This window comes from Hibiscus syriacus, unplaced genomic scaffold (genome assembly GCF_006381635.1).
Source record: "Hibiscus syriacus cultivar Baekdansim isolate YM2019G1 unplaced genomic scaffold, ASM638163v2 tig00111098_pilon, whole genome shotgun sequence".
Lineage (NCBI taxonomy): Eukaryota > Viridiplantae > Streptophyta > Magnoliopsida > Malvales > Malvaceae > Hibiscus > Hibiscus syriacus.
This window is the reverse complement of record NW_024062983.1, coordinates 158,106-230,194: the sequence shown is the minus strand read 5'-3', so window position 1 is coordinate 230,194 and position 72,089 is coordinate 158,106. Positions and strand designations below refer to the sequence as shown.

The 72,089-nt window shown below is 34.2% G+C and overlaps 4 protein-coding genes across 4 annotated transcripts in view; 1 reads left to right on the top strand and 3 right to left on the bottom strand.

Moving 5' to 3' along the window:
• LOC120153061 (SCARECROW-LIKE protein 7-like) overlaps nucleotides 1–13,242 on the bottom strand; it is a 14,047-nt gene extending 805 nt beyond the window's left edge. Inside the window, exons 1-3 of the mRNA XM_039165077.1 lie at nucleotides 13,195–13,242; nucleotides 11,135–13,089; nucleotides 9,547–9,553 (exon numbers count right to left, since the gene is read on the bottom strand). Of these exons, the coding sequence (XP_039021008.1) occupies nucleotides 11,229–13,055 (1,827 nt within the window). The 5' untranslated portion in view covers nucleotides 13,056–13,089; nucleotides 13,195–13,242 and the 3' untranslated portion in view covers nucleotides 9,547–9,553; nucleotides 11,135–11,228. The remainder of the gene's footprint in view (nucleotides 1–9,546; nucleotides 9,554–11,134; nucleotides 13,090–13,194) is intronic.
• An 18,253-nt stretch (nucleotides 13,243–31,495) lies between these two features.
• Nucleotides 31,496–37,917, bottom strand: LOC120153144 (succinate dehydrogenase [ubiquinone] flavoprotein subunit 1, mitochondrial-like). Its single transcript, XM_039165144.1, is given in 17 exon segments — nucleotides 31,496–31,806; nucleotides 32,509–32,546; nucleotides 32,632–32,752; nucleotides 32,843–32,912; nucleotides 33,118–33,288; nucleotides 33,371–33,545; nucleotides 33,855–34,042; nucleotides 34,376–34,519; nucleotides 34,679–34,742; nucleotides 34,839–34,931; nucleotides 35,023–35,067; nucleotides 35,070–35,110; nucleotides 35,348–35,488; nucleotides 35,569–35,715; nucleotides 36,168–36,255; nucleotides 37,012–37,173; nucleotides 37,683–37,917. Coding segments are annotated over 17 exon segments (1,896 nt in total). The 5' UTR covers nucleotides 37,788–37,917; the 3' UTR covers nucleotides 31,496–31,703.
• Nucleotides 37,918–58,499: 20,582 nt separating this feature from the next.
• On the top strand, nucleotides 58,500–60,038 carry LOC120153031 (tubulin alpha-2 chain-like). The gene is made up of 3 exons (XM_039165059.1): nucleotides 58,500–58,514; nucleotides 58,637–58,746; nucleotides 59,741–60,038. Exons 1-3 carry the CDS (start codon nucleotides 58,500–58,502, stop codon nucleotides 60,036–60,038), a joined length of 423 nt encoding a protein of 140 aa, XP_039020990.1.
• A 457-nt stretch (nucleotides 60,039–60,495) lies between these two features.
• On the bottom strand, nucleotides 60,496–65,764 carry LOC120153075 (ATP-dependent DNA helicase DDM1-like). The gene is made up of 16 exons (XM_039165086.1): nucleotides 65,677–65,764; nucleotides 65,391–65,477; nucleotides 64,834–65,100; nucleotides 64,668–64,745; nucleotides 63,920–64,272; nucleotides 63,646–63,835; nucleotides 63,352–63,527; nucleotides 62,745–62,814; nucleotides 62,466–62,655; nucleotides 62,190–62,285; nucleotides 62,007–62,101; nucleotides 61,799–61,918; nucleotides 61,438–61,557; nucleotides 61,248–61,346; nucleotides 61,048–61,152; nucleotides 60,496–60,918 (listed from the first exon to the last, which is right to left on the bottom strand). The coding sequence occupies exons 2-15, from the start codon at nucleotides 65,457–65,459 to the stop codon at nucleotides 61,123–61,125; spliced, it is 1,953 nt and encodes a 650-aa protein (XP_039021017.1). The 5' UTR covers nucleotides 65,460–65,477; nucleotides 65,677–65,764; the 3' UTR covers nucleotides 60,496–60,918; nucleotides 61,048–61,122.
• Between the last annotated feature and the right edge of the window lie 6,325 nt (nucleotides 65,765–72,089).

The following is a 72,089-nucleotide window of genomic DNA, read 5'->3' as shown; positions in this document are numbered from 1 at the left end:
GGTTACGATCTCAAGCTCAAATTCCACAGCAGCTGTACCATCCGGTACTTCTAGACAGAACCAGAGAGAACCAAGAAGAGAAAGGGAAAGGGAACAGTTTGACCCCATTCCCATGACGTATAAAGAATTATACCAATAGCTCCTCGACACTCATGCAGTGTCGCCTTATCCTATGAATCCAATAAATCCCCCTTACCCGAAATGGTATGACGAGAGCGCCCACTGTGAATACCATGACGGTGTGCAGGGCATTCGATTGAAAGTTGTCTCGCATTCAAGAGACTTGTGCAACGAATGCGTAACAAGAATTGGATCACTTTTAACTCCGGAGCACCAAACGTCGCCCAGAATCCCTTGCCCAATCATCAGGAAACATGAATCAATGTCGTTACTACCGAAGGGGGAAGGAAGGTTAAATCGAGTGTTTCAGAGATCAAATCTCCTTTGGCTTGGGTATGGAGCCAAATGGTGAAGGCAGGGCTTCTTGCACCATATCCAGATACGACAGAAAATGAAGATGGCAACCATTGTTATTACCACAACGAAGAAGGACATAAAGTACAAGATTGCCCAGAGTTCAGATCGTTAGTCCAACTCATGATAAACCAGAAAGAGCTGGAGTTTTACGAAGAAATTCTAGATTCTTTGGAAGCAGATGTTTGTGCCACCGGAGAATCATCAGATAGAAAATTTTGTAGGGGTAGTCCTTTGATAATTACCCCTAAGGCAAGCATGACAGTAACAACACCAGCCAAAGTGGTAATCTCCGCACCTCGGCCTTTTCAATATAAGGACAATCGGCAAGTGCCATGGAAATACGAGTGTCAGGTGAGTACTTCCGGAGGAGGTAATAGTAAAGTGGGGCAGAGACCACTGGAGCCGTTCAAAGAAGATGTGCTAGTCGTCAATGAACCTATAAAGGAGGAAGAAGCTAAAGAGTTCCTCAAGATCTTGAAGCACAGCGAGTACAACATTGTAGAACAGCTCCACAACTTACCTACACGTACTTCAATGCTAGCACTATTTTTAAGTTCGGAAGCACACCGAGAAGCGTTGTTGAATGTCCTTAATCAAACGTTTGTGCCACAAGACATACCGGTCAGCAAGATGGATCGACTGGTGAACAATATTCAAGCTGATAATCTCATCTCGTTTTCAGATGATGAGATTCCATCAGGAGGAAGAGGCCGAACAAAGGCGTTACACATTACTACCTACTGTAAGGGGCACGCTTTACCAAGTGTCTTAATCGATAATGGTTCAGCCCTGAACGTGATGCCTTCGATTACATTGAAGAGGCTACCAATAGATACCTCTCGTATGAGAGCTTGTCAGAATGTGGTCCGAGCATTTGATGGGACCAAAAGAGAGGTAATCGGAAAGATTGAGGTACCATTGACCATCGGACCAGCCACCTATGATGTTGAGTTCCTTGTGATGGATATCATGCCGTCCTATAGTTGTCTTTTGGGAAGGCCGTGGATTCATCAAGCAGGTGCAGTACCCTCCACGTTGCACCAGAAAGTTAAATTTGTCATTGACGGGGCCTTAGTAATCATCAACGCTGAGGAAGATATCGTGGCAAGCGTGACCACGGAGGCTCCATACATCGAAGTAGACGAGGAAGCAGTAGAATGTTCATTCCGCTCCTTGGAGTTTGTGAATGCCACATTCGTGGCGGAAGGAAAGAGAATCCCAAGACCTCGACTCTCCAAATACACAAGGATGGAGATCAAGCAAACCCTGGGCCAAGGCGCCAGAACCGGGAAAGGTTTTGGGAAATATTTGCAAGGGATGATCAATCCTGTCCTTCCAATCTCAAAATTAGACCAATTTGGGCTCAGTTTTCAGCCCAGTTATCATGAAAAGAGAAAGGAGATCCAAAAGAACCGGGAGAGAAGGTTGGCCAGATTGACTGGAAACGAACTCCAATGGAAGCCTATGACATTCCCGCCGCTCTTCAAAACATTCAAGTCAGGTGGTTATGTGTTTGAGACCACCATATCCGAGTTAGAAACGGCTCTGGAAGATCTGAACGTTAATGCCGTGACCACAGAAGATGTTGACAACGGAGATGGATCCAGGATATGCCCTCTGCCACATGGGTTTGTACCTAGCAGTTGGTCGGTGGAGGAACTACCTGTGGTTTACAAGAATCTTTCAGAGTAATATTCGAACTATTCCTATTTGCCTATACCCGGGGCAATAGGTGATCTTTTGTAAGGGTAAATAAACATTTGGTTTAAGTTTAATAAAAGATGCATTTTTCTTTTCCAAGGCAAACAAACCTTTCTTTTATTTTTGAATTCATTCTCTATCTCCTTCATTCCAGTACTTCATTTCCAGTTACTCTCAAAGTTAATTCTTGACCATTCCGTGTGGGATATTATCCTCTCACACATGCATATCTTCTTCCTTTCAGGTTCCCAGATAACGATAATGTGGGCACTGATGATCCTGATCCAGAAGTGGATTTCGAATCAACCATTTGTCTTGGGGAATTTGAGGAATGCAATAATGAAGAGGAGTACAACTTGCCTACCGAATTGTTGAGAATGATAGAAAGAGAAGAAAAGCAAATACTGCCACATGAGGAGGCGATCAAAATCATAAATTTGGGCACTGAGGAAGATCGAAAGGAGGTTAAAATCGGCACAACTCTTTCAACTGAAGCAAGAAAAAACCTGATAGTCTTACTTCAGGAGTACGGAGATGTGTTTGCTTGGTCGTATCAAGACATGCCGGGATTAGACACAGATATGGTAGTTCACAAACTGCCTATCAAACCAGAATTCAAACCTGTGCAGCAAAAACTGAGAAGAATGCGACCAGAAATGCTCCTTAAGATCAAGGAAGAAGTCAAGAAGCAATTTGATGCCGGTTTTCTCCAAGTAGCCAAATACCCGGAGTGGGTGGCCAACATAGTGCCTGTGCCGAAGAAGGACGGGAAAGTACGCATGTGTGTCGATTACCGGGACCTTAACAAGGCAAGTCCCAAGGATAACTTTCCTCTGCCACACATAGACACTCTGGTGGACAATACGGCCGGGAACGCCTACTTTTCATTCATGGATGGATTTTCGGGGTACAATCAGATCAAGATGCATCCCGAAGACATGGAGAAGACCACTTTTATCACAATGTGGGGAACTTTCTGTTACAAAGTGATGCCTTTCAGATTAAAGAATGCTGGGGCAACATATCAGAGAGCTATGGTGACCCTGTTCCACGACATGATGCACAAAGAAATCGAGGTTTATGTCGACGACATGATTGTCAAGGCACAGACCGAGAATGAACATGTCAAGAATCTGAGGAAGCTCTTCCAGAGATTGAGAAAGTTCCAACTGAGACTAAACCCTAGCAAGTGTACCTTCGGGGTAACATCTAGGAAACTATTAGGCTTTATAGTCAGCAGGAGAGGCATACAGGTCGATCCTGATAAGGTTAAGGCTATCCAGAATCTACCTCCACCACGAACCCAAAAAGAAGTCCGAGGTTTTCTGGGCAGACTAAACTACATAGCTCGGTTCATCTCTCAGTTAACAGACAAATGTGACCCCATCTACTACTTAAGCAAGAAGTTCACCGATTGCGAGGTCTGATATCCTCCTATTGAGAAGGTTTGTTGTGCCCTGGTATGGGCTACAAAAAGACTTCGACAATACATGTTGTATCACACCACTTGGCTGATTTCCAAGTTAGACCCACTAAAATACATGATGGGTGTACCTGCTCTATCCGGAAGGTTAGCCCGATGGCAGATGCTTTTGTCTGAATTTGACATCGAATATGTGAGCCAAAAAGCGGTAAAAGGCAGCTCCATATCCGATTTTTTGGTAAGCAGAACTGATGAGAGCTATGAGCCGCTGGACTTTGATTTCCCAGACGAAGACTTAATGGCCATATCTTTAGAGGAAGCAAGCATTTCAACGGACAGTTCCTGGAGAATGCACTTTGATGGGGCATCAAATGCACTAGGACATGGCATCGGGGCAATCCTAGTCTCCCCAGAAGGGAGTCACTACCCATTTACCAGCAGACTGAACTTTGATTGTACCAATAACATGGCAGAATATGAAGCATGTGTCTTGGGAATTCGGGCTGCACTGGGGCAAAATATAAAGACTTTGCAGGTGTATGGAGACTCAGCCTTAGTAATCTATCAGCTCCGAGGAGAGTGGGAAACCAAGGATATAAAGCTGTTAGAGTACCGAAAACTAGTGTTGGATCTGCTCGAAGAGTTCGACGAAGTCACCTTCCACTACGTGCCTAGATAAGAAAATCAGATGGCTGACGCTTTAGCTACATTGGCAGCCGCATTCAGGGCTGGTGGGGAGTCTGAAATGATGCCAATCAACATGCAGTCGTATGAGTACCCAGCTCATTGTTACCAAATTGAAGAAGTGAAAGACACAAAGCTTTGGTATTACGACATTCTGCAGTATATCAAGCATCGGAGTTATCCAGAAAAAGCCACCGAAACCGATAAGAGAACCCTTAGAAGGTTGGCAGCGGGATACGTCCTTGACGGAGAGGTTTTATACAAGAAAATCCATAATCAAGTTCTATTAAGGTGCGTCGATGCTGAAGAGGCAAAAATGATAGTGGAAGAAGTACATGATGGAGTTTGTGGAGCACATGCAAATGGGCATATGATGTCAAGACAAATAATGAGATGCGGATATTTTTGGTCCACACTGGAAAGTGATTGCATCAACTATGCCAGAAGATGTCATAAATGTCAGATTTATGGAGACAAGATAAATGTTCCACCTCATCCGCTTCAGGTAATGACGTCACCATGGCCTTTCTCTGTGTGGGGCATGGACGTTATTGGGCAAATCCATCCGAAGGCTTCGAATGGTCACCGTTTCATTCTCGTAGCAATTGACTATTTCACGAAATGGGTAGAGGCTGCGTCATACGCCAGTGTCACTCAATCCACTATTTGCAAGTTTCTGAAGAAAGAAATTATATGTCGGTATGGTCTACCTGAAAGGATTATCACCGATAACGCAACAAACTTGAACAACAAGATGATGAGTGCTGCTTGCGAACAGTTCAACATAAAACATCACAATTCCACTGCTTACAGACCAAAGATGAACGGAGCAGTAGAAGCAGCAAACAAAAATATTAAGAAGATAGTGGAGAAAACAACTGAAACTTACAAAGACTGGCATGAGAAGTTGGCTTTTGCTTTGTTCGCTTATCGAACCTCGGTACGAACTTCGACTGGGGCAACTCCATTTTCATTAGCCTATGGAATGGAAGCGGTGCTACCCATTGAAGTCGAGATTCCGTCCCTCAGGGTCTTGTCAGAAGTTAAACTGGATGATGCAGAGTGGGCACAATCCAGATATGATCAGCTTAATCTGATAGATGAAAAAAGACTGAAAGCCATTCATCACGGTCAAATCTATCAGAAACGAATGATCCGAGCACATGACAAAAAGGTGCGCCCAAGAATATTCCGCGAGGGAGATCTGGTGCTAAAAAGAATTTGGCCAGTCCAGAAAGATGTCCGAGGAAAATGGACGCCAAATTGGGAAGGACCTTACGTCGTGAAAAAGGCTTTCTCCGGAGGAGCCCTCGTCCTAGCTGAAATGGACAGACCTGAACTGCCACATCCCATCAACTCGAACGCAGTCAAGAAATACTTTACTTAGGATGAAAACCCGAGAGGGCGTCCTAAGTTGAAAAAAAAAAGGAAAGAAAAGAACGTTTAGGGTGAAAACCCGAAAGGGCGCCCTAAATTGAGAAAAGAAAAAGAGGAAAAAAGAACAAAAGAAGAGAAAATAAGGTGGGTTCAAGATGAAAACCCGCAAAGGGCGTCTTGCAACCAAGGATGAGTCCAAGTTGAAAACCCGGCAAAGGCGATTTGGATATTAATAGTGGAAACATCCCGGCACAGGAATCTTCTACAAACTCAATAAATCGGAGAAATGTCGCACTCTCCCGAACGTTGTCGCATTTTCAAAAACCCTTTGGCAAAGGCTGCATTCAAGGTCACCAAACGACTTTTCAGCTCAGAAGTGCCCACATTATCGAGATCTAAGACGTTCATTTACACATCATCGTGTATTCGTTTTCTAGAATGTTTGCCATATATTATTTGTTCTTCTCCTCCTTTATGAATAAAGATCATCTTTCCTTTCGAGCATCTTGAATTAGATTTAAACCTAATGGTTTATTTATTTTTTATGAAAGATAATCGCATATTACTGTACAAAGATTCATTGAAAAGTACAGGTACCCAAAAGCCGATCAAGGCTCATGCGCATGTTTGAGATAGTTGAGAAGCATCTTCAAAAAAAAATCATCAAACATTTGAAGAATTCAAGATCAGAGATTGGAACTTCAAGCTTTCAAAATCAAGAGTCAACAACGACAGGCCACCGGAGATCGAGATTACTCTCCAGAGCTCAGAATAACATATGTTGCATACGCATTTTAGGCATACCTAAGAGCATGACATCCATAACATCACATATATGCATATCTTTGCAGGTTTTACCCATAGCCAATTTCAACTTCACAACGAAGGATATTGGACTCCAGACAACGCAAGTTCAATTTCACGACGAAGGGACCGCTGGTTGTCACCAAACATTTCTCCAATTCAGAGCCAATTTCAAAACGAAAGATATTGGACTCCAGATAACGCAAGTTCAACTTCACGACGAAGGGACCGCTGGTTGTCATCAAACATTTCTCCAATTTAGAGCAAATTTCAACTTCACAACGAAGGATATTGGACTCCAGACAACGCAAGTTCAACTTCACGACGAAGGGACCGCTGGTTGTCATCAAACATTTCTCCAATTTAGAGCCAATTTCAACTTCACAACGAAGGATATTGGACTCCAGACAACGCAAGTTCAACTTCACGACGAAGGGACCGCTGGTTGTCAACAAAATTTCCCAGTTTAAAGACAGCACAAGTTCAACTTCACAACGAATGGGCCGCTGGCTGTCAACAAACAATTTCCCAATCCAATTTCAACTTCACAGAAAATGATATTGGACTCGAGACAGCTCAAGTTCAACTTCACAACGAAGGGGCCGCTGACTGTCAACAAACAATTTCCCGAGCCAATTTCAACTTCACAGCGAAGGATATTGGACTCGAGACAACACAAGTTCAACTTCACGACGAAGGGACCGTTGGTTGTCAACAAAAATTTCCCAGTTTAAGATAGCACAAGTTCAACTTCACAACGAAGGGGCCGCTGGCTGTCAACAAACAACTTCCCAATTTCAGAGCCAATTTCAACTTCACAGCGAAGGATATTGGACTCGAGACAACGCAAGTTCAACTTCACAACGAAGGGGCCGCTGGTTGTCAACAAACACTTTCCAAGTTTCAGAGTCAATTTCAACTTCACAGCGAAGGATATTGGCCTCGAAGCAACACAACTTGCATTGGATTTCAACCTCACGAAGGGGGATATCCAATTCTCAGGCTCAACTTCACGACGAAGGAGCCATATGCAATTCCAACTTCACAAACAGAATGACCCAACTTCACGACGAAGGAGTCATCTGTAACACCCCAACACCAAAGTCTTCAGGTCAAGTTTCACCTTCTCGACGAAGTATCTTGAGCCAGAAGACGATTCAGAGGCCACTTGCCAACAACTCTGAGTTTGATTTCAACTTCACGACGAAGGATTTCGTACTCAGAATTTTCCTAGTTTTGACTCAACCTCACGACGAGGGAGTCATTTCGTATTGACAAACCAGCTCTACGACAGAGGATGTTCGACCTTGTTAAAATTTGTGTCTTTTAATCTTTGCTCCATTTTCGTTACACGATAATGAGCAAAGAGGGGCAGCTGAAGACACCAAATTTTGACCAATTAATATTGTTATATAGTATATACAATAATGTTTACATCAGATTGGTAGCCCAGCAGTGACTAGTAACACGTGGCCCAACAATGGCCCGAAGTGAAGCACTTGAACCGGTCTGCTTGTATTTCCATCTGAACCGGGTCCAAATTGAACCGTTGAACTAGGGTTTGGAAACCCTAGTTCCTTCTCTCTTTATCTCCTGACTGAGCGCCGCAGCCCCAACCTTCCAAAGGTCCCACGACCAAATTCCTTGATCAACAGCCCCCACGAGTCTTCGCCACACACGCCTCTATCCCATGCTTCTTGGCAACAGACCACCATCGTGGATGTTTAGGACACCAAAATAGCAAATAACAAGTGTTTTAGTCCAAACAAACCTCTGAAAATTCGGAACTAGAGATAGCATTATTATGTGTATAAATACCCATGTAATCAATGATATCAGGGGGGAGGACACGACTTGTACACAAACACCACAAATCTACAGCAAATATAGAGAAACAAGCCGAATCTTTGTACAACGTTTGAAAAGAAATAAAGGTAGCGTTTTTTACCTTATTTTGTTCGTTCTTGGTTACTTGCATGCGTAGTTACTTGCATTTTGTGCTTGAAAACCCCAAAGAAAAACGTTTTGGCCGATGACAGAGGGGTGGATCTTTTGAACTTTCGATCTTCGATCTACACCCGGAGGCTTGTTTTCCTCAAAAACTATTCGGAAATTCAAAGTGGGGAAGGGAAAAGCTCTTAAAAAAATGAAATGTTTTTTGGATTTGCCGCCGATGAACGGCGGCCGTCGCCGTTGAACGGCGACGGCGAGGCGGAGCAAGGGTGGCCGGATTCTGGGCTGCTCATCATGTTCATCAGTTTGATGAACAAATCAGAGAAAATAAGAAAATGGGGGGGGTTCGGCTGATGAGGAGAGAACAAATGAAGTTTTCTTAAAAATTTTAAGTTATATACTCGGCCCACGAAGACCCGCGTGACCCGACCCGCAACAGCCTATACCCGCGTGTTTTTTGAAATGGGGTAAACTGCGCCTTTTGACCCTACCATTTCCATAACTTCTATTTTAGTCCCCAAATCCGATTCTTAAATTCGATTTCCTTTTGATTTCGACCCTGAATTAAGATTTTCTTTTAATTTAGTCCTTTTCGGGATTTTAATTCTAATTTTTTATTTATATATTTTATAGTATTATTAGTTTTTTTATTTTATTTTTACATATATGTGTTATTAGTATTTTATTATTTATTTTATTTATTTATTATATATATCTATATGCATGTATATATTGTATTTTTTTTACAAGTTAATATTTATATAAATATATATATATATATTTTTTATCTTCTTTCCCTCGATTTATTTTACTTTTATTTTTATGTTTATTTCTTGTTATTTAATTTTTTTTGTCGTATTTTATTTATTTACATTTGTTTCTTTATTTATGTTATTCTCTTTCGTCTTTATTTTTTCATTTCAGTTTTATTATCTCAATGTTGGTCATGTCGTTTGCTTTTTGTCCTTATTTTATATGTTGTTAGTTTTTTTCTTTATTTTATTTTCAATTTATTTTCGTCACCTTTATTTTTCTAACGTTTTTCCTTGATTCCGTAAGAGTACGATTTCAAAAAACAGTTAAAGGTAAGTTTTGGATCGTTATTTTAACTTTTAATTTAAATTTACAATTTTCTTAGTTAAGACAACTGGAAATTATGTAGTACCGAAAGGGCAGTTCAAGGGTGCTAACCCTTCCTTGACTGTAACCGACTCCCGAATCCGACACATCTTTGGTAAGACACAGATCAGGTAAATTATAAGGTATCCGGTCAACCCATTTATTTTTAAATAAATGATCGGTGGTGACTCCAATCCGTTTAATCCAAGTCGAAGCCCAATTCCGGGGCCCAACCGAAAGACGATTGCGACATATATATATATATATATATATATATACGTTTACTGTATTTTGCAACTTTACAGCTGTGATGGGATAACCGGCATTTGGTAAATGTAGTTGAAGAGGAACCATACCCGAGGCCTTATAGGGTAATGGAGGGGTTCATATTTCAACTATCTTGTGGCTAAAAGTGACCCCATATCATTTGAATGAGAAACAGGCTGTTTCCATTGCCATTTGTTCATCTCAATTATGTCAATGGATGAAATATCATGTTAAAGCTACTCTCCTCTGGATTGTCCAATATCGGGTAGGAAACTAGACCTATAAGTCTATAACCTTTAGACCCCCAATCACATGATATGGTCTCATGTTTAACTCACTTCAGCACGATAAGAAGTGATTTAAGAGTTTGGGATGAAAATGACAGCCATTAACCAACAGGTTACGGATCAGGCAGCCACCACCCCCACATGCAAATTCAAAGTCATTTTCCGTCCAAAAAAGACAACAAATGCAATCTTGTAAGATTGGTTGAAAGCTTTGTTTCGGAGAAGAGAGTGGAATATAATCCATGCAAGGCCATTTTACGCTGATTAACAACAGTTTCTATACAAGTATTTAGAACCATCTCTTTGAAATCGTGGTACTACGTCGGTCTTGCTCAAATGCCAAATACAGAAAAGTCAGAGTTCGAACACATTGATTTAGCCTGAATCAAACACCCAACTCGGCGTCTAAAAGACGGTGACGTTTTTAACCCGTTTTGTTCATCGTTTTCAATCAGTTTACTTGCAAGTGTCGACGTCTCCCACTTCTACTCCACCATTACATGTTTATTATTAGACTCCGTAATACCTTAACACGATTATGAGCAAAACAATGAGTACTCTAAATCTTTGATTGAATTTAGTGTTACCATAATTTTATTTAAATTTATTATATGATGTCTTTTTAAACAAACTTCATTATTTGACATCCACGGGTAAAATCCTACCAAAATGGCATTTTATAATGGGTAAAAATTAATAAGACCGATTGAAATAAAAATGCTTTAGATACTGAGCACAATGATACAAAATACTGAAATAGCCTAATTCAATTTCACCATAGCAAACTGGTAAATTTTACATTTCTACTAGTAATCTAACATTATAAGAATCGAACGTCCATAACATCCAAGGGAAATGTATAATCCCCACGAAATTTGTATTACAATTCTTGTAATGCTGGGACTGTTAAAAAGGAGAATATACCAGAGACCGTTAAGAGAGAGAGAAACAAGGCCAAAAATACCAATGGAAATCAAAATGATATTAATAAAACCATGGAAGAAGCTCCTCGTATTTTGGCATTTTGCACTTTTACTTTTCAACCATGGACTGAGCTGTTCCATCCCACGCTAGAGAAAAATTACCAGGTGGAAAAATTCACAACATTGATGGCCAAGGATCCTCTGAAATCATCATCAACGCCAGGACGAAACTGTGAGTAGAGGCACCTCTTTCCAAGCTAATGACAGAAACCCAGGATGGGATTCAATTAATGAATAGGAGGAGTTGTAATTATAATTCCACAGCAGGATCTTCGCTTGACTTCTCGCGTAGTGGCTAAGGGTCACTGCTTCAAAACCTGCACTTTCCACTAAACCCTTCCATTGTTCTTTATCTTCCATCCGCTCCCGTTGGTTTCCGGCTTCGTCCGCTCCAATAATCCCCGCTATTTTCCGACCCAGTAACAGTCTTTCAACTTGTATTCTCTCGGGTGATTCGCGAGGCAAGTTCGGTTCCAATGATTCGAACACGGCCGAGTAATATCGCAGAGCATTCTTGAACCGGTTCAGGAACCCAACTCGATTTAAACTCGCTTCGTACTCGCCCAATGTAACGATTTTGGGGTTTAAAGATTTAACCAGACGGAGAGTTTCCTCTACAGCGACCGTTGTAGCATCTAACAAATTATACAATTGAAGCATGAAATTTACAGTCAGTACCTCATCCTCGTCAACCCGAAAACTAAACTTGTTGAGTTCCTTAATCGGAGTTAGAATCGGTTCGAATTCGAAATTCAAATCTAGAAGCTTCGCAAAGTCACGTAGACGGATACCGGTAGCATAAAGGGAAGGAGCCGGAGATGATCCCAAAATAGGAGAAGGTATACCGGAAATACGTATCCGGGTAGGCTTTCCAGCCGACCTGGTGGCTAAGGCTTGCAAAAGAGCAGCCCATTGAACTCCTTGGACAATCCCAAAGTCCACTATGTGAATCTTGCTTGCCAGCTCCGTTGCTTCGAGAATTGCTTGATTTGCCGTTAAGTGAGAAAATTTCGAGTAAGGGCACGCGTCGTTCAATACTTTGTAAGAGAGAGTGAAGTCTTCAGACGTCGTTTCCAGCAGATTCAGTCTTTTATCTGCTCGAACACAGACTCTTCTATAGAGAGCTTCGGTAAAGTAAAAAGCCACTCTTTGAGTTGGATCTCCGCATTCTGACACTGATTCCCTGAGTCCCTCCAGTGATTTAATCGCTCGTTCAGGTTCGGAGTCAGCGAGTTTAGCACAGTCGAGTAAAGCTTTTAAAAGCGGGGGAACTGACTCGATCTCGGGTGAATCAACTGAGACCCCTGCGGCGTCGTTTCTGAGTGGGGACTGGCTCGGGGGGCTGCTTGCTTTGGCTTCTTCAACGGTAACTTGAGGAGCTGGAGGTGGAGGAGATGGGGACCACGTAGGTAGCTGAGGCTGATGTTGAAGAAGAGAGCTAAGATTTTTCTCTGCCTCGGCTGAGAAAATCACTCGATTCAGATCAGATGGCGTAGGACACGCAACGCTGAGACGATTGGGGGAAGCACTAAATGGATCGGCACCGTAAAGACCGAAATCAGCATCGTTTGGCCAGGCTTCACAACCAGACTGCAGATTCGAACTATCCGTTGAATCCCCACCGTTCATTAAGCAATCCATCCACTCGTCGGTGTCAAACTCACCACCCGAGCCACCACCAAAATCCGGGAGCCGAAATCCACTTGGATTATGATGGCCAGTGTTAGGGAACTGAAACACTTCTCCGGTCTCTCCCTGAAACAGGTCAGAAAAACCCGGACTCGGAAACCCGTTCCCGAGACCGGGCGAGCTAGAAACTCCGTGGTGACTCCAAGGGTTTAAACCAACGGGACTCAGACCAAGAAGCTGTTGTTGCTGATGATGGTCTTGCTCTTGTTGCTGTTCTTTCTGTTTTTGCTGCTTTATAACTTGTTGAGCGATTGCCATTAAGTTTCCACTATCCGCACGCATATATGCCATTCTCCGGCCAAACTTAGACGGAAAATCTTGCGAACTGCACCAACATTACACCCACAACAAACAAAAGATCAGTAAAAGAGTGAGTTTTTTCCCCACTTTTAAAGCATAAAAGAAGAGGGAGAAGAAAGAGAGTATGTACAAAGTTGTAGGCCCGAGAGTAACTGAATCAGAAGCTCTACAGACTTGGATTTTGCTTGAGCTAAGGAGAGAAAGAAGGAAAGCAATCTGTGTAAGTGTAGCTTTAAAGAACGATACCTAAACCAGCAGCAACAGTACGAGAGGTGAATAAAATCACTCCCAAGTGAATAAGTGGGTCCTTATGCCATGAGCAGCTACGGAGTATGAATAAGGACGAGTGAGCCCCACTTTAATTTTGCAGAAAAACAAATCAATTAAGAGAAAGAATATAAAACTTAATTTTATATTTTCTTAGAAAAGTAGCGTTTTTCACCACTGTACCAAAAAATTTTCAACGCGTTCTATAATTCTATCGTATGAAATCGGTTATACTGTCAGCAGCTGATCAACTATTGCAGGCTTGCAGTTGTGCACCAGCGATGACTCTCTCTCTCTACTAATTTTTCCCGGTCGACGTGTAAATGACGTGGCCCCAATCCAACCGCGGGACCCACTTAAGTTAATTTAACAATCAGAAAATGAAAAATGGGCCTACACAGCCCTCCCGTCATTTCATTTAAACAATCTCTCTCTCCCGCTCTGTCCGGGTCCGCCATCGAAATTTGGGGGTTCCAAACGGGACCCACCATACCCCCTACCGTCCTTTTTGTCACGATTATCTTATACGGCGCATCGGTGAGAAGTTCTCAAACGCAAATCAACGGGATAAATATCAGGCCCCTGAATCCTGGTTGGCTGCCATTTCGGAGCACCGCAGTCCGCAAACGCAAATCATCCGGATAAATTTACATTGAACGTCTAGACCTGTAAATAGAGCTGGGTATACGGGCTACCCACTCATGACTGTACAGACTTAAACAGAATGATTTAAAAAGTTCGTAATCATAAATGATCTTGAATTTTAAGACTCGTGGTACATCCATTTAATCCGCGGGCTAAACGGGTTTACCTGTTTATTGTTTATGTTAAAAAAAAAAGAGAAGTCGAGGAGATAGAGAGAAACGACCGAGAATGGAAACAAAAAAATGAGGTTATGGTTCTTAAAATTTTATAACGACGTATATATAATATAAGTTACACAAAACAACGTATTTTAGGGATTTAGGACAATCATGACAAGTTTTAATGTGCTAATCGTGTAATGGCTCCATCCACTTTTAAATTAATGCAATATAATCCTCAAATATAGTTTATTATTTTAATTTTGCACTCCAATTTTATGTATGTTTTTTTATCACTGCGTCAAGTTTTATATATTATTTGCATATTATGTTACTTTACCTTTTTAATTTAATTATTATATTTATACATGGTTTAATACTTTGATTTGTTTTTTTTAAACGTATATGTATATAGTTTTTCTTATGATTAATTATTGGAGTATAATAAACGTTTTATGGCTTATATATATATATATATATATATATATATATATATTGATGGTATTAATTATAAATGATAAATACATATATAAAAAGATTGAAACATTCTTGCTTATGTTATCATATTACGTTACTATATGTATAATTAATACGTTCGAACTTCAAAATTGGATATCATCAAATTAAAACGTGAATTGGGCTTCGGATTTAAGTGCACATAAAACGTGAATTAGACTATGGCTAAAATGCATATAAAACGTGAATTAGGCTAAACGTGAATTGTCTTCCGTAAAACATAAAATAAATTGAAAAAAATAATTAAATTAAGTGGGCTACCCGTGGGTATACCCATTAAACCCACGGGTTTAACGGTCTGGGCTAATAAGCCCGCAATTTAAACGAGTTTTATTTTTTTAGGCCCAAAGCCCGCACGGGCCGCAGATTATACGGGTAGCCCGCAGGCCTTAGCCCATATACCCAGCTCTACCTGTAAACGAGTCGAATGTTCAGCAAATTGTTCGTGAACTATTTGGTGAAAAGTTTGTTTATGTTTGTATATTTATTAAATGAATGAACATGAACAAGATTTTGTGTTCGATTAATTAAATGAACGAACATGAACAGAGGGCTCGTTCATTCATTTACGTTTGTGAACGTTCCGTAATATATTCGTTCATTTATACTCGTTTATGTTCATTCATTTATGTTCATTTGTTTATTCTCGTTTATGTGCATTCATTTATGTTTAGCCCAAACTCTAGACCCATTTAAAATATTAAAACTCAATAAATTTTAATCCGATTCCCATAAATATTTTAAAATTTAATTAATTTTAAATACAAATAAAAAAATCAAAACAATTAAATATAATATAATCCTAAAATTGTTAGGAAAAAATCTATTTTCATTTATGTTTATTTATGTACATTTATTCTGTTTGTTTACGTTCGTTCGTTTATGTTCGTTAACATTCATTTATTGTGTTTGTTTATTATGTTCTTTTACATCCGTTCGTTTATGTTCGTTCATTTGTGTTCGTTTATCATTTAAATAAACGAACATGAACGAACACGAACAATCTACATTCCTTAACGAACGAACATGAACAAGAAACTTTTTGTTCGTTCATTTGTGTTCGTTTATCATTTAAATGAATGAACATGAACGAACACTAACAAGCTACATTTCTTAATGAACGTACATGAACAAGAATTTTTTTGTTCATTTATGTTCGTGTTCATTCATTTGTTCGGTTAAAATTAAATGAACGAATATGAACATACTCTCGTTCGTGTTTATTCGATTTTTTTACAGGCATATGAACGTGGTATATCAAAATATATCATTAATGTAATATATATAGATCTATATTATTATTTAAATTGTTTTTATTAAAATAATTCAAGAATCATTTCATGGTTTTTTTTAATTAAAAATTTTAAATGATTACTAAATTATATCAAAACAGAATCCGTAGTCAATTCTAATTCTAATATAGATAGGAGCAGTTGACAACTAAATCTAATTTTTTTCCCATTATTTTTGTATTTGCAATAGTGCACAAAAAAAGTTTGGCTCCAAGTTGTTCAAGAATAATGACTTTATTGCGTTTTTTTATCCTTTAACTTAAGATTAATCAATTCTATTTCTTGACGAGATATGAAAGGGAAAAATTATATAATGAATATTAAATTTTATTTTATTTTATAAAATATAAACAATTTTTTTAACTATAATTTGAAAGTGACATATTAATATAAGAAGATAATCTCATTTTTTTCTTAATTATAAATAAATTTTTATTTTTGATAGTTTTTAATATTCTTAGTAACAATTCTAAAAAATATTTTTTTAAAAACATAGAGAAATGTATAATTTATTTTTTAAAATTATATTTTTTTAAATTACGAATTTATGGATTTTTAATTCATAAAAATATTTTATAAATATTTTTTTATTTAATTATGATAAAAAAATTTAAAAATTATAATTTATTATTTCCGAGATCCAACAACTTTAATTATCACAAAGTTTAGTTAATAATATTGTATCATAGACTAAAGAGGCTATAGGTGATTATCTAACTCTAATATACAGGGACTGCGCAAAACTTAATATTTTTATGGGTTTTTTAAAAGGTTTGCTCAATAACAGCACAGGAAAAACAAGACAACTATGTTGAATTATAATTAATTATTGAATTATTCAAATCAAAAATTAAAACTAAATTATAGGATTAAGGATTTAAAAAGGATCTTTAACTTTTTAGAAATCATTAAACTTTTATTTTTCATCTTATTAAAATTTTAAACTCGAAAAATTAATAAATATAATCTTATAAACTATATATTATGTGTTATATATACATATATTATTTGAAAAATAAATTTACAACGGTTTAGATAATTGTGCTTTCTCTCAATTTTCTTTTTCCCGAAAATCAAATGTTAAAATAAATAAGATGATTTAAGAAAATTTTATCTTAAACATCGTACATCGAAATACACTACTGAAATAACACATTGAATATTAATAAAATTAAAATATTATAAAGATATAAATGATCACTAAACTATAATAAAATTATCTTTTTAGTCATTCAACTTTTTAAATTTTATAAAATACATATTAAATTTTATTAAAAAATAAGTATGTTTGATAAAAAAAAATTTTGAATTTAGCATGGATAAGTTTATTTTATGGGATAGGGCAAATGCTACAAAGAATTGGACACTACTTGTACTTTTGAACAAATGTAGCATAGTAAAATCCAGCCTCTTGCAAGTTAGCTTCAATCAATTGGTTTGGCTTTTTTTTAAGGAATATTAAGTCGATGACGACGGACTCACTGCTCATCTTTCTATAATTAATTAAATCATGAAACTAATCATAAAATAAATTTCTAGCATTTAATAATAATAATTCGTTCTCTAGTAAATAATATATTATTCTATTAAATAATAATAACACCATCATTCCTAAATGGTTAAAAATATGTTAACTGTGAAGTCTTAACAATTGATTTTGTTCTTTCATTTGAATGAATTTCTAAAAAAAGATATTTTTAGCAAAAATAAATTAATCTAAACATCAATTTAAACAACATTAATATAATCTAAAGCTAAACTAATTAACTAATTTAAACAACAACAACAAAAATCATCTATAGTAATTTATGAATAAAATAATACATCGAAAAAAAAATAAAAAAGTACCTTTTCTTCTATCACTTGATTTTTGGTTCATGCGTATCCTATATATTTCAAAAGTCATCCCCTTTACAGAACTATTATAGCATTATTGGGGACCAATGATGGTATCATTATTGCACGGGCATTTTTTTTACAGTATTATCAACGTTGACATGAATGCATGCAGCTTCATGTGAGGTGGAAGTCGGGTAACAAGGAGCAGATGGGAGATTCATTACGATTGTTGTGTCTCCCACTTGGATGGTCAAAGACACATGATGGTTCCGGCGACTCACCATTGAGGCACCTAGCACAATACGTCTCCCCCGTGCAGTGTAGAAAACATTCCATCCAAGGAAATAACCTCGTCCATTCAATATTCGGCATTTTTCTCGAAAAATCATCTTTTTAATTTAATATTTTCGATCAGGCACCGATCAGATTATATTTCTCGATCTAACACCCTTTACAGTAAGACGCGCCCTCTGTAGCGCGTTATACGCTGATTTGGCGCCACGTGGGGTAAGACGCGCCCCTGCAGCGCGTTATACGCTGATTTGGCGCCACGTGAGGTTTGTTTCAGTTGTTTTTTTGCAGATATAATATTGTTGCACTTTTAAACTCTAAGAATGACGCGACTTTCAGCTATTGTTTATTATGATGGAGAAATTCGAGAAGATGAAACCGGCGTTGTTTTCATATCAAATGAGCGTGTTAAAATATCATTCAAGAAAAACATAACTCTTGAGGAGCTGATAACGAAGATTTCGAGGAAGGTTCAGGTGGGATCACCGCCCTTACATCATCAGTAGAATATGACACCCATTCAAACTAAAACAAATATATATAATTTTTATCAAAATAATAATCTAAAATCGATTTTTAAACATTAAAATTCATATCTGTGTGTCAGCCTTCTGATCGATTAACACCATAATTTTTTCTAAATCATCAGGTAGCTCCTTATGATTTTTCCTATCAGTAGACCACCTATTCAAGAAAAATAATTTCTTATTCATTGTATAAAATTATTAATATACAAAATCAGTTTTATAATTACCTCAGGAGTAGTGGAAATACGAATGGGTTCTTGACAACGGGACATAAAAAGGGCAATCAATATCATGCCCAAGACTGCAGTAGCATGAGACATCTGTCGATAGCATTATGCCTGTAGTCAATGGCTCGACACATCTCCCTGTATAGGCAAGCCAAAACTATCAAGCCCCAACTAAGTGATCCAGCCAGATGAAAGTCGCCAAGATGTTGCAACCACATACAGTGAACTTGGTTGCGCGATTTGTCCGGCATCAGCAACCCTTCTATCAGCTGCAGTATGCATGCACGTGCATACTGTTTAACTTCATCGTCAGACGCGTCCTCGCTCAACTCCCGAAAATTGGCATCTAACCAATTTAACGGTATCCGTCCACCGTTAAATTTTCCGGGACACGTCCTAGACTAACCCGACACAAAGTAGTCCAAGAACCGGAAGCTATCCCTGATATCACACCTCCATCCACCGGAAGGTGCATAGAAACATTATCAAGCATTATCGTGCACTCTCCGCACGGAAGATGGAATGTGTGGGCCTCCGCCCTCCACCGCTCTACTAATGTAGAAATAAGGTCTGGTTCTATCTTACAGTGACCCTGATATCTACCTAGGTGACCGAATCCAGCCTCTACTAAATACGACATTACACGAGTAAGTGTAACTAACTTAAGGTTCCTAATAAAATGATATAATATACGATCTCTCTCCTAAAATATAAATAATTACACAAATTAATTTTTAAATTAATAATCATGCATTAAATAAATTTAATTAATTAATTAAATTAAAACATTAAAATGTTACCGTATCAACAAAGTGTCGAGATATATGATTTCCATCCAATCAAAGTAGATCGCCTTCCATTTTATATCTGTAAAAAAATTAATTAAATAAAATATTAAACAATTAAAATAATTAAATAAATTACTAAAAAATACTAAATATAATAACATATATCTTAATAAGAGAATATAAGAGTATTTGAGAGAAGTTGAGAGGATTTGGTGTGATGAAAGTGATTGAGAATGGGAGTATTTATAGGGAGGGATGGGTGTGAACGGGCGGGGGTATGTTGGTAATTAAGGGTATAGCGCGGGGCAAGTAAGGCGCGGCCCCTGCCCCGCGTTATACCCTTAATTACCAACCTATCCCGCGCCATACATACGTGTATCCATGTAAGCATAAGGCGCGTCGCAAGGGGCGCGCCTTACTCCACGTTACGCCAAATCAGCGTATAGCGTGCTGCAGGGGGCGCACCTTACTGTAAAGGGTATTAGATCGAAAAATATTATCAAACCGGTGCCTGATCGAGAATATTAAATTAAAAAGATGATTTTTCAAAAAAAACGCCGTAATATTCGAGGCATTTTTTTTTCAAACACAATATTACCAAAATATAAGCATTGATCATTAATTATCATTAAGGGATGATGTGACATTGTAAATTAATAAAATATTATCTTCCTTGGTCGTTCAAATGTGACAAAAAAACTTCTCTTGATATTTTTTAAACGTTTTTAGGTAAGAATTAAAAAAACAACATATTTAAAAAAAATTGAATTTCACCATTTATTTTTGAAATTATAAATACATTTTTAAATTATATTTAAACAATAAACTGTTATTAACTAATGAACAATATTAAATTTTGATGGAGCCAGCAATTACAAGTCATTAATGATCAGCGTGGCATATGAAAACCAGGAGACGTGGACAGCTGCAGCCCATTTTATGAGGTGCTAGTTTTGGCATAGCGTCAGACCCTTCGGCTTCCCTTTCTTCTTTAGGAGGATTAAAAGATAAAGGGGGTAATATAGGGATGGCAATATAATCCGAACTCGACGGGGAAACCCGAAATCTGATCAAGTTTGAGTCGGGTCGGGTTGAATGATATCGGGTCGGGTTTGGGTTTGAGGATATTTTTCGGAGATTTGTTCGGGTCGGGTTTTGGTTGGGCAAGGTATCCCCGCCCCGATTATATATATATATATATATATATATAATATTTTATATTTTTTATATTAATTATATATAAATTATTTTCGGGTTCGGATTTGAGTATAAAATTTCGGGTCGGGTTCGGGACAAAAAAAATCTCCAACGGGATTCCCTGATAAAAAACCTGTCGAGGATCGGGTCGGGGACAGGGATTCATTTTGAGTTCAAGGACGGGACGAGCAAAATCCACCCCAAATCCGACCTGTTGCCATTTCTAGGTTAAGAAAATGCGTAAACGGGAAGGTGGGGTCAACAGGAGTGTTGGTGAATAGGGTCCGTTCTTTTTGGGGGCGGTTTAATGGCCCACCAGAGAGGGACACCTAAGACCAGGGACCATAACAAAGGTGGGGAGTGCAATGGAGTAACCCTAGACTAACCGATAGGTAAATTATGTATTTAGTCATCTAATTATCACTTTAATTTTATTTTAATTACTTAATTATTATCTTTTTAAATTATACTTGACATTACATTTTAGTTCCGTCTTAGTCACTTGTCGTAAAAAAATAGAACTATTGATATGATATATTTTTAAATTTTTGTCATAATGATGTGTCATTATCTTATGATGATATATCAACATCGTCAATAATTTTTTACTGGTGAAGGTGGATGACCAAAATGAACCAATATGTAACATTAGCTATGATTTTGTAAAATAATATATATAGTTGAGTGACAAAAATGGAACCAATGTGATAATTGGTGACTAAATACATAGTTTACCCGTGTGTGTATATATATATATATATATACATATATATATATAACGGCGGTAGGCGATGTCTCGTCTTCTGGACTGAAAGCCACTGTATCATGGCTGCGGTGTTGGGGAAAAATTATTACACGTCTTATTCAACCATCAAACAATAAAATATTATTTAGTTTCTCTTTCTTTCACTGAAATATGTTTATATTAGATTTTGAAGGTTAAATAAATTACAATATTGATTTCTAATATTTTATTCGTTTTGAAAAAAAATACTTAAATAATTAATAAAAAAAGTTCATAATTTATGTAAAAAAAATTATCTGAACGTTTTTATATTATTTTCTTCCGTTATTTTCTAGATGGTTACGTCTTTAGTCAATGGTCATGCAGTTGAATGATTGAGAAGAAAATTTGTAACGTTCGTTTTCAAAATCGATCACTTTTCTTTTTCACACCCACTTTATCATCAAAATTAGTTAATACATTTGAACCAGTTATCTTATCATATATAGTAATGAAACCCATTTGTGGCTTTTCCCCCATCAATATTGTGAAAAAAAGAAAGAGATATTAAATAGGTATTCTTCAACTTTTTGGCTTATATTTAATGTTTTAATAAACGAGTAAATATATTTGTCGGTTTGTCAAATTAATTATTTTGTTCTATCGTATTCTCTTAAGTCATAAATTTCAGACTTACTGATAACACTCATCATTATTGCCTTAGAGTCTCCTCTTCTTACCCCTTCCCCTCTAGATAGGATTAAAAATAGAATTAGAATTTTAAAAATTTTTTTTATATAAATATTATAATATTATTCATTCATATTATATAAAATTTAAAATTTTAGCAACTACTAAAATTTTAGTCTCGATTGATGGCACACGTTAAAGCTTCTTTTTGGGTGCATGTTAGCAGGACTAACGGCGATTGAAGCTGCCCATCATCGTTTTTCTTCTCCGATTGATTTTGTTTGGTTTTCTTACTTCGATGCTTTGATTTGTTGATCCAATTCTTTGATTTGTTAATTCTTTGATTTGTTAATTCTTTTGTGGTTTCTTTTGGGTTTATGGCTAAACTTGTGGTGAGTGAAAAGGTAGATTGGAGGACACTATTTGTTGCAATCGATGAGCAAAATCTTGATTTTTTTTCCGCTGGTTGCAAGTGAGGGTTCTATCACTGTTAAACCTCATTCTGATGTATTTGAAGAAGGAATTTCAAAATGGCGTCATGCTTTGGTGGGTTAGTTTATCGATACGAGCCCTAATCTTAGTGTTATGCAAAAAATCATCGAGATGCTCTGGGGGAAACTTTGCTCGTAAAGGTCAGCCTTGTTGGTTTAATTTTATTTGTATTTTCATTTGTTAATGTTGTTGCTCGGGACTGGTATTATAGAATGGCCCGTGGCATATACAAAATAAACCGATTTTTCTTTGAAAATGGGAACCTTGTCTAAGGAAATTAGAGTTTGATATGGTTTGTATGCCTGTGTGGATCCAACTTTTCAATGTGCCATTGGAGTTTTTTCTAGAAGGGTCTTAGTTACATTACAAGTACAATGTTGCATCTATTGCATATGGACTCCATTACTGCTTCTAAGAAGATATTGGAGTTTGCTTGTGTATTTGTTGAAATTGTTGTTGGGGTAAAATTCCTAATTTTGTGTAGATTCAATTGCGTGATGGTTGGTTAATATACGAGTTGAGGTTCTATGGATGTCTCCTGCCTCTAATGATTGTCAGAAGCTTGGGCATACGATTAAGTTTTATCCTCTACAAAATAAGGATGTGTCTGTGTGGAAGGTCAAGAAGTCTCAGGTTCTTTTTCTGAGAATAATGGTTCTTTTGAGCAAGTTGTAGTTGTTCATGTGGATTCAGATGTTGTTGGTACGGGGCAAGTAGTTGCTGCTCCAATTTTTGGAATGGTGTTGTAGTTCTACAAGATCATACATCAACGTTTTCAGTGGGTGATAATGTTGTTGATATTCAAGGCTAATGTGTTGATGACAGTAGTTCGAGGGCTAAAGTTTATATTGGGATTGTGATGAAGCTTAATTGAAAAACCGAATATTACCAAGAATGGATGAATTAACTTTTTGAGTTTATGGAGTAAGGAGTATAAAGAGATAGATAATTTGTATAAAGATTTATAGTGGTTCGACTTCTTAACCAAGTCTACATCCACTACCTTAGCTCCTCACTAAGGATTTTCTAACAAAACCACTAATTTGTTATTTCTTTTTGCAGGATAAAGAGATAACCTTTACAACTCCCTAGATTTTCATAGGCTAAGCTAGAACCAATCTCATTTACAAAAGGATAATAAATGTAAACAAGAAAAACCACTCAAAAGGAAGGTGTTTACAAAAAATAAGCACACAAGAAAACAAATAGAAAGATTTGCAATGAGCTCAAAACACTTATGTATAAGAGAAAAAGGAAAATAAGAATGAAAAGCTCTTCTCTTGTGTTTGATTGCTTGGAGAGGTGTTATAACCTTTTTTCAAGTGTCATCAACTTGTTTTTATATGTTGAAATGAGTTTTCTAGCCGTTGGGGATATTTTGGAGTCGTTGGAGATAAATTTTCTGCAAAATAAAAACTGCCTAGGACAGGGAGTATCGGTACTACCTTTTTAATATTTAAATAAACTATTCGTTAAAGACCGTTGGGCTTGACTAGTATTGATACTATGTTTCATGGTATCGATACCACTATGTAAAGTAGTATATGTATCTATTTTGCATTCTGAAAGTATTATCGATACTACCTAGAGAGTATCAATACTTCTCTTACCTTTGGTATCGATACCACGTGAACAATATTAATATTGTTTATACAATATCGATACTATAAGAATAGTATCGGTACTACGTACCCAGAAAAATAGTTTTGTGCTCAAATTCTATTTTAATGAAATTTGAATTATTTTTAAAAACTTTTGAAAACTTTGAACAAATTCAATTAAGTCCAAAAATATTTTACCTTAATATGTTATATCAAAATATTATAAAACATGGTTCAATAGTTTGTGGCTTTGAGGTTCAATAGTGTCTTCTACTGCAGTTGCAGTCCTTTTATCTTAAAAGGGGACGAAGTAGACTTGCTAAAGATGGGGTAAGGTTGCATGTGTTAGTTATAAAAATAAGTTTGAAGGTTTAAATATTGTGGATGATGTTTTATTGAATGAGGACTAAGGGAAGAAACCTAGAGCAACTTCTTTGGGAGTTGCTAATCTTTTGCAAGATCTCAAAGTTAAGAAAAAATCATCTTGGTAAAGCTAAAAAGGTGGTTGAGGTTTATTCTGGTGCTTATGGATGTTTATCTTCTTCTTCTTTTGCATGATTTTTTTCTTTTGGAATGTGCGTAGACTGAATAGTCTACATAAGCAAGAACAATTTTTACATCGTGCTAATAAGATTAGTGTGGATGTTTTGTGTCTAATGGAGACTAGGGCTAAAGAGCATAGTTCTTTGAGTATTATTGGCAGCAGATTTTCTGATTGGAATTATTGTTTTAACTAAGTTTACTCAGATAATGGTGGGATCTGAGTTCTATGGAGGAAAGGCCTTAATTTTTCTGTTTGTCAGGTTCGAGATCAATCAGTTACTTTTGTTGGTTGTGTTGAAGGTTACTATTTCTTTTTAACTGTTATCTATGTAGTAATGGCGCCGTTATTAAAAGAGGTTTATGGAAACAGCTTAGGGAGTTAAGTGGCTTGTTCAGGCCTCCCTTGGCTTGCAATAGACTTCAACATTTTTTTAAATTATGCTGAGAGTTCGGATAATGAAACTTTAGGAGCTTATACCAACTCTGATATTAGGGACTTTCAAAAGTGTGTTGAGGATGTATTGCTTGTTGATCATCCTTTCTTTGGCCCTAAGTTTACTTGGTCGAATAAGCAAGATAGAAATTTCTTGGCTAGGAAGCTTGACAGGGTTCTCATTAACCCTAACTAGTTGCATCAATTTATTGGTTCATTTGTTGAATTTATTGCTCTAGGAGTTCTAGATCATTGCCCTGCTATGGTTTAGATGTCTAATGAGGTTCCTGCAAACATGCCAAAACCTTTTAAGTTCTTCAATTTTTGGGTATTGCATCCTGAATTTTTTGTGATTGTCAAGCGTTCTTGGCAAGTTCAAGCTCAGGTGATCCTTAACAAATCATGTTTCGGAATTTGAAGTGTCTTAAGGGGTGCTTGAGAGAGTTGAATAAAGATTTTTATAGTGATATTTCTATGAAAGTTCAGCAGAAGAGGGCAAAATTAAAGGCTCAGTAGGTTTTGAACCTTTCCTCTAGAGTACTGGTATTGATTCTAAGAGGGAAGTGAAACTTGGATAGGATCTGTTTGCATTAGAAAGATATGAAACTTTTTTTATAAAGAGAAAGCTCGAGTGCAGTGGCTAGAAGAAGATGACCATGGTTCTATTTTTTTTTTCATTCTGTTGTAGCTACTAAGACAAAAAAGGCTACTATTCGGGTTTTTGTTGATGAAAATGGCAATCGGTTGGAAACTTTTAATGCTATGACAAATGAGGTGGTGGATTACTTCACTAGGCAGATTGAAACTCATGATTCTGATGTTTTGGGTTGTGATATGGGTCTTCTTAAGGAATTGCTCAACTTTTTTTACCTAGTGAAGTTGGTAATTATCTGATAGATTATTTTACTGATGAAGAAATAAATGAGGCAGTTTTTAGCCAAGGCAATGACAAAGCTCATAGCCCTGATGGCTATACTGCTTATTTTTTCAAGAAGGTTTGGACAATTGTGGGTAGTGATTTTGTGGCTGCTTTAAGACATTTCTCTGATTCCTCTTATCTTTTGCTTGCATTTAATGCTACCTTGATTATGCTTGTTCCAAAGATTCTTAATCCAAGCACGGTTAAGTAGTTCAGGCCAATCTCTTGTTATTATTTTGTATACAAGACAATTACTAAGATCGTAGTTGGAAGGTTTACTTATATTCTGCCTAATGTGGTTACCCTTAATCAAACTATATTTGTGAAAGGCCACAATATTGTTGATAACACTCTGCTCGCTCAAGAGATTGTGAAGGGCTATGTTAGATCTTCTCTCTCTCCTAGATGTGCCCTCAAGATTGACATTCAGAAAATATTTGACTTTCTCAGTTGGGACTTCATCCTTAGTGTTTTGGAGGCTTTGGATTTGCCTAGTAGGTTCTTGGGATGGATTGGGGCTTGTCTCACTACAACAAGGTACACAATTTCTTTTAATGAGGCTTTGGCAGGTTTTTTCAAGGGTGGTAGGGGGTTATGCAAGGGGATCCACTTTCCCCTTGCTCTTTGTCTTAACAATGAATATTTTATCCTGCATTTTGAATATGACTGTTAAGAGGAAAGTATTTGCTTTTCACCTGAAGTGTATGCGGATTGACTACACATTTATCTTTTGCAGATGATTTGCTTATTTTTTTCTGAGGCACTATTGATTCTGTTGTTGGTATTAAATGTGTATTGGATGAATTCTATACTTTGTCTGGCTTGAAACTTAATGTGATGAAGTGTGAACTTTTTACTTTAGGAGTCTCGGTTATGCAAAGAGAAACTATGCAAGTTATCATTGGTTTCCAGCTAGTCTGTTTACCTGTGCGTTACCTTGGGGTACCTTTGGTGACCAAGAGGCTTAGTGAAAAAGATTGTCTGGGGCTAATTGAGAAAGTCAAGGCTCGGTTGGCTCAATGGTCAATAGACATCCTAGCTATATTGGTCGTTTGCATCTCATTAAAGTTGTTCTATTTAGTATTGCTAATTATTGTTGTCGACAACTTATTCTTCCTCGAGCTATCATTGAGAGGGTGGAACAGCTCTGTGTTCGCTTCTTTTGGAAAGGTTCTAACACTGTAGCTAGTGGTGCTCGAGTTGCTTGGAGCCATATTTGTTGTTTGAAATCAAAATATGGCCTTGGGGTTAGCGATATTAAAACTTGGAATAAAGCTTGCAAATTTCAATTGATAAGAACTATTCTCGCTAGGGAGGGTTCTCTTTGGGTTGCATGGGTGCATGCTTATGTTTTGAAAGGGACATATTTCTAGCAAGTTGAAGTGGGGATGAATGTCAGTTAGAGCCTTCGAAAGCTGATGGGATTAAGACAGGAAGCGTTTGCTGTTTTAGCAAATGTGAGTGTTAATGTTGTAGTGAATACTGCTTTGGGAGGAGATCAGGGTAAGGATGTCAAGGTTCCTTGGCAAAAGTTAGTTTGGTTTCCTTTGCATATCCCAAAGCATGGTATTATCTCTTGGATGGCGTTATTGGGTCGCTTTTCCACAGGTGACAGGTTGCTGCAGTGGGGCATGCAGATTGATGACTGTTGTGGTGTGTGCAGAAGTGCTTTGGAGATTGTTCACCACTTGTTCTTGGAATGATTGCTTGCTAAAAATAATTAGCAGGCTATTTTGAGGTTATGTGGTCTGAGCAGGCGTGTTGGATGCTGGCAGGATAAGATTGCGTGGGCGATTGCTAAGCTTAAAGGTAAATCCTTGCTCTCCATTGTTCTTAAGCTTACTTGGAATACACATATTTATGTTATTTGGGAAGAAAGGAATCACAGATTGTTTCAAGACAAGTCTAGAGGGGTTGACAACATTCTGCTTGTAGTTAAAGATGCAGTTTTTGTTCAGCTACGGGGTAAGAGTATTGTTATGGTTGACAATGTTAATAGGAACCTTTGTAGTCGGTGGGGTATCTCTTGTGAAAGTGGTTTTTCTTGTATCGCGCTTGCTGTAGCAGCTTTCGTTGCTTCTTTTGAGTAATAAGAAATCAATTATCCAAAAAAAAAAGTTAAAAATTTAAAAATTTGAATCAAGTATATGTAATAATCATATATTATTTTTTTATTATTAATAATGTGGGCTTGAATCCACATTCATACGTTATTATGGCATTTATTTATTATATAATTACATTGCAATTTTTATGATTAGTCTTCTGTCATTACTCATTAGTTTTATCATTACTTACGAGACGTGGATCGCTTCAATCTTATTTATTTTTTCCCGTTGAAGATGTTGATTGACTTCTATTTTGGACAACATCGTCCACGTAAAATCAATGTCAAATTTTTTTCTATTAATTATATCAGAAAAAAAATAAACACTTGATTTGATATTTTGTTCATCGATAATGGTCTGGCCTTGTTTTCATTTGCAATAGTTTTTTTAAATAAAATTATTACTGTTTGAGTTTAAAATGATATTAAGAAAATCATTTTCAAACATCTACACGTCGTATTGTTTAATCAACCAAATATCCACGTTCTACATCTTAATTCTAACCTCAGATCTTATTATATTTTTTCCCCCTAAAACCACAAATTTACAAACCCTCAAAATTCCAAACAAATAAGAAGAGATAATCAGTAGCAAACACACAATGATAAGAAAATTGAAAGGCAGAGAGTAAAGTGAAATCCCAAACGTTTCTTATTTCCTGGGAAATGATGACAAAGTTGGATCTTTCACTCAAACATGCAATTAAGTGGATTCCCCATCATCCAAAGATTACCCAGAAGTGGGTTACAAACAGTGACAGCGGGCACTGTATTTTTTGTCGAAGGGAAACTGTATTTACCATTCAATTTTATAATTCATAATGTATATATGTACTTTATTTTTAGTCATGGTTATAATGATTAGTATTTCTAAACTAATGTATTGACTGTTGGTAAATAGATAATGCTGTAAAACAAAAAGGTTAACATTAAGAAGTAAATAATAAAAATAATAAAATAAAATTATTGTCTTAAAAATAATTTTGTTGGAATTAATGTAACCTTGAAAGTGAATGTTACCCTTAGGGGGTGTTTGGATGGGGGAATGTGGGATTCTCATGAGAATGAAATCCACATTCTCCCGTTTGGTTAGTCCGAGAATCTCATTCCGGTAATGTAAGATTACTAATAGTGAATTTTTTGGGGTATATTACCGGGAATGTCATTACCTCCCTTTCCTTAGGTATTGTTAGATTCCTGACGTTTTGGACTAAAATGCCCTTAATTTTTTTAAATATCATTTTTCTGTCATTAAATAATAAAAATTCTACGAAGGTTAAATTATAAATTTATCCTTAAACTATTTTAGATTTACAAAAAAAAATCTATAATTAAAATTTTATATGAAGTTCAGGGGTTAAAATTAAATTTTACCCTTTCATTAAACCTTTTTATATTTTCAATTTTGTAAAAAAATTATATAAATTTTATGAGTTTAATTTTTTTAAAGAAAATATATAAATATTTTCCAACTTGTTAAAAAAACAAATATATAATAAGGACAATTTGGTCAAATATACATTCCAATAATCTTTTATTCCTTTAACCAAACACGTTAATCTTACATTCATGTTAAGCCAACCAAACACAAAATACAAACATTCCCTATTCCCTGGTAATCTTACATTTCCACTGATAATCTTACATTCCGTGAACCAAACGCACCCTTAGAGTAAATATAATCTTCTAGATTTTGTACAAATATCATAAATAAGTGAAACTCGATCGAGATTATTTTTTTTAATAATTGAATAAAAAAGGCATGGCAAACAGAGAAAAAACATGAAGAAAAAATGATTTCGGTGTATCAAGTTAAATTATAAGGAACAATGAAAGGATGATATTGTGAAGAAGGATGAGTACGACTACTAAGAAAAACTCTTAAAGCGCCTCCTAAAGTCTTTAACAAGTAGATAATAGAAATTATTGTTTTAATTGCATTACCAGCAATGACAAGCAACCCACTTGAATCGGTTGGAGTGATAACATCTGTTGTCTCCCTCGATAGTGATGGTTTGAACAAGAGAGAGAACACAATTAGCAACTTAACGACTGGTTTCCAACCCCCACATCTTAATCCAAAACAATTAGGCACCTTATTTTGTTTCCATACCCTAAACCCTTGGATTTCTAATCTTGAATCAGGAACCAGATGATCCTAGTACAGTGAATTGCCAAAGGAAAATGTGTATCGGGCCACATTCTAAAGATCCGTGGTTTTATTTAGTTTTATGAATCTTAGACGCTCTTCTTGATGGAACTGATACAGATACCAGAAACTCTACAGCAATTGTTGGGGGTGTCAAAACATTTTTTATTTTTTATTTATAATTTTCATTAATGCAGCATTATTTTAAAAATAATTGACATTCTTAAAAAACCTAATATCTATTGCTAGCCTTCATCTACGTAAAGAAGTTACTACTTGGAATATCACGATTATGACTAAGGCTGTAAATAAGTCAAGACAGATCGTGAGTTACTCGAGACCGACTCGGTCAAAGCTCAATCAACACTCGAATAGAATGAACTCGAATCGAGTTCGAACTCGACTCGAATTCTTAACGAGCTAAAACGAGCTACTTAATACTCGACTCGAAAATATCGCGAGCTACTCGAAAGAAATGTTATATTATAATTTTAGATTTTTTAAAATTACATTATTAAAAATATATTAAAAATACATTATTGATAATTATAAATTTTTAAAAATACATTTTTAAATGTAATATAAGATTTTTGCAGGTTCAAATTCGAGTTTGAATTCGAGCTTAAATCGAACTCAAAATTGAGCTTCAATCGAGCTCCTGAAATTTTTTTGAGTTCGAGCCTTTTTGAGTTCGAGTCGAATTTCAATATTATGTTTCGAGTTCTAGCTGAGCTTGATAATTTTTAACTCGCGAGTTTTCGAGTCGAACTTAACAATACTCGAACTCGACTCATTTACAACCCTAGTTAAGACTAGCTCGTTCTGATATTTCGTGTTCGTGGGGTTGCTTGTTTCGATATTATTTTTACCTCCTGGGTGGGTTTAGAGAAAGGGGTTAGGGAACTATGGCTTGGGGAAGTTGGCTAGCTGAAAGCCTTGAAACGAAGCAACTTTGAAATGCGTCCAGTTCGAAGTAAAAAAGAGGTCACACTGTATGTATATATATATATATATAAGATGAACGAATTCAGCAACCATAACCTTATTGCTGACATACAATTACAAAATTCTGACTCAAACTGAAACTTATTGAATGCTTTCAATCACAGAAGTTCCAAGATTGATGAATGGCACAAATAGTGCTTACAAATATTTAATTGCACCACCGTTCGTCATACTTTACCCCATGCTGAATTATTGGATCCTCTTAACCATTTGCATAAAGGCACACAGATTAGTAGACACGAGCTTTAGGTGGGAATGACTCAACCTCATCATCTAATGTGTTCATATGAACTGGCCGGTAATCCAGTCTCACCTTCTCATTCTCCCAATAGCTGCAAACCAAAGTAGAATTTGTGAACAATCAACTTCATGACATTCTGGATAGATTTAGTCTCCCTGAGGGAACATGGTGCAAGGCACCTTCACTGCATTGGGGGAGTGATTTAATGACCACACTCAAGAGTCCAGCCAAAAACCACTCCCTCCAGTGCATGGGAGCTTTCAAAGTGGTACCACCCCCATCCCCCAAAAAAAGAAAAAAAAATGGAGAGAAACAAATAATGCTGCAGTTTAGTGATTTGCATCTTTTTTAAAATTTATAAAATCACTAAGAATATATAATAGATGTTTATCAACAGCAAGAATAACCATACTTGTAATCACTCTGCAAATACCAATAATAAAAAACCTAGATTTGACCCGGTTCAAGTCACTACCTCTCGTTATCAATCATAATCATGTTCTCTACTGCAAGGAACATTCTATAACAAAAACTGATATAGAAATGACTTTCCCGACCTACAATTTTCTTTTATTATTTTTTTTATAAGAATAATTTCTTTTAATCGATAAGGTTCATATTCTAAATGAGACTCAATAGCTTAAAAGTCCAAACATAAGGAACCTATAAATCAGGATTATACGAGGTTTGTTAATAACAGAAACCTGTTCTCCCTACGAACACATCCACCCAACTGTCATGATAACCAATCTACATGTTTACATTGTATTCTTTCAATGGAAAGGGAACTTACCCCAATGTGTGCTTCATCCAGTTCTCATCATCTCTTTTCTGCAAAATAAAAGAAAAAAACCTTATTGTACCAAAGCTAAGCAAAAAGGACTCAACCAAACTAAAAAAAAAGGCAAAAACTAACTGTAAAATCTTCACGAGCATGTGCTCCTCTGCTCTCTTTCCTAGCTTCAGCAGAATGCATAGTGATACAGGCATTTATCAAAAGATTTTCTAACTCAATGGTTTCTATCAAATCAGAGTTCCTGCAAAACATTTTAAAAATGAAGTTCATAAAACGAACTAAAACTACAAGAATTACTTGGCCACAAACATCTTAGTTCCTCCGATCTGACCATATTAAGCTGCGATCCTTCAAGCTAATGTCATGAAAACTTTCCCATGTCTTATCTATTAACTGACAACCTAAAAAATAGAAAGACATAGTTAGGGTTTTCCCCAAGTGTTAACTTATATTGGTTCCATCAAGTAGGCATCTTATGAGCAACATAAAGCTAGATTAAATTTGCAAGCAAAAAGGAACATGCAGAAGACCGAAAGGCAGGAGGAAGACACATGACGGAAAAATAGAAGGGGCAAAGCTACAACATTAACAAGAAGCATGACACACCTTCTTCTAGTGTCTCCTGTGTGCGGAACACAGCAGCATTGTTTTGCATTACTCGTTGCATATTTAATCGAATTTTTGAAGTTGGAAGAGAACCATTAGAATTTCTTAGTTTGTCGAGCCATGCAATTGTTTTCTCACCAGCCTCCTTTTCCAAAGATTTCTGCTTCTCCCCTGAAAGTAACTAGTAAATGAATTAACATTTAGACATGAATGGCAAAGGTACTTGTATACAAAAGAATGCAATACAACTTGCCTGGCCTATTGATCTCTGCAACTCGGTTGGCACAAGCCCGACCAAAGACAACGATGTCAAGAAGGGAATTTGCACCCAACCGATTGGCACCATGAACTGATGCACAGGCTGCCTCTCCAGCAGCCATTAGTCCAGGAACCACAGAATCTGGATCACTGCCTCTGATAGTAACTACCTGAGAATAAAAGCAAAATTGTTTATGTTAGACGAGCCAGCTATTCAGCAAAAGATGCATCATGGCAATGCTAAAACCACAAATAGTTGACTACTGGACGAGATTATTTGAAGAACCCAGAGTAACATGTTTTTATTTTCAGATAGGATTGCAATCTCTTTCATTTTTAAATGAGTTTATCAGTTACAAGATCATACAGACATCAATTTGCATTTGCTTTGTGTATATCTTAAATGAAAAACACAATTAAATTTCAGCATTTGTACTGAGGATCACATCTAAATGCATCTATGCATCTGAATATCACACCTCGCCATGATGATTTGTTGGAATTCCACCCATGTTATAGTGTACAGTAGGCAAGACTGGGATGGGCTCCTTTGTAACATCCACACCAGCAAAAATGGCAGCAGTCTCAGAGATACCTGGAAGCCTCTCCTTGAGCACCTCTGGAGGCAAGTGATTCAAGTGGAGATAGATATGGTCCTTCAAAGGTCCTATTGGATATAAGATCACAATTAGTAACATGAGTTCAAATTAGCTTGCAGGAACTGGTAACCGTCTGCATCACAAAACATTAGAAACAAAAATATGCTTCTTATGGCATGGCACATACGTCGCCAAAAACATCTAAAACTTAACAAAACTATGACTAAACAATCACATAAATGACAGAAAAAAAAACCAATCACCTATTCTAAACCACAAGCACCATATTGCAATAACTCACTGCACAGTGCCAACCTCATATGAACTCTTCAAGGGGAAAAAATACAGATGACGCTTAGTTCTGAAATATAGAAATGTCAGCAATGAAGAGAGAATCATACCTACACCACGACCTTCCCTTATTTCCATGGTCATAGATCTCGAAACAACATCCCTTGAAGCAAGATCCTTAGCAGTAGGTGCATACCGTTCCATAAAGCGTTCACCTTCACTATTTCTAAGAATTCCACCTTCACCACGAGACCCTGCAAATTGCAGATGGAACTTAGAAATTAATCCCTCTCAACAAGTGGTGCAATAAAAATTGAATTCAATAAGGAAAAATGAAATGATTATCTATATAATGTAACCGAATATCTCAACCCATAACACCACACTTCATAAGAAGCGGAATAGGCACAAACCTTCAGTAATGAGGCACCCGGCCCCATAGATTCCAGTTGGGTGAAATTGCACAAACTCCAAATCCTGTAAGAAGAGTAAATCAAAGGGGAAATAACAGATAAAGAGATAGTTAAGGAAGAGGTTTCAAAAACCAATTTCAGGGTTCCAAATAAAAGAAACCTGGAGGGGAAGCCCAGCCCGTGCAACCATAGCATTTCCATCACCAGTGCATGTGTGGGCTGAGGTTGCTGAAAAGAAGGTTCTACCATAACCCTGAAAGAAAGAAACAGCAAATGTAAAGGTCCTATTTATTTTTATAATCCATTTTTAATAATATATATATATATATCAGGGATAAAAATACCCCAGTGGCCAGAATTGTGTTAGCAGCCTGGAATCGATGTAGTGTGTTCCATCCTCCATGTTCAAAGCTATCACTCCCTGGCAGCTTCCTGCACAAGACAACCAATCAACTCTTGTTATCACAAACATGAGTGACAACAGAAAATGAAGTGGTAAGGTGAATGCAGATCAAAATGAAGAAAACAAGTGTACAACTTAAAATTGTCAACAGGTAAACAATAACAAGGGATGATAAATATGCAATGACAGCCTCAGGTAACCAATGCAAACAAAAGTACCATGATACACCTGATGAATTTTTTTTAAAATTCCCTTCTAACACCTACCGTCACTATTCATCAACAGATCCAAAGCAAAATATTCCACAAAGAATTGGGTATTATGTCTCATAGCTTGGCCATAGAGGGTGTGCAATAAAGCATGTCCAGTTCGATCAGCAGCACATGCACAACGATAAGCCTGTCCACCTGGTCAGGGTAGAAAACACCAAGAAGCCAAGATCAGAATTCTCTCACTAATCCCAATTATCAAATTTATGTACTTGTACCTTTTCCAAAGTCAAGGCTTTGACCACCAAAAGCTCGCTGATATATTTTCCCATCTTCTGTTCGAGAAAAAGGCAGGCCATAATTCTCAAGTTCAATCACTGCTTTTGGAGCCTCCCTGCACATATATTGAATTGCATCCTGATCGCCTACAATAGTACAACCTCTTTTGTTAGAACATGCGATGAAGAGGAAATGATTGTTAAAAAGGTACTTCACAATGCTATAAAAATGCAAGTAAAATAGGTAGCTTAATGCAACATAAAAGTTCAAGTCTGTGGCATATCTCTTATACCTTAGCTTCAGCCATATTGCACTGGGAGGCAAACAACTACTGTCTGTAAGTAGTTTGAATGGAGTTCAAAGGGTAAAAGGTCAACAGATATGACAACCAATTCAATGAATGCACGGAGATACGATAAGCTACATCAGACAAGACAAAAGTGTACTTAAAGGAAACATGTAACTTACTTGAGAATAGAGGCTGATAAAAATAATCTATTCTTACATGATCAAATGTCGAGAAAAAACATATACTTATTTACATTCCCTGTAACACCTATAAAATTACAAGAAATACAAGCTCAAACAAGTCATGTACCTAACCAATCACTTCCTTTAACTGTGTCATACATGTGCCATCGCCAGTCATCTTCACTCATATTTCCTAAAGCAGCATTTATGCCACCCTGAACAGAAATGTCCCGACAGACAAATGAGACAATAATCTTCAAATGGAAAGGAAAAAGGCACCATCTATCTCATAACTTCCCTTAGAGACTGTGCTTTAAACATGTAAATAAAAACTGAATTTGCTTTTATATAGAAATATGGAGAAGTGTGGTATGTCTCATAAAGCAATATCGAAATAAGAAATTCAAATACCCATGTATTACACTTTAAAATGAAAAAGACAAAAATAGATCAAATATGAAAAGTATAGGAGTGGTAAGTTATTGTCTTTGAAGAACAATAAGAGAAGCCCACACTCGACAGCAGGGATTCAAATCGCAGTCGTGGTCGTGTTTTCGGTAATGTCGTGTTTACCGCGATTGCGGCCATAGCGGGAGCTATTGAGAGTATAGCGGGTATATCGGAAGGCAGCGCTACAGCTATTTTGCAGGCGCTATCGCATTTGCGGACTTCTATTTAAAACCCTGCTCCACAGTAATGGTAATAAGAATGATTTTGGTGAAATTCTTTCTCAATCTCAGTTGGAGAAGAGAACACCAGTTATTGTGCAACCCACCCAAATATCCGTGATGAGGAAGGAAACAACAGCAAGAGACAATTACGATCTACATAAACCCACTAAATCATAGAACCAGTATGCCCATAAAATCTGTAACTATGAGTCCTATTATTCTATAGTAACCGTACACATGCATGCCCTGAATAATAACAACAGCATAACACATAATCACGAGCAACAAAGGTCTAGAAACCTGAGCTGCAACAGTATGCGAACGAGTTGGGAAAAGTTTAGTTATGCAAGCAGTATTAAATCCATGCTCTGAAAGACCAATGGCTGCTCTCAGCCCGGCACCACCAGCACCAACCACCACTGCATCATAGGTATGATCCACTATTGTATAAGGGGATTTTCCCTGCAAAAATAGCAAATGTTCAACACAATCCCCTTTTTGTAAATTTTTTTATAATAACTAAATCAATTCCACGAAACGTCCATGATCAGAGGAGCACATAGTACTTTACAAACAATAAAAAATATATGCATTTGCGTGACCGCAGCTAAAATAATCAACATGAGAGAAAACGGAAATTTATCACATTAGAATAAGATGTTAACTAAGATTAAGTTCGACATGGTATTTGTTTCTACATAATATTAGAAAAGTCAATAAAAAGGAGCTAAATCAAAGATGATTTAAGAGAATAAAGCGTAGATTGCATGCATTCCTTTTCTCATCAGCGAAACAGTCCAAGCACTAACATATGAGATAAAACCAATCAAGATCTACCGAGAAAATCCGTAATCGGGAGCAAAAAAGAAAATCAGCTTTTGATTTTCAAAGCATCAAAAAGGAAAGGAAATGAAAGTACAAACAAGGAGTCCAAAAACCGTAGAACTAAAGGGAGAAAGAAAGAACATTACGGAATCAGTGGAGAAGAATCTGGACATGCGAGATCTGAGAGAATCACTGGCAACTGATCCCTTCGAGTATGGAACTCGAAGTCCACGAGAAACACAGCGCCACATCTCCGCTTGCTTTATCAAGTTTTTGTTCGATGGGCTTTGGTTTTTCCAAGTTTTGGGTATCGGAAGGCGTGTGGTTAATTTTGTATATTTTTGCTGGGGCTTGTTATCGGAGAAAGAAAAAACGAGATCAGGAATGCTAAAAGAGGAGAGCTAAAAGGATGGCGGCGAAATAGGAACTGATGCTAATTACCGGGGGTTGTGACACACTATGTTCTTATATTTGCCCTTTGTGTTCATAGACAACTACCAAAATGCCACTCTAGCTGCATTTCTTCTTGTTTTTTCGAGGGCATGTATATAAAAGTTGGAATTGCGAATCAATATTTAAATGGCTGTTATTTTTTTTCATATGTATGGGGTAAGAGGGAAGTAAGATAGTAGGCTACCTCCAACATCAGGTTGAGAACAGCTTTCGTAAGAGACCTCCAAATTATGAAATGCCCTCCGTAGAATTCGATCCCACGATCTTAAGGTTAAGAACGTTGTGCTTTACCAACTGAGCTGGATGATCATTTTAATATATGTGTGTTTATTTGATTTAAAATTATAGAACAGCTTTCGTAAGAGACCTCCAAATTATGAAATGCCCTCCGTAGAATTCGATCCCACGATCTTAAGGTTAAGAACGTTGTGCTTTACCAACTGAGCTGGATGATCATTTTAATATATTTATGTGTGTTTATTTGATTTAAAATTATAGTATAATCTATTTATATTTAGAGATAATTATTATAATATTTTTTAATTTTTTATTTCAACTTTTTATTTTGTCAATAAAATACTTTTTATATTTATATTAAGTCATATATAAATGGGATCAGATTTCAAATTGAATATTTTTTTTAAACTCATATTAAATTTAAATAGAAAAATGCGTTTCTCAGATCAATTGAACTGATCGAATACTCAACTCAATTCGTCTTATAATCATCCTCGTTCATATTATTCCATTTAACATGAAATTTAATGGATTAATACGTGCATCCTAACCTTCTGATCTTAAACTCGCTAAAACAAAACTTACATTAATAAATCAATTTTTTTATTGAGCTCAATATCAATTACAATTCTAACTAATTTGCATTGGATTCAAAGAACCTCCATCCAGTAAAACAACCGATGACTCGTTGAAACCAGAGAGGATATGTTGAATTCAAGGTATGATTATTAAAATAGTGTTATATCTCACGGTGAAATCTGTAACACTCCAATTTTTTGTTAGTGACCAAAATGTGATTTTTGAAAGTTTAGTGATCAAAGTATAAATTTTGAAAAAGTTAAAGGACCAAAATGGTATTTTTCAAAATTTTGGGGAAAAAAGTAAAATTTACAAAAGTTAGGTTTTTTGGGGCCCATAAATGAATATTTCACCAAAAAATGACGATTTGGTGGTAAACAAATTTTTTATCCGAGATTTATGTTAAAAGCTATAAAGTGTTAAAGTCCGATAAAATTCAATAAATCAGATTGAATAGAAATTTTGAGAAAATTGAAGGATATTAAATTAAGTTTAGAAATATTATTTCCACATTTTAAAATGATGAAAAATAATATGGATCGTTGAATTTGAAAATTAATTCTCATGTTCAATTTAGATCGTTAGATTAAAGCAACAATATTGAAATTTTAGGAAAGTTGCCTGGATAAAATAATAAAAGGTATAATATTTTGTCCATATTTGACTTCGCAAATATGATAAGGCTTATGTGGCTTGGTATGGATGTAAATATGAGGATTCATTAATAGTAAAATCGTCATTTCACATTAAATGAATTTTAAATTCATTTAAGCTTAATAAATGACAAATTAACATGAAATTACTTAGAAATTTCATGAGACAAACTCATCTTCAAGCCTCCATTTCGTGCTCCCATGAAACATGTAATAAAAAATTTATTTTTTCATTTTGAGCAATTTTCTTTGGATTTTGAATCGAGCCGTTAAATAGAAATTGTTCATGTTAGGGTTTTAAGAATTGATGATGGATTTTGAGATTATTGAGGTTGTAGATTCATTTCCAAGCTTGATTGATGATTAAAATCACCTATACATGTGTATATAAGTTTCCTTCTAACCCTAAATTTGGAGAAATATGTGATTTGATGAAATTAAGTTAGAGGTTTAATTGTAGAGGTTTTGAAATATTGAATAGAGGTTGATTTCACGCTGAGTCGAATTGAATCAAGTGAAATCATGAAACCCTACACTCTTTATATTCGGCTAAGCTTTAAGAAGTGAGAAAAATTATGGAAAAATTATGTAAGGGTTGGAAATGAAGTATGAATGATTCTTCAAGCCTTAGAAAGTTACAAGGACCATTTTTTAATTTTATGAAAGTTGGGAGACCTATTCGATAATTATGAAAAAATTGTGGGTTAATGTGTAAATATGAAATAGTTGATGTACTATGCTGAAAATTAATGTTTGAGTGATGAAATTGAAGTTAGGATGTGAAATTGGATTATTTTGCAAAGTTAGTAAAAGTTGAGGTTCAAATCATAAATATGAAAAAGTTGGGAACTTAAGTGAAATGTTATGTGAAATTTGGATAAAAAGGAAGTTGATTGGTCAATTAGAAGTGTTAAGGTCAACATTTACATTGTATCATGAAATTAATATCAAATGAGCATCGGAAGATTTTTAGGAATTTATTTTCTAATGTCTGCCTATGTTAGTAAGATTCTAACATGTGGTTTAAATTTGTATATGTTTTTTAATAATTCTCATTTATATTGTGTGTTTGAAATCAATATCAAACATTATTAAATGTAAAGAGAAGCTTAAGGATGAAATGTGAATCTCTAAGGAAGGTTTACAAGCTAAAGATACCTGGTGAGTGCAAATTTAATTTGTATTTATGTTATCAAATGAACATTGGCTTGCGGTAAGCCATTGAAGGAGTTACTATGGTAAGAAGTGACTCCTAATTTCTATGTGATTTGTGGTTTATGCATACATGTGCATTTGGTGAGCTAATAGAATTAGTGAATAAGCTAAAAATGCAAATTGGTAAAAGCTGAGGTTCAAATCATAAATATGAAAAAGTTGGGAACTTAAGTGAAATGTTATGTGAAATTTGGATAAAAAGGAAGTTGATTGGTCAATTAGAAGTGTTAAGGTCAACATTTACATTGTGACATGAAATTAGTATCAAATGAGCATCGGGAGATTTTTATGAATTTATTTTCTAATGTCTGCCTATGTTAGTAAGATTCTAACATGTGGTTTGAATTTGTATATGTTTTGTAATAATTCTCATTTATATTGTGTGTTTGAAATCAATATCAAACATTATTAAATGTAAAGAGAAGCTTAAGGATGAAATGTAAATCTCTAAGGAAGGTTTACAAGCTAAAGATACCTGGTGAGTGCAAATTTAATTTGTATTTATGTTATCAAATGAACATTGGCTTGCGGTAAGCCATTGAAGGAGTTACTATGGTAAGAAGTGACTCCTAATTTCTATGTGATTTATGGTTTATGCATACATGTGCATTTGGTGAGCTAATAGAATTAGTGAATAAGCCAAAAATGCAAATTGGTGAAATCTGCCTAAATTTGTGCTCTGAACAGTAAGTTTAGAAAACCACCATAAATTTTACAAAAATGATTAGGGATTATTTTTATATTGTTGGATTCATATATCAGTCTAGTTTTATTTAGAACAAACGGAAACTGATTTTAAGACGTATACTGTAACATCCTCAATACCGGGTTAGTAACTAAATTGTAAAATTTCAGAATTTGGTGATAAAAGTAGAATAATTGAATAGTTCAATGATTTAAGTAGAGATTTCCTAAAAGTTGTTAGTAATTATTAAAGGAATTAAAGGGCAAAATGGTCATTTGACTTAGAAATGAATAAAATAATGATATATATGGGAATAAGGTGAATAGATTTCTCCAGAAATTTTTTCACTCTTCATTCTTCATCTTCTTATCTTCTCCAACGTGCCCAAGCTAGATCAAAGGTGAGTTTTCTATTTTGTTGATTATTTGTTAATTTTAAGAGTGAGTTTTGATCATTAGATGATAACTAAGCTTAAGGAAAGCTTAAGTTATCTTTAAATCAAAAGATGAAGAAATTATTAAAGATTAAAGAAAATGGGTTTTTAAGTGAATTCTTGGAAAAGAGTTGATAAGTTGAATTTGAAACTAAATTTGACTTGTCATAGGTGTGAATAAGAAGTTATAAGTGTTAAATTAAAGTTTGGATAACATGAAAAATTTGGTATGATTCTTAGCCTTAAGAATTTGGATGAAATATAAAAGATTATAAGGAGTTGGAATGATAGAAATTTGTTAAAGTTGTTATAGATGAATTTAGTAGCATAATAAGGATTTTATACATGAAAATTTGGGTGAAGTGTTGATGATTTTCGGATGAAATAGTCTATTATGGGCAGATACATCGATGCATTATGAGTGTGTACCGATGCACTAAGATAATTTTTGAAGGTGCATCAATGCATGAATATTTCGAAGCTATTTTGTGTACTGATGCACCCATAGTGCATCGATACACCCCTAAAGGAAAAATGAAATTTTGGTTTATTAAATTAGCCTAAGTTATTAATACCAAGTTATAAGGTTTAGGCTTTTGATAATCATTTCGGAAATTATGTTTATGTAGATATATAACCTAAACAAGTTTCGGAACAATCAAAGAATTAAGATCGAATCAAAGCAAGGCTAAGGTGAGTGCAATTTAAATTGTACTTATATGATTGATAAAGCATTGGCTTGCGATGAGCCAATGATAGAGTTACTATGGTAAGAAGTAACTTATAAAATGTTATGTGATTACTATGCGTGCATTAGTACATAGAAATGGATGTATATTATTATATGTTACATGATTTACATGCTTACGTGAAAATGCAACATATGATATATGTTACTTGATATGACATGCAAGGTTACATGAACAAATGAGAAATGATAAAAACCATATGAAATGATCTATGTGAATACATGCATTTGTGATACGTGTTATATTATATTAGATATATGTTTACACATACATGTGGTATGTGACAGAAGAGAAGGAACATGTAATTATGAGATCAATGATTACACGTACATTTGATACGTGACTGAAAAGAAAAGATATGTGTTTGTAAGAGAAATGATATGAATAAGTAATGTGAACTGTTATAAATGATAATGCCCATGTTATGTGATATGAGAGCTAGGGGTGTAGTTGGCATGCCAAGGGTCGAGGGTTTACCTATGTTCTTCGGGACATATGGACTGTTTACTTATGTTCTTCGGGACACATGGACTGTTTACCTATGTTCTTCGGGACATATGGACTGTTTACCTATGTTCTTCAGAACATATGGACTGATTACCTAGGTTCTTCGAAATCTATGGACTGGTCATTCGGGACATTTATACGAGTTATGGTGACAGCATAATTGTGCACAACCTCAATGTACTCACATACCTTAAGTTCTCAAAAGTATACATTGGTTAATACATGGTCTTTAAAGAGAGTAAATAATAATTTGATATGATACTATGTGTGCTCTGTTGTGAAATGACATGGATGCCCGATGATGAGTATAAAAAGGTACAGTATATGATTACATGATAAAAAGGAATTAGTGATAGTAATATGAGTACTAATATGTATGTTAATGATTTATGTATATGTGTGCATTGGTTATACAATAGGAGATATGGTTTTTTATGATATGATAGTATTAATTGTTTATGCATTGATATGAGTAGAGTAATATCATATGTTTTCATGCCTCACTAAGTCAACGACTTAGCGTGTTATTGTTTCACGCGTAGGTTCTGAGAAGAGGAAGATTGATAAGAGTTATGCAAGACAGGTCAGTTCCTCATTTCCAAAGATCAGATCATAAAAGAAATGTATAGTATGTATTTTGTAAAAAAAATAAAGGTTGGCATATAAATAAAGGTTTAAATCCTATATGTTCTAATCGGTTTGTAAAATCATATGATAAAGTTTTGTAATGTTTTAAACGTATTCATGTAAATGTAAATGTATAGTAATGAACGGTTAAATTTTTACGAGTTTTATGAACGTTTTACGAAAGTCACTGTAGCAGTGCATCGATGCACAATTTTGCTTCGAAATTTAGTGCATCGGTGCACTGTAGCAATATATTGATGCACTATAGCACTGTCTATGGTAATGTTCATTACTGTTCATGGTTTTGTTCATACCGTATATGTAATACCCCCAACCCATATCCGACCCAGATCCGAGTCCGAGGTGTCACATCAATTTTAAACCTTTACTTGTTCAAAATAATGAAAAATCCTCGTTAAAGAAAACTTACTATTATTTCAAAATAAAAGTTTTCACACTTATCAGAGCATATACAATTCAAATCTTTTATATGACATGCCAACTACATCTAAAAGAATAAAATACATATTAAACATTTCTTTTCTGATATGAACTTTGTAAGAAAGATGTTGACCTGTCTTGCTCCTCTCAGCTTCTATATTCACTTTCTGTAACCTGCGTGTGAAACACTCACACGCTAAGTCGATGACTTAGTGAGGCATAAAAAACGCATCTAATGAAATTCATATCCACTAATCATGCATGATTGTTTTATGCTATCAAATCATACAACTCGTATAGTTCATGTAATCTTTTACGTTCATATTCTATATCTTATAACAAATTCTTATATCATCATATAAGTCATTTATACTCATTCACATATACATCAACATATATTCATGTATATCATGTAACAGATGCAATCACCCATATCACACATATATATATCACAATTCATATCACACATCATATACATATATTATATACATGTGTTTTCACAATTATCTCTTTATTAGCCTATGTACACGTGTGTGAGAACATAGATATGTGAGTCTATAGAGGTTGTGCACTAATGCTGTCACCACAGCTCGTATACACCGAAGTGCCACGTAGAATTACACCATAGTGTCGTGTAGAAATGCACTGAAGTGCTATATAAGGTTGTCCCTAAGGACCACATAGAAAATTCCTTAAGAATCATATACATATGCCAAAGATCAAGTATGTGTCTCAAAAGACATCACACATGTTCCAAAGAATACATATATGTCCCGAAAGACCGCGTAGACCCTCGACTCTTGGCATGCCAACTATACCTCTAGCTCTCATGTCACACAATATGGGAATTAATATTTATGTTATCATACATTCACATATACACATAGTCTCATAGTTCTTTCACATAGCTCATTGTCATATAAATCACATATCACATATACATATAGACATATGTTTCACTTACGCGTAGAACATTTTCATATGATTCACATATCACCGAGCTTATCACATATAATTGTATTCTTTTTCATATAATCACATAGTCATATAGTATTTCATATGATATATACTTTCTCTTTCATATATCTCATGTCACATATCATATCTTGTGATCATGTAATCATGTTACTTATAATCATATAACTTCTACTCATAGAGTTCAACAACATTAAACTTAGTTCACTTTCCATATTATCATACATTTATATAATCTTATATGTCTATCATACTATAAACTTACTCATATACTCATATATACTCTCTATTATAATTTGTATAGTAATGCTCTATAATTGTATCATATATTAAGTTTACCTAAGTCTTCCTTTATAAAGTTTATACTACAAGTTCAAATAGTCATATTCTATCCTATACATATTTTCTACTTATCTTATCTCACTTCCCTTTTCACTCACATAAATCATCTATATACTAGTTTTATCTATTTATTTAGTTCAATTTCCATGACTTCTATAATACTCTTTCATAAAGTTTTGTAATTCTTCACTTTATAACTCATAACTCGTAGTTTCCTTTAAGTATATAAATCTTCCCTATATAACTTATGTATCATTACTGTTTATGCCCTCAAATTTATACTATCCTCATAGAGTCTCTTAACCTTTCTCGTGTAATCACTTATACCATATAATATGACTTATACTTGGTTATCTTATGTTCACACACACACACACACACACATATATATATATCAATGGTTCATTAACTTATAGCTTATGTCACATGTTCATTTCATTCTTTATGTCTTTATCATATAACTTATTTCATGTTCTTCCATTATTACATAATAATGTTTTACACAAATCATATAGCATATACAAAGCATATCAATATCTTTAGTCATTCATACATACAATTAATGTAATACATATAATCACATATAGCACATATAATCATAACAACCAAATAATCATGTTCATGACTTCATGCATATTACTCTAGGAAATAGACTCATCGCAACTCTTATTTCCATTAAACACTACAGGTCACTAGTATGCACTCACATGTATTTCTTTGTTTTTCTCCCGACCGATCTTACTGGGTAATTGTTCTGGAACTTGTTTAAGCTCTGAATCTACATAGTAATATATTGATACATATCAGTATACTAATTAATATATTCTAAACTATCGATTGTTAGGCTAAAAGAAAGTTATTTTCATCTTTTAATAAATGTATGCATCGATGCACTCTACAGTGTATCGATGCATTCCTTAACGTGTGCATCGGTACACAAATCACCTTCGATGTTTTTTTTCTTAAAGGGATGCATCGATGTACTCCTTATGCATCGATGCACTAATTGTATTCGATGTTCATTTATTTGAGAGTGCATCGATATACCTTAAAAATGCATCGATGCCCACAACCCAGAAATTCCATTTTAAGCACAAAATTTACTCTCTTTTCAGCTCAACTCTTCATCTTTCACCTCCTTTAATATTCTTAACTCTTATACACCTATTTAAACTAATTAACACCCATTCAATACCTATAAAACTTAAAAATCCAATCCTCCACATAGAATTCAAGAATCTCACTCAAATTCCAACATGATCTAAATCTAATTCTAACACTTCATATGTCTTAATTAAGTTGAGGACAAGTCAAATTCATCCTTAAAATTTCAAAAACCATTATATATCAAAAATTAATTTCTAAACTCTTAATAGAAATTTCTTTCTAATTCTCTCTTCTTGATGTTTTAAGCTTATATAAGTTTTCCTTTAGCTTATATAACCCCCAAAGATTCAAAACCAACTTATAAATTCAAGAGATTAACAGTTACAAATCAAACTTACCTTTAAGCTTGAGTTACGAGAAGAAGAAGAAGAGAGCAAGAAGAAGGTTTCCAGAAATCTCCCAAAACCCACGTGTATAACTATTATTTAAAGGGAAAAATATCCTTTAAGATAAAAAGACTAAATTGCCCCTTTAATTATCCATCTATGTTATTTAATCCATCATCAAAATTCTTTACTTAAATCCCATAACTTTAACTTATTTCAAAATTGAGCACAAAACTTTCAAATCTCCCCTCCTTTAAAGAAAATTCATCCTCGAATTTTCACTGCATACCTTTATAATATCATGCCTTCAAATATTTTCATGTTGCTTCCATTTCTTAATCTTTCCTGTTACCGCTAGCAACTTACCATTTTCTCATACTCAATTCTTAATATACGTCCACATCTTTATAAGTCCATATAATATCATTCATTATATAGACAATAACCCCAATCCTTATTCCTCAATATTATAGATCAATTTATCTTTTTCACCATTCTCTATGTGTTTTGCACATAAATCAAGCTTTTGCTCATTTCTTAATCCTTGTCTATGTTACTATACACACAATCTTTTCATGTAATCCTCATGTATTTGTTCAAAGAATAATCATTCATTCTCGCTCTTCTAATAATTGAAAATTGTATTATTTCAATATCAAACTTATAACTTATATCTCAATATACCTCTTGTCATACTTGATCTTTTAAACTCCATCTTTGACTTTTCCTATCCCTTTATTATTTTTATTCCTTCAAAATCAAAATCTTCTTATACATATATCATATATTTTCTTTAATGTTCACATATTTTTTTCTTATCATTTATACTCATCTCTGATTATCGATCTTCATCGCATCTTCATAACTTTGATAATCTGCTTTACTTATATAAACCTCATTCTTTACCATCTCTTGTACTTGTATTTCCTTCCTCAAAACCCCTTTTTAAACATACAAATACTTATTTCCTTGCCTACATCATATCTATATGATCAAAACCATATCCAAATCCACATTATACTTGATTAACTTAACTTTATCTTTTCTTCAAATCTTATAACTTTATTATCCATACTATCACAATTAATCAGTAACAATTTTTCAATTTAGGGCATAAGCCATAATCAGACTAATCATATTCATATTCTCAGTTGAAATCCAACCAGTACAATTTACTCACTTATCCAACCCACACTTTTATTCATATGCATTACTATTCTCTTGTCTCTTCCATTACCTTACATTTCCATGATCAAAATACATAATCATGTCTCAATTCACACCATACTTAGTTAATTTACCCTGACATCATCTTCTAATCCTTTTAACTTTAATACACTTACCATCACATAATTATGTTAGTCAGCACCAATTATTCCAATCTAAATCATAAACCTTCATCGAACCATTCATATACATTCTTTTCAGTCGGAATTATCTCAGCAATAGTTTACTTAACTTATCAAATCCACATTTATTCTCATACACCATGTAATTTCCATTGTTCCAACTCAACATTCTAACTTCCTTTATCTTATAAACTGATCACTGATGTACACATTCTTAAACTCTTCTTATCAATCCTTAGCTTTACTCAAACATACGAATCCTCATCTTCTTCACTATGTCACATTATTATGTTCAAAATATACAATTGTATCCCGATCCACCTCATCTTTTGTTGTCTTATCCTGACAACATCTCAAAATATTAAATTTCTATACATTTTCCATCACATAATCTAGTTAGTCAACGCTAACTCTTTCCATATAAAATGCAAACCCTTATTCTATCCACATTATTAGATATTTTAACTTTCTTATGGTGACATTTGTTCACCATATTCTATCTTATCCACGAAATAATAAGAATACTTCATATCACTTTTTTGATTCAAACCTGTGAAAACCTTCTATCATTATTCTAATATGATTTCAACTTTCTGAAATCAGTCTTTGATCTTATGAGGCACTTCCTGAGGTGTCTGTTCTTCCTCCTGCATGGCCGGTGCAGGTGAATTACCATTACAATCAGGAATATTGTCTCTCACTTCACTTCGAAACTATTATAATTAAACTTCTACTATATCATACTAATCTTATTCTATTAGCAAGACAGTACATTTCTTACATTTATCATATCAGAAATTATTGACTTGGTCTTGGCATGTACATATTTTACAACTCATTTAACTTCAGTTTAAGCCTCGAATCGGCTAAACCTTAGCTATGATACCATTAAATGTAACACCCCCAACCCGTATCCGACCCGGATCCGAGTCTGAGGTATCACATCAACTTTTAAACCTTTACTTGTTCAAAATAATGAAAAATCCCCGTTAAAGAAAACTTACTATTATTTAAAAATAAAAGTTTCCACACTTATCAGAGCATATACAATTCAAATCGTTTATATGACATGCCAACTACATCTAAAAGAATAAAATACATATTAAACATTTCTTTTCTGATCTGAACTTTATAAGAAAGATGATGACATGTCTTGCTCCTCTTAGCTTCTATGTTCACTTTCTGTAACCTGCGTGTGAAACGCTCACACGCTAAGTCGATGACTTAGTGAGGCATAAAAATACATCTAATGAAATTCATATCCACTAATCATGCATGATTGTTTTATGCTATCAAATCATACAACTCATATACTTTTTCCATATAACAATTACATACTTGTGCACATACATGTCATAATTTATATTTTTATTATACTACTATACTTCATATCTCTTATTTCTTGTTCATATGATCTCTTACGTTCATATTCTATAACTTATAACAAATTCTTATATCATCATATAAGTCATTTATACTCATTTACATATACATCAACATATATTCATGTATATCATGTAACATATGCAATCACCCATATCACACATATATCATGTCATACAACTCATATCACACATCATTTATATATATTACATACATTGTTTTCACAATTATCTCTTTATTAGCCCATGTATACATGTGAGAACTATAGATATGTGAGTTTATAGAGGTTGTGCACTAATACTGTCACTACAACTCGTATAAATGCACCGAAGTGTCACGTAGAATTACACCGTACTACCGCGTAGAAATGTACCGAAGTGCTATATAAGGTTGTCCCTAAGGACCACGTAGAAAATTCCTTAAAAATCATATACATATGCCAATGATCAAGTATGTGTCTCAAAAGACCTCACACATGTTCCAAAGAATACATATATGTCCCGAAGGATAGCGTAGAGCCTCGACTCTTGGCATGCCAACTATACCTCTAGCTTTCATGTCACACAACACGGGTATTAATATTTATGTTATCATACATTCACATATACACATAGTCTCATAGTTCTTTCACATAGCTCATTGTCATATAAATCACATATCACATATACATATAGACACATTGTTCACTTACACATAGAACATTTTCATATGATTCACATATCAGAAAGCTTATCACATATAATTATATTCTTTTTCATATAATCACATAGTCATATAGTATTTCATATGACATATACTTTCTCTTTCATATATCTCATGTCACGTATCATATCTTGTGATCATGTAATCATGTTACTTATAATCACATAACTTCTACTCATAGGGTTCAACATCATTAAACTTAGTTCACTTTCCATATTATCATACATTTATATAATCTTATATGTCCTATCGTTAACCTATAAACTTACTTATATACTCATATATACTCTTTAATATAATTTGTATAGTAATGCTCTATAATTGTATCATATACTGAGTTTACCTAAGTCTTCCTTTATAAAGTTTATACTACAAGTTCAAATAGTCTCATTTTATCCTATACATAGTTTATACTTATCTTATCTCACTTCCCCTTTCACTCACATAAATCATCTATATACTAGTTTTATCTATTTATTTAGTTCAATTTCCATGACTTCTATAACACTCTTTCATAAAGTTTTTTTATTCTTCACTTTATAACTCATAACCCATAGTTTCCTTTAAGTATATAAATCTTCCCTATATAACTTATGTATCATTACTTATGTTTATGCCCTCAAATTTATACTATACTCATAGAGTCTCTTAACCTTTCTCGTGTAATCATTTATACCATATAATATGACTTATACTTGGTTATCTTATGTTCACCCACATATATATATCAGTGGTTCATTAACTTATAGCTTATGTCACATGTTCATTTCATTCTTTATGTCTTTATCATATAACTTATTTCACGTTCTTCCATTATTACATAATAATGTTTTACACAAATCATATAGCATATACAAAGCATATCAATATCTTTAGTCATGCATACATACAATTAATGTAATACATATAATCACATATAGCACATATAATCATAACAACCACATAATCATGTTCATGACTTCATGCATATTACTCTAGGAAATAGACTCATCGCAAGTCTTATTTCCATTAAAAACTACAGGTCACTAGTATGCACTCACCTATATTTCTTTGTTTTCCCCTGATCGATCTTACTGGGTAATTATTCTGGAACTTGTTTAAGCTCTGAATCTACATAGTAATATATTGATACATATCATTATACTAATTAATATATTCTAAAATATCGATTCTTAGGCTAAAAGAAAGCTATTTTCATCTTTTAATAAAGGTATGCATCGATGCACTCTGCAATGTATCGATGCATTCCTTAACGTGTGCATCGATGCACTACCTGTGCATCGGTACACAAATCACCTTCGATGTTTTATTCTTAAGGGGATGCATTGATGCACTAATTATATTCGATGTTCATTTATTTGAGAGTGCATCGATACACCTTGAAGATACATAGATGCACACAACCCAAAACTTCAATTTTAAGCACGAAATTTACTCTCTTTTCAGCTCAACTATTCATCTTTCACCTCCTTTAATATTCTTAAATCTTATACACCTATTTAAACTAATTAATACCCATTTAATACCTCTAAAACTTAAAAATCCAATCCTCCACATAGAATTCAAGAATCTCACTCAAATTCCAACATGATCTAAATCTAATTCTAACACTTTATATGTCTTACTTAAGTTGAGGACAAGTCAAATTCATCCTTAGAATTTCAAAAACCATTATATATCAAAAATTAATTTCTAAACTCTTAATAGAAATTTCTTTATAATTCTCTCTTCTTGATGTTTTAAGCTTATATAAGCTTTCCTTAAGCTTATATAACCCCAAAAGATTCAAAACCAACTTATAAATTCAAGAGATTAACAGTTACAAATCAAACTTACCTTTAAGCTTGAGCTACGGGAAGAAGAAGAAGGCTTCCATAAATCTCCCAAAACCCACTTGTATAACTCTTATTTAAAGTGAAAAAATATCATTTAAACTGAAAAGACTAAATTGCCCTTTAATTATCCATCTATGCTATTTAATCAATCATCAAAATTCTTTACTTAAATCCCAGAACTTTAACTTATTTCAAAATTGAGCACAAATCTTTCAAAATTCTCATTTTAGTCACTAATCGAATTTTGGGATATTATAGTATAGTATTGTTCATAGATACGTTTTTGCCTTAAATTTTTATAATGAAGCATAATTTAATTGTTTTTCTTAATATAAGTTCAAAGGTTCTGTAGTTTGTTAAGAATTTTGTTTTTAAAAGTCAATGTGACATCTTAGACTCGTATTTGGGTCGGGTACGGGTTGGTGTGTTACATTTAATGGTATCAGAGCTACGGTTTAGCCGTTTATAGGCTAAAAACGAAGTCAAAAGTGTTTGAAAAAGTATTTATGCCAACATAAAGTGGAAAATTTTCTGATCTGATAGGGTGAGGAGTGTGATGTCTTGTTAATAGAGTTAAATTGTTATGTTATATAAGATAAGTGAATACCTGAAAATGATTTATGAGATATATATGTCTATATGATATGATAGATGATATGTGAATATATACAAATGACATATGTTATATGATATGAATTGGATGATCATATGTACACGTGATATATGATAGAAGAATGATATGAGCACATGAATATATGAGAGCTTCCAAAGTGAAGCGAAAGGTGATAGACCTGAAGGCAATAACAATTCACCTGCCCTGGCCAGACAGGGAGAAGAGGGAACACTTCAAGGAATGCTTGTATAAGATTAGAGAATATTTTATGATGTTGAATGAATATATCGAAATAATTAAAAAGGTTAAGAGCACCCGAGTTCAAGGGTAAATTTCAGAAATGTTATGTTTGTTATGCTATAAGGTGTTCATTTCTTCAAAAGTGGAGAAATTAAATTGAGTAATTTCGTTACTACTTGGGCAAGTGAGAATACGATGGACAAATGTCACCCTGAGAATGTTAAAAGATTAAATGACATGGTTATTGTTTGTAGAATAGTTCGAGAATAAGTGCATCAGTGATACGTTTATAAGATGAATGAAATTAGAGTTATAAATTTAAAACAAAGGGATAATACTGTGTATAAGCAAGAGTGTGGATATAATAAGGGTTTGTATTCTAGAATAAAGAGTTAGCGTTAGCTAACAATATTACGTGATTAAAAATGTGTTGATCATATGAATATGATATAGTGAAGGAAATAATGATTCTTATGTTTAAGGGAAAGTAAGGATTAAAATATAGGTATAAAGTAATATGAAAAGATCATGTGTATTAAAGTACAGACAAGGATTAAGAAATGATGAAAGGTCGGATGTATATGATTGGTTAATTAGGGCTTTTGCCCTAGATTGAACAGTTGTTAATGACTAGCCGTAAGAGTAAAGGTGATAGAGTTACAAGATTGGAAGAAAAGATAAAGTGAGTTAATCAAGTATGATATGGATTTGAATATGGTTATGTTTTTGGATCTTATATATATATGATTAAGACAATGAGAAGAGTATTTCCAGTTTTTAAAGGGAGCTTTGAGGAATAAAAATACAAGTACAAGAGATGGTAAAGGAAGAGGTTCTATATAAATAAAGTGGATTATCAAAGTTATGAAAATGCGATGAAGATCAGTAATCAGGGATAAGTATAAGTGATATGAAAAGAGTATGAGAGCCTGAAGAAAATATATGATATATATTACAAGGAGATTTTGATTTGTGGATGAGTAAAGGGAAAAGGAAATTAAATGAAAAATAAAATTAAAGGGTTAAGTATGATAGAGGTTATATGGAAGTGTAAATGATAAATTCGATATAGAAATACGAAAAGTGTGCAAGGTGATGTGAAAAGATTGTTTGAGTCCATAAAGTATATGTTTAATCACAATTGAAGAAGATTTAAAGTCGTGTTTTGGTCAAATGATGATGAAATAAAAGTTTGGTATTGTGATACGGAAATTAAAGATTAATGAAGAAATAGATTGATTTATTATATGAAGTGATGAGAATGGATGTTATTATCTACTTGATGAGTAATATTGTATGAATTTTATAAAGATCAAAGGAAAATGCAGAATCGCAGGAGAGAAAATAAATAAATGGATGAGGTTACTGGTTACTGTTTATATGATAAGCGACAGTAGATGAATGTATAAAGGAAAAAGGTAATTGAAAAGCTAAAGGAATGAAAAGTAAGTTTTCTGATGATGACAAGAAAGATTAAGTAAGTGAAGCAACATGAGAACATTAGGAGATATGTTCTTATCAATGTGTGCAATGAAAATTCGAGGACGAATTTTCTTAAAAGGATGGTAACATACTCAATACCGGGTTAGTGACTAAATTGTAAAATTTCAGAATTTGGTGATAAAAGTACAATAGTTGAATAGTTCAATGATTTATGTGGAGATTTCCTAAAAGTTGTTAGTAATTATTAAAGGAATTAAAGGGAAAAATGGTCATTTGACTTAGAAATGAATAAAATAATGATATATATGGGAATAAGGTTGAGAGATTTCTCCATAAATCTTTTCACTCTTCATTCTTCATCTTCTTCTTTTCTCCAACGTGTCCAAGCTAGAGCAAAGGTGAGTTTTCTATTTTGTTGATTATTTGTTAATTTTAAGAGTGAGTTTTGATTGTTAGATTATAACTAAGCTTAAGGAAAGCTTAAATTATCTTAAAATCAAAAGATGAAGAAGTTATGAAAGATTAAAGAAAATGAGTTTTTTAGTGAATTCTTGGAAAAGAGTTGATAAGTTGAATTTGAAACTAAATTTGACTTGTCATAAATGTGAATAAGAAGTTATAAGTGTTAAATTAAAGTTTGGATAACATGGAAAATTTGGTATGATTCTTAGCCTTAAGAATTTGGATGAAATATGGAAGATTATAAGGAGTTTGACTGATAGAAATTTGTTAAAGTTGTTATAGATGAATTTAGTAGCATAATAAGGATTTTATACAATAAAATTTGGGTGAAGTGTTGATGATTTTCAGATGAAATAGTCTATTATGGGCAGGTGCATCGATACACTATGAGTGTGTACCGATGCTCTAAGATAATTTTTGAAGGTACATCGATGCATTAAAGGGTGCATCGATACATTAAAGGGTGCATCGATTCATTAAAGGGTGCATCAATGCATGGATATTTCGAAGCTATTTTGTGTACTGATGCACCCATAGTGCATCGATACACCCCTAAAGGAAAAATGAAATTTTGGTTTATTAAATTAGCCTAAGTTATTAATACCAAGTTATAAGGTTTATGCTTTTGATAATCGTTTCGAAAATTATGTTTATATAGATATTGAACCTAAAAAAGTTTCGGAACAATCAAAGAATTAGGATCGAATCAAAGCAAGGCTAAGGTGAGTGCAATTTAAATTGTACTTATGTGATTGATCAAACATTGACTTGCAATGAGCCAATGATAGAGTTACTATGGTAAGAAGTAACTTATAAAATGTTATGTGATTACTATGTGTGCATTAGTACATAGAAATTGATGTATGCTATTATATGTTACATGATTTACATGCTTACGTGAAAATGCAACATATGATGTATGTTACTTGATATGATATGCAAGGTTACATGAACAAATGAGAAATGATAAAAGCCATATGAAATGATCTATGTGAATACATGCATTTGTGATACGTGTTATATGATATTAGATATATGTTTACATATACATGTGGTATGTGACATAATAGAAGGAACATGTGATTATGAGATCAATGATTACACGTACATGTGATACGTGACTAAAAAGAAAAGATATGTGTTTATAAGAGAAAGAATATGAATAAGTAATGTGAACTATTATAAATGATAATGCCCATGTTATGCAATATGAGAGCTAGGGGTATAGTTGGCATTCCAAGGGTCGAGGGTTTACCTATGTTCTTCGGGACATATGGACTGTTTACCTATGTTCTTCGGAACATATGGACTGATTACCTAGGTTCTTCGGAATCTATGGACTGGTCCTTCGTGACATTTATACGAGCTATGGTGACAGCATAATTGTGCACAACCTCAATGTACTCACATACCTTAAGTTCTCAAAATTATACATGGGCTAATACATGGTCTTTAAAGAGAGTAAATAAATAATTTGATATGATACTATGTGTGCTCTGTTATGAAATGACATGGATGCACGATGGTGAGTATAAAAAGGTACAATATATGATTACATGATAAAAAGGAATTAGTAATAGTAATATGAGTACTGATAAGTGTGTTAATGATATATGTATATGTGTGCATTGGTTATACAATAGGAGATATGCTTTTATATGATATAATAGTTTTAATTGTTTATGCATTGATATGAGTAGAGTAATATCATATGTTTTCATGCCTCACTAAGTCAACGACTTAGCGTGTGATTGTTTCACGCGTAGGTTCTGAGAAGAGGAAGATTGATAAGAGTTATGCAAGACAGGTCAATTCCTCCTTTCCAAAGATCAGATCAGGAAAAAAAATGTATAGTATGTATTTTGTAATAAAGATAAAGGTTAGCATGTAAATAAAGGTTTAAATCCTATATGTTCTAATCGGTTTGTAAAATCATATGATAGAGTTTGTGTGATTGTTCACGCGTGGTTCTGAGAAGAGGAGATTGATAAGAGTTATGCAAGACAGGTCAATTCCTCCTTTCCAAAGATCAGATCAGGAAAAAAAATGTATTATAGTATTTTTGTAATAAAGATAAAGGTTAGCATGTAAATAAAGGTTTAAATCCTATATGTTCTAATCGGTTTGTAAAATCATATGATAGAGTTTTGTAATGTTTTAAACGTATTCTTGTAAATGTAAATGTATAGTATGATCACTGTAGTGTATCGATGCACAATTTTACTTCAAAATTTAGTGCATCGGTGCACTGTAGCAATGTATCGATGCACTGTAGCAATGTTCATGGTACTGTTCACGGTAATGTTCATACCGTATAGTATGGTTCATACCGTATAGTACTGTTTATAGATACGTTGTTCCCTTAAATTTTTATAATGAAGCATAATTTAATTGTATTTTCTTAATATAAGTCCAAAGGTTCTGTATTTTGTTAAGAATTTTGTTTTTAAAAGTCAATGTGACATCTCGGACTCATATTCGGGTCAGGTACGAGTTGGGGTGTTACATATACAAAAAAATATTTGAATTCTAATCGATGATAGATCAGAAAACAGGGCATCAGATTATGATCAAAACCAATTCTATAAGTCAACTTTGAAAATTCACTATAAATTGTACAAATGGAACTAGAAGGAGTTCCTTTTATGGTTGGATTATTATTTGAGTCTAGTTTACATTGGTTTAAACGGAATAATTTTTAAGTGTGTATATTAATATAGAATAATATTTTTTTGAAGCTAGTGCAAACTACCAGAATATGAAATTGTAATAAAAATTGGGATTGAACCAAATTGAAAGCGAAGGATTAAGTTGAAGCTTAGTGAGACTTATATTGACTTGTTTATAATTTCAAAGTAAGTGCAAGGCATGCATAACATTATACATAGATGTTTTATACATTATAAAGTAAGACTTGTTATAAGTCTACCTTATCTACGTTGGCACAATATTTATGTCATTTATCATATATTTGACGTATTCTAAATATGTCAAAAATTGAGTAAAAAATGCATTGATTACTGGTTATTATTTATGATATTTATTATTATTATTATTATTATTATTATTATATATATATATATATATATTATTTCGGGTATGAATTGTCCAATGTGAAATTATATTAATATACTTCGTCATGGATGTATTAAATAAATATAGACTATATGGCCAAGTATGTCATTGAGGGTCAGTGGTATTGATGGCGTGCTATAAAGTCCAACAGCTGTAGGTTTCAGCGCTATAGTGTGCAAGGACACTTAGTGCAAGTGGTGGACACAACCGTATGTGTCACATTTGGATCAATAATAGAGTGTAAACCTAGTGTAGATGGTGTGCACGACCTTATGTGTCATATATGAATCAACACTACGATGCTTATATTTGGCTCGAATACCGGGGTCCTCATGGGTTTATATTTTTGGCTATGGTTTATTGGTTAATAAATGATAGATAGGTGAATAAGCTTACGAGCTTATGGAATAAATGACAAGTATATTGGTAAGAAATTTTATATCTGGTTTTTATCATGTTGATATATGGTAATATGGTTGGAATGCAGGTAAAGTGATCATAATGCATTAAATATTGTTACTCATTTCATTTATGTGTTGCATTGCTTTGAATATTTTTATGATTGCCTCACTAAGTGTATATTTAGCTTGTGATGATTTTCATACGTAGGTAAAAGAATGCAAGAGGAGTAAGGAGCTGAGTTTGACATCAATCACCGAGGAATATTTTCAGGTAACAATGATGACATCCTATCGTGTTCAAAAGTTTATAGCTGGCATGTATACGAGTAAGAAATGTCTGCAAATTATAAGTATGTATACTATTAAATATTAAGTAATTGGATTTTAAATCAAATGGGTTTTAGATAGTTTTATTTATGATATGAAAAAGAATAGAATTGTCTAGTTGATAACTAAAATCGGATTTCAAATAGAGGTCAGAATATTATTATATTTTGATTTTATATGAAAAATTATTTGACAAAAAAAGTTAAGAATTGTAAATTTTTGAAAGAAACAAAATTTTACCAGTTTTCAAATTTAGTTTATCTCATAATATTTTGTGACATCTCTGACTCGTGTACGGGTTGGATACGGGAAAGAGGTGTTACAAAATCAATTAGAATTTTTAAGAGATTTTAGAAGATAAGATGTTTAGATAAAAGAAAAAAATCATTAAAATTTTCTAGAGTGATTTTAGTACCAATTGTTATAGCTCACAGTGAAATCAGTTAGATAAGGGATTTTAGAAAATAAGAAGTTTAGATATAAGAATAACTTTTCATTAAAATTTGTCAGAATGATTTTCCCTTACACCTAATATTTTTCTTATATTCTTAGTATCGAAATCTAACAAAATGTATTCTATATAGTTGTAAAAAATTATAATATTTTTATATAAAAAACATGAATTTTATCAATAATTATGTAATTTAGTGAGATGATATATTAAGTTCTTTAAATAAGTCGAAAGTAGTTTGAATTTTGATATTGTTAAAAGAATAAATTGGATTTAGAGGATTGCCTAATAACAAACATGTATAATATTCGATTTAAATTAATTAATCAATAGATTATACAATTATCTCTTATGGAATCGACCGTCAAGTTGGTACATAATTCATTTCACAGTTTGACTCGACAAAAGTTCATGGTTGATGATAAACGACACTCACGGACTCTTGTTCATTGGGTAAAGCTACTAGAAAGGAGATCATTGACTTGTGCTTGGATTGCATCAGAAAGCTAGTTGATAACCGTACTGATCTTCAAGGTTTCTTGTTTTCAATGATGTTGGAAGAGGCACTGGATTTGGTCTTGGTTCACTTCTTTTGGAGCTTCTGTATAGTGATTTTGACCAGAAATTCGAGTTGGGTTTCACGGTCTACTCTTCTCCTCAAGTCTCTACTTCTAGTGTTAAGTCCTACAGCAGTGTTCTCTCAACTCACTCTTTTTTGGAGCACACCAATATAATTGTTCTTCTTGACAATGAGGCCACCTATGACATTTGCAGGCAGTTTCTTGACATCGAATGGGTGTCTTTCACCAATTTTAACCATCTTGTCTCTTAGGTGACCTCTTCTTTGACTGTTTCACTAAGGTTCGACGGCACGGTAAACATGGAGGAGTGTCGTATTTGTTACTCTTCTTGGAATCTTGAGGACAAGGTTCTGTTGGTAGACGGGTAGAGATTCTAGTCTTGGGTAGTATATAAACAAAACAGTGACTTAAGGGATATAATATTTGTTAAACATTTGGCTGCGACTACTTTCTTCTCTAGGTTCCATGTTCCTTACCGAAACTTTTCTTTTCTACTTTATCCTCCTTTCTCTGTTTCTCTACTGTTATTATTGAAATTGCAAGAAATTCGTGACAAACGGTTTTTCATAAATACTGTTTATCACTTTATTTTTCATATTATAGATTCAATCTTCAAAACTTTTAAACAAGATACAGCTGAAAATTATCGATTCAGAAACCAACATCGAATTAACCGCAAAAATATCACTAGCTTAAACTAAGCTTTAAGTTGTTAAACAGCTGATTAATAATCAATAATCGAACGTTTGTAGTTATACCGCAGGGATTTACAAAATCGGCTCCCTAATATTCCAAATAATCCACGGTTCAATGGAAAAGGGAGCTTTACTTTTTAGAGCTATACCTCAAGCTCAACCACAAAAATCAAAAGACGTAGACTCCGCATCAACAAAATGAAGAATCATTTTAACTGTTGAGGGTTGAAAGCATGCCTCCGGTACCAGTCGGCAGTACAACCTCCCAACCAGGACCTTTGAGGGGAACTGCCTTGGCCTCCTCTCCATTGCCAGAATCAACAATAAGGTCACTGCGATCAAGAATCCTTTCCAGATCCTCATCGCTGATATCTGTCTGAATCATCTTGTCCTCGGCAGTTTCTTCATCCCGGAGAAGTGCCAGTAGATCATCCTCCTGAAATTTTTCAGTCTGAAAGTCAGTCTACAGCCTCACATGATAATCTTTACAATTCACAAGGAAAATGGATTGGTAAAAGATCCCAGAGCATATGGTTTGAGAAATGAAATGCATGATAAAACAAACCTCAATGACATCATTACTAGGTTTCCGTTCTTGGTGGAACTGCCCTTTTCCAATCACCACATGTTCTAGCTTCAACTAACTATAAGCTCTTTTCAAAATGCGACACTGTTAAAAAACACATCTTTCAGTTTCTTCTTAATCTCACTGCCAGTAGGGAACTTAAAAAAGGCCCAAATATTGGAAAAGGGAACGGTGAATACCTCAACGGATTGTGCTGTTGCAAGTCTATAAACATGAACAGGTTTGGTTTGTCCAATGCGATGACATCTATCCATGGCTTGCAGATCCATTTGAGGGTTCTGTGATAGACAGGTAACATAATAAGGTTTTAACTCCATTAACAATTCAGGAACCGAAGAACAAATAAGCATGAGGAATAGAACCGGATACCCAGTCACTATCGTAGAGTATGCAAGTATCAGCTGCAGTCAGGTTGATACCCAGGCCACCTGCCCTTGTGCTGAGAATAAATATCCTATAATTGCTGTTCACATCATTGAACTCTTGGATCTATTTTCAGGACCAAAAAGACGGCAATACAATGTAGCCAGTTAGTAATTACAATTAATGAGATATCTGAAACTGGAGAACATAATTAAAGAAGACAGAATTTGGCGAATTTGTTCTAATGAAGACCAAAATACACACATCAACCCATTTCTGTGCATAATGTGGTTTCAACTTTAAGGTAATTTGAGAGAACTACAAAACAAATCATAATAAATATACAGTATTTCATCGTTGCACATACCTGTCTTCTCCTTTCTTCTAATTTCACGGCACCATCAATCCTACAAACATTAAACCCCTTTTCACTAAAATAGTAATCCATTATATCCAGAACCTTAGTCCACTGACTAAAGATGAGAACCTGTTGACAAAAGGCTGGGAAAATGAGTAGGCAGCTTTAAATATATATAAAACAATGAGAACATACAAACTAAACGCTCATAACGTACTTTGTGTTTACGCTCAAATAACTGGGTCAACAACCGGTCGAGCAATTTAAACTTCCCACACTGCTCCACGATCTGCTCTACGGGTGGATAAAAATCTTCACAAACAAGAGAAAAGAGTAAGTGAAGTTGCCGAGAATTCTTTCAGTTTTTCGGGGGGGGGGGGGGGGAACACAAGAGGGGTACATGATCCATCGAAGGCGGCTTCTAGGAGATCTGGATGGTTGCAATTCTTCCGAAGCTGAATCATCAAATTGTTAAGCTTCCCTTTCATACCACGCCCTGCAGTATTGCAAAGGTAAACTATCATACAAATCGTGGCAGAATACAGAATGCTTAAAATTAAGATTTCGAACATAATGCGGTATAGTCAATCTCTAGTTCTTCTGCCCTTATCGTGTTTTACTCAAATTGAAATGATAATAGTGATGCTTCTAAAACCAAACTCAACAGATCTAATACCTGTGTCAACCTTCTCTTTTAGATATGATTCCAAAGTTTGATTAAGCAAATGATCTTGGAAATTCCTTTGGTACTCGGTCAATGTAGCATATAGTATGATCTCCTTTTTACGAGGGAGCATATGCTCCACATCAGCCTTCATTCTTCGAAGAAGAAAGGGGCGCAATATAGCATGGAGTTTAGCTACCACCTGCAGGTTGGAAAAAGTTAAAATCAGAATTAATTTATAAATTGTAGTTTCAGAGGTGAGGGTAGGAAAACAGTCAGAAAGGTGCGTACTTGAGCTCTTCTTTTCTCTTCCATTTCTTCCTGTGACATATCACCATTACTTCTCCCCGAAAAATCAAACCTAAATATTTAAATCATGTCATAAATGAGATAGCAGTAAGCCAATGCAGCAAATCTCACCCAGGAAGAGGAAAAAGCAATTATATTAATAACTCAAATAAAAAAATAGAAACCCTGAATGCTTTCCAGCAAATTTTAATGACCTAAAAGGCCAACAAAGCATTTCCTACGTTTTCCAAGTATTCAAAAGTATTAGAGAAGAGGACCAAGATATTCAAGATATGCTCTCAATCAATATAGTAAGCTGAGTAACTACAGAAAAACAGAACATGATGAATTTTACAAGGAATAATTACTAGATGTGGAACCATGACAGCATAAATAGTAAGCAATCTAGTTACTTATTTCATACCTAATGTTACTAGGATAGAGGCACAAGTATCGGATATTGATATGTATCGGACACAGGTATGATTAAATTTTTTTTAGATTTTTCTTTCATTAGGAGGATCCTTGGAGTTGGGATGAAGAGTTCAAACATGGTTTAGTACCATACTTTTAACTTGAGAGTTGACCAAGAAAATATTAAGCAACATACCATGACTCAAATTCTTCATGAGATTGAAAAATATCAGGCAAAATGAAATTCAACAACGACCATAGCTCTGCCAAGTTGTTCTGCAGAGGTGTACCAGTTAAGAGGAGCTTATTGGCAACACGCAAGTGTTTCAATTCTTTCACTAATTTGCACTTGAAGTTTTTCAATCTGTGCCCCTATAAGAGAGAATAACAGTAAGAATGGACCATTTTCCCATCGACAAGTTTTCACATATTTAGGAGTACAACCAGAAGACTTAGCCAAGCTATAGACAGTCCGGAATAAAATACTAACCTCATCAACCACAACATATTTCCAGTCATAATGCCTCAAACATTTCTTTGCATCACTCATAGCCATCTCATAAGAAGTAACAACAATTGGAAAGTTGGGGCCAATTCCTTTAGGCATGTGCTTCCTACGAATCTCATCCCTTTCTTGCTTTGTTCCATGATAAATGATTGCATCAATAGAGGGTGTAAACCTGCTTAAAAAAAGAGGGAAAAGAACAATTAAAAGATGAAATTTGATTATATGTTTTTACATAAAACCTAACAAATCATTTTACCTAGTAATCTCGTTTATCCAATTAGAAAGAGTTGACAGAGGAGCAATAATCATATAGGGCCCGTTCATCCCATTTCCATTCAAATGTGCAAGAAAAGCAATAGTTTGAATTGTCTTTCCAAGACCCATCTGATCAGCAAGGATCCCATTCAGCCCATTCTGCCATAAGGAGATCAACCACTTCACACCTTTAAGTTGATAAGACTTCAATTTTCCACCAGTCAACAAGGGTACAAGTTCTCTCTGCTCTTTCTCAATTTTTTCCTCTTCAGTCAGGTTTTCATCTTCAGTGTTCACACTCTCTCCCTCTTTAGATCTAGTAAGCATAGCTGCAACTGCCCTCTTGATCTTCTTCTGGAAGAATGAAATCACAGAAAAGTAGCGGCTTAATACAACCCCAGTCTTCAAATTAAATTACAAGGATCTCAAGGCTACCAATGGATCAGAAACATACAACCTGCAAACTAGCATTGTTCTCCAAAAAAGCTATTATCATGCAATAACTATTGAGATAAACCAGATTGTTAACAGGGAACTGGAGCACTGAACAATTTACAAGTTGACTGGGCATTGATAAGCAATAACAGAAGCATAAGTTAAGAATAGTGAATATCAAGACAAAATGCAACAGATAAAGGACCTACCAAGTAAGAAATAGAAACAACTAATCATGTACAAATGATGCTGCATTACAGCACATGTATTGTAAGCATTCAATGTTGTCAGGGTAAATAAAGCAGAAATCATACATTGTTGTACTGGTTAGCAGCTCTTCTTTTTGAACCTCGACCTCTCTTTGCCACAGCAGCTTCAGCCTTAGGTACATTCTACCAATATTATAACAGATAATCAGAAGAACACCAAACCAATTCAAATTATAAAAATGTATGTGAAAGAAAGGTGATAGGGAAGTACAAATGTGATGTCCTCCATCTTTTCAAGCAAAAACTCTGAGTACATCTGAGTTTGGGTCAAAAGCTCATCCAATCTAGTAAACTGGGTATCATTCAAATGCACCGACTCTTCAGGCTCCTCTTGTTTTATATCCTCTTTCAACCGATCTTCCATTAGTTTCTCTTCCTCCTTGATCATAGCCTCTGATAAAAGAGATGCATCTCCATTTTTGGCATCTACCAACGTTGGCTCCTCCTCCAACTTTATGATTTCTTCTTCGCACTTCTCCTTATATAAAAGAACAGAAAATAAACATTTTTTCAATCCTCAAGAAGCTACAAAAGACCTAAAAGTTTCCTTTTAAAAGCTAAGACGATATCAGGATTGAAATTTTCTGCCTTCATCTCCTTTCCCCGCTCAGCCTTCGAAGTTTACAAACATAAAGGTTTAGGTTCTATCTTCAATCAATTTATCAAAGACTAAACATAAGCAGTTAAAAAGACACCAAAACCTTTAAAACCACAAGGAAACAAATCTTAAGGGAAACAAATAAAGAGATAAAGTACAACCAAACAAACCTCGTCTTCGAGAACTGAAGTCGGTGATTCAGCAGAAGCGTCATTTTCCTTTCCTTTCTCGGCCTCCATTTTTAAGCCCTAAAAGTACTTACACCAACAACAAAAAAAAGAACATGAACATGAAAACAAAATAATCAAATTCTAAGATGTTAGGCCTATGAACTAAAGCTTCAGTTACATCCAACCACACACAAAAAAACCCTAAGATTTCTAGATCGTTGAACGCAGAGTAATATCATTCCAATGAGTAAAAAGCACGAAATGTTGAACAAGGAACTTAACATACAGTGAAAGATCTTCAATTACCAGAGAGTGACCGGAGAGAACCGAAGTCGAACCGATGAAAAGGAAAAGCGAGAAGAGCTCAAAAGAGAAAATGAGAGTAAAATATATTATTACACGAGCGGAGCACTTATATTAAGCATTAAAAGAATGTTTTTATTTATTTTTTAATTGGCTGCTGTCAGCTTGGCGGGAAAAACGAACGTTGCAAAATGCCCCTAATTATCCAATATATATCAGTGGGTTCAATTTCTTTCCTGAATCTTTGAAGGGTATAATAGTAAATTCACATTTCTTCTGGGTCCAGATTATATGGCTTCTACAGGTAGGTTATGGGCTCCCAATTTGGGGGCACGCTCTCTCTCTTCTTTTTCTTCTCTTCAATTTTTGCACTTCAACGGTGTGATATTTTGAACTTTTGAAATGATCTTTAAATAACTTTTTTTTACTAAATAATGTCTGTTTGATAGTACAATTTATTTTAGGGTAAATTATTAGTTTAGTGTCTAAATTTTCAATTTTTTCAAAACATATATAATATTTAGTTTTTATTTCATTTTAATACATAACCGTTAAAAAACTTAACTGCACTATACATTTTCATTAGTAAATTACATCATTCATTATTCAACTATATTCTCACTCCTATTTTGGTATTAAAGTTTAAAAATTCTCAAATTAAATACTCAACTTTCAAATTACTCCTATTTTAATCACTCTAATTTATTTTAATAATAATTTTTATGACATGACATTTTTATTATTATTTTAATAATATATAATTAAAAAAATTAAAAGTTAGAGTTATTAAATTAGGAGTAATTTGAAAGTTAAGTAATTAAATTAAAAAAATAAACTTTAGTGACCAAAATAGGAGTAAGAAGATAGTTGAGTGACCCATAAGAAAGGTGTCACGTGCAAATCACCCGTTAAATTTTTACTGGTGAGATATTAAAAAGAAACAAAAATTAAACGTTATGTATTGTTTTAAAAAAAATGAAAGTTTAGGTACTAAAACGGATCAAAACTAATGATTTAGGTATTAAATGCATAATTTCCCCTTTATTTTATCATTTGATTCAATCTGAATGAAAAAAAACTAGAAGTTCAAAAATATTAACGACAAAAAAAATTAAAAAATAAAATAATCTTGTTTTAGGTTTGAGAATTGAAAATATCATTAAGTCTTATTTTAATTATATGTATTGTTTGAAACATAATTTTATGTATTAACTTTTGTAACTATCTTCAAACAATACTGAACAATGCATTTTGTATCAACGCACTCAGACACAGTAACCCATGGGAAATCAATCAAATATAGTATTTTGAAAAATATCAAATCTATAGGATCATAAGTTTTTCTCTGTTTAGTGGTAACACCCTAAATCTGATTGGGCCTAAATTGTTACATTAGGTTGATGAGGCAACCTCTGTTTTTTTAAAGTGTTCATTTTCATTTCAAACGTACTAAATGGTATCATAATAGACATAAATATGAGCTTTAAAACACTTTTATAAATCGAAGCTCTGTAACACATTGTTTTAAACCAAAATAATACAAACTCGGAGTTTGATAAACCAAATACACGAGTAAGGTTCTATGAATACATATGCTTACTAAAGCTACAATATAGTACTCTGACGGAGATGCTGGAAGTCTTATTGCGACGAATGTTCCAAGCTAAAAACTTACGAACAGAAACATCCAAACGTTGAGCTTATAAAGCTCAATAGTATACTTGATAATCTAAAGCAACATTATGAGTCTCACAAACATAAACATGCTAAAGACAAGGTACTAAGCAGTATGTACATGCATGATCTTAATCAAGTGCTACCTACTTAAGGTTTAACTATTTTATCACTGAAGTAGGGTCTCGTACTCCCCTTAATCATCTGCTAAGGGCCTCGCCATAAGTACATCTCTATTGGGTCTCTACCCACACGAAATGTAACTATTGTGCATTCTCTAAATGCGACACTAACATTGATGTGCATTATCTGAATGCAACACTTACTCAGTTGTGCATTATCTTAATGTCACACTTACTAGTATGTGATCTGATCTCACATAGTCATCAGACATTAGTTAACTAAAGGAACCAACGTCACATAACATTGGTAAAATTATCGCTAAGCTGCTGAATGATCTTTTGGTCTTACATAGCAAACAGGTAGATCATGGGAGGGAACCTGATGTCACATAGCATCAATACAATTTCCGTTCAACTGAAGCATTGACTCGATCTCACATAGTCGTCAAGCTAAGATTTATGGATCTTTGTTGTATTAGACTGATGCAACTACACATGCATATATGAGGGCCCTAAGGCCGCATAATGCTGACAATGCCCTACTAGGGCAACTAAGGTAGCCTGACATCTTCTCTAGCATAGTTAGACACACTAAAGTGAGGTCATACTCTCACTAACTGCTATCTCGCTCGTTCTTTTACCTATAATGTTATGCAAGAGTTTATTAGTATGTTACTATTGTTAGTATATTAAACGACTCTATTCTGGTCATTCGTTACTCAATGGCGTTTTAATTACTCTTTGTCTCTAGAGAAGTCTCTATGTGTTTCGTGATTTTACGATGATTGTTGTGTTTTTGTTCGCTATTTGAAACACTAGCAGTAATATCCCAAATTTTGGACTAATGAATGGAATGTAAAAATTTGAAAGTTTGGGACTAAAGTATAAAGTTGTAAAAATTCATAGACTAAAAATGTAAATTTTTAAAAATTATATTTTGGGTTTGTAAATGAGTAGTTCAGCTCACGATAATTATTTTAGTGAGTTTTATATTTTCGATATGGAGTTTGTATAAAAGTTTATTAAACGACCAAGTTTATCAAAATTTGAAGGAAGGGTAGATTTGGGTTAGAAAATTATATGGATATTTTTAATTAGTGGAATTTAATTTGGATTGTTCGTATTTGGTGAGAATTGCGCTATAAAGTAGGATAGTGCAATTTAGTGACTAAATTAAAATTTTGGAAAATTGTAGGGTCAAAAAGAAAATTTGAGAGAGGATATTTTTATAGTAATTTAATAATATTAAAAGATAAATAAATGAGTGGCATGGAGGTGAAAATAAGGATTCATTAAGGGTAAATTTGACTTTCGAACCAAAATGGAAGGTAATTACTCGACGCATGATCTTAAGTGGCCTGATATGAAAAAAGCTATTACAGAGTTCATGGCAAAGTGCTTAACATGTCAACATGTAAAAGTTGAGCATCAGGTGCCATCGGGATTGCTACAATCGATCTCTATTCCCTAGTGGAAATGGGAAAGAGTTACGATGGATTTCATTACAGTTGGCACCAAGTAAAAAAGACTCAATTTGGGTGATAGTTGATAGATTGATCAAGACAACACATTTCATCCCTGTTTGGTCTGACTACTCAATGGACAAGTATGCAGAGTTATACATCATATAGATTGTTAGATTACATGGAGTGTCAGTTTCGATTGTATCAGGTAGAGATCCAAGGTTTTCGAGGTTTTGGAACTCTTTGCATGAAGCCTTGGGTGCTCTATTGAATTTCAACACAACCTTTCATCCACATACAGATGGATAGTTTAAGCGGATTATCCAGGTTCTGGAAGATATACTAAGGGCGTGTGTAATTGAGTTTAAAGGATCATGAGAGACATATTTTCCTTTAGCAGAATTTGCTTACAACAATAGCCATCAATCAAGTATCAAGATGGCGCCTTATGAAGCTTTACATTGAAGTAAGTGTAGAACACCATTGAACTGGTTTTAGTTGAAGGACAGAGACATAATTGACCCGGATTTGATCAAAGAAGTAGAAGAGGGAGTGAAGATTATTCAAGATAATCTCAAGATAGATGCAGACCGACAAAAGTACTATGTAGATTTGAAGAGAAAGGAAATTGAATATCAAATGAGAGATAAAGTATTTCTTAAGGTGTCGCCTTGGAAGAAGATTCTACGCTTTGGCAAAAAGGAAAATTAAGTCCAAGATTTATTGGACCATACGAGATTGTAAAAAGAGTGGGTCCAGTAGCTTATCGGTTGGCTTTGCCTCCGGAAATAGACAAAATTTATAATGTTTTTCATGTTTCAATGCTTCGGAGGTATCGATCGGACCCTTCACACGACATCATACTAGACAAAATTGAAATTCAACCAGATTTAACATATGAAGAGGAACCAATGAATATTTTGGCTCATGAAGTCAAAGAACTAAGGAATAAGACAATTTCACTAGTTAAGGTCCTTTGGCGCAATCATAAAGTAGAGGAAGGTACTTGGGAACGCGAATAAGATATGTGAAAACAATTTCCTCACTTGTTTGGAGCAAACGATAACTGAAAATTTTGAGGACAAATTTTCAAAAGGGGGAGAATTGTAATATCCCAAATTTTGGACTAGTGATTGAAATGTAAAAATTTGAAAGTTTGGAACTAAAGTATAAAGTTATAAAAGTTTAGGGACTAAAAATATAAAATTTTAAAAGTTATATTTTGGGTTTTTAAATAAGTAGTTCATATCAAGATAATTATTTTTAGTGGGTTTTATAATTTTTATATGGAGTTTGTATAAAAGTTTCTTAAAGGACCAAGATTGGAAGGATATTCAGGTAACCAGATCGAATTGGAAGTTTATGAAAATTTGAATGAAGGTAGATTTGGGTTAGAAATATTATATGAATATTTTTAATTAGTGAAATTTAAGTTGGATTGGTGGAATTTGGTGAGAATTGTACTATAAAGTAGGATAGTGTAATTTAATTGCTAATTTGAAATTTTGAAAAATTGGAAGCTAAAAGAAAATTTGAGAGATGAGATTTTTATAGTTATTTAATAATATTAAAATAGAAATAAAAGAGTGGCATGGAGGTAAAAATAATGATTCGTTAAGGGAAATTTTGACTTTTGAACTAAAATGAATAAAAAAAATTATTTTTAATTAGTTTTTAATGGTTGAATTAGGAGATATTTAGATAGAATATTCTTGAAATTCTTCTTCTTCTCCAGCAGGCTGTCGAAACACCATAGCCAAAGGGTAAGTTTGCTTTTTCTTCAATTTTGGTCCAATTTATTAGGATTTTGGACTAAAGTGTGAAATGAGAAAATAATCCCCATTAAATTCTTTACAAGTTGGTATAATTATTTCATTGTTTCATGGTTTACATTATTGAAGTGGTGATTATGGTTGACGAATGGGAGATTAGAATTTAATGAAATAAAGTTGAATTAAGATGCTAGGGTGTTGTAGAATTATAATTAAGCAAGAAAGTTGAATAAAAAAAATTATTGGAGGGACTTATTTAGTGATTCAGCCATAAGGGATTTCATAAAGGGTTATATTCCCATACCTATATTCTTATATGCATTAGACATGGGTGTTGTACACTTGTAACCCACGAAAAGTGAAGAGAGATGATGGCTTGTGACTATTGATTTCGTGGAGAATAAGTGTATTGGATTTCGAATCTGACAAAGCAATTTATAGCCTTGCAGTTGGTATTTGTCACAATAAGATAGTTATATGCTCTACTCATTACCAATTTACGTGTATCATCTCTTTCTAGCAATTTTCGTTATATTACTAGAATGGCATTTGGATGTTAAGATGTGAGAATAGAACTATAATTGCTAAGGCTTTCTAAGTGCTCAAGTTGAGTTTGCTGTTACTTTCTGCCCTCTCGAGCTTATTATATTAATTAAAATACTAATTCGTATTCGAAATTGTATATGTCAGAGAATGATCGTTGTGTAGACCGCGATAAAAAACAAATACAAAACGAACTAAAGGAAAAAGATTAAGTTCGAGAGTACATCGAGAATGACATTAAAGCGTAGTGAGGCAACATGTGAGTGCAACTAACTTTTTAACGAAATAATATGAGGAAGACTTGCGACGAGTCAACCTCGATTGTTTTTATTTAAAAAGTTTTTTTAAAGTAGTAATTGAATATAAATTTTATCAAATTATTTTATTTTATAATGTATGATTGTTTTGGGTAGGAACTGCCTAATATAGTGTTTACGAGATTTTATTCGAATTGAATATGTGATTAGATTACATGCAAAATAGCATATGATTTTTAGTAAGCCCATTGTATGTAAGTGAGAGTAAATGGTACAATTGGCATGTCAAGAGGTAGAGTGAATAGGTACAAGCTTAAGAGTTTCACCAGTATAGATTGCTCATATGACTCATGTGCCTTAGTGGTGCCGAGGTGGAGTAATTTGGTGCAATCTACAGGATATTTTATATGTTATATGATATGACATTGTTACTCATATGACTCGTGTATCTTAATGATACACGAGGTGGAGTAACCTAATACAATTTATAGTGGGCTCTCACTCATATGACTCACATACAATAAATTTCTCATTACAGTGCAGTGGCCAACTATACGAACTAAAA

Bases quoted from the DNA above. Each gene is read 5' to 3' on its own strand.
- LOC120153075 (XM_039165086.1), bottom strand. From the start codon at position 65,459: ATGGAGGCCGAGAAAGGAAAGGAAAATGACGCTTCTGCTGAATCACCG. The intron at 62,286-62,465 runs GTATTAGATCTG...GCAATACTGCAG, and splicing joins AAAAGAGAAGGTTGACACAG to GGCGTGGTATGAAAGGGAAG. The intron at 61,347-61,437 runs GTATCCGGTTCT...TGTCTATCACAG, and splicing joins TACTCTACGATAGTGACTGG to AACCCTCAAATGGATCTGCA.
- LOC120153031 (XM_039165059.1), top strand. The intron at 58,747-59,740 runs GTATACGAGTAA...CTGATCTTCAAG, and splicing joins CAAAAGTTTATAGCTGGCAT to GTTTCTTGTTTTCAATGATG.